This window comes from Lactuca sativa, chromosome 6, assembly GCF_002870075.4.
Source record: "Lactuca sativa cultivar Salinas chromosome 6, Lsat_Salinas_v11, whole genome shotgun sequence".
NCBI classification, from domain to species: Eukaryota; Viridiplantae; Streptophyta; class Magnoliopsida; order Asterales; family Asteraceae; genus Lactuca; species Lactuca sativa.
The window spans coordinates 15,739,332-15,811,420 of NC_056628.2; the positions used below are offsets into that span (position 1 = coordinate 15,739,332).

Genomic DNA, 72,089 nt, shown 5'->3' on the forward strand with positions numbered 1-72,089 from the left:
CCTGTGGGTGGATTCTATTTCAAGTATTCATAATCTGAAAAATCAACCCTCAAATTTTTTAATGAAAAAAATGCAGTTGGTGTACGGATCAATATTTCAAAGGCGATCAAAAACCTTAGCAAATTTGATATTGATGCAAACAATCTCGTTTTGCCTCATTCCTAACTCCAATTGCAATATCTTATTTTGGAAGGATATTTGGTGTGGGAACACTACATTGTAATCTCGCGTCCCTTTATTATACAAGCTTTAAAAAGTCAAAAGATGTATGATCTCAAAAAGAATTTGTAGCTCGGGCCTCTTATGGAACTGGAAGCATAATCCTACGGACGAGTTTTGTGCTCTTGAGCTACATAACTTTTACACTCTCTTTTTTTCATTACCAAATTCAAAAGAAAGATTTACATAGACGTTGCAGGTAAACGAGCAACAAGTTGTGCCACAACCTCTTTTGGATGACAAAACTAATTCTTTTAAAAACAACATCTATAGATCTTGGAGTCATAACATTACTATGCATAACCCGTTGGACTCTATTGAGTAGCTCCACAGCTTCTGGCGCAAGGAAACCAAAAGTATCAAATACAAAGGGTATAAACGTGTGTTGATTTTCCATGCACGCTTTCTCATGTTTTGCCACTTTTCTTGATGCAGCTTTTAAAGCAGCTTGCCCCACAGTGAAAACTCCACTCCCCAAGCCCACAAGAGGGGAAACCCCTGTTAGATCCACGCATGCATGTTTTCCTCCAGCCCATCCAAATACTAAAACATCAACTGGTCTAAGTGTTGATCTTCCTTCCAATAGGTCGGTCAAAAAGTTCACAGAAGCCTCATTCTTGGAAAAAATCCCAGTGCGCCTAAATATGTCAAAAAGAACATCCCCAACCAGATCGTGTCGGTACTTGAAACCCGGGAGCTTTTTACAATGAACTACATGCTCCCCAAAGGAGTCCAAGCATGCCTTGCGACAAACAGGGAAAGTCTCATCAACTGGAAATAAAGGGATCATAAGGCGATACTTAAGGATGTCACGATACTTCACTGGCGACATATGATGGCCAAGACCGTCACTAGGAATACCATAAGAAAATCTTGAGCATGTGGGGCCCTTAGACACTCAAAAATTGCTTTCTACCTAATCGTCATGTCGAAGTGAACTTCCATGTCTTGGACAATTTTACTAAAAAGGGCACTCTCTTTGGAGATATAGAAATTCATCCTTTTTCAAAAATTGGATTCTGGTATAATCTTGATGCAAACGGTGTATACTCATGGAGCTCGATGATGAGACTGATTGATTTCTAACCAATGCAACCCCATGGACAGCTGATATGTTGGTCAAGTCTCATCCCACTCAAGGTCAAATCCTTTATTTGGAGAGTTGCAATGGGTAAAATCCCAGTTGCAGAAGCATTAAGTCATAGGGGTATTTCTATCCAATCCTTACGCCTTGTTCCCGAGTTCTACTTAAGGAGGGAAATGGGAGGATAAGGAGTGAAAGTGAGGGGTGTCGACGGAAAATCGTGTTCCCGAGTCTCATTAATGGAAGGAAAGTGAAGGGAGGGGAAGGATTTTGGAGTCATATTTTCCATCCAAATTTTCCTCCCAGATTGGGCGGATTTGGGAAGAAAGTGAGGGGAAGGAAAATTTCAAGTTTTATTTTCTTTTTCCCCCTAACTCGGGAACACAAAAACTTAAAATTTTCCTCTCATTTCTTTTCATTTTCTTTGAACTCGAGAACACGGTATAATGAATATTTTCCTTCTCCTCCCTTTCATTCGGTAAAATTTTCCTTCCCTTTCCTTTAATGAATTTACAAAAAAACTAGGGAAAAAGGCGTTAATGTAGCACCTGGTTCCTGGTATGTTATTTAAACTAACTATTTTTGCATTTTTAGCTGGAACTCGGTGAGTTGTAGGCCCGACTCGCCGAGTAGGGTCGGGATTTCGAGCACATTTAAGTTGGCGACTCGACGAGTCCATATCCTGGACTCGGCGAGTCCGCCAGTCTGGAAGAAACCCTAATTTCAAAGGGTTGCACCCTATTTAAACATCGTTTGTGCCTCATAAAGGCCCCCATTGCGTCCAGAACACTCCCTCTCGAAGCCCTAACCCCTCTTTTGGTAATTTGAGTGCTTTTGGTGCAATTCCTTGAAGTTTTGGAGAGAAGAACAAGGTAGATCAAGAGGAGAGGAAGAAGATCCAAAATCTTTGTGCCATTTCAGAGCTTCTAGAGGTATTAGACTCGAAACCCTCTCAGTTCCTTCATTATTATCTCATTAAGAGCTTATGATAGTCATTATAAAGCCTCTTCTAGTCTTGATCTTTGAGTAATGAGCTTATAGTGTTAAGGGACTTCAGATCTAGGCATGATTGGGCTCTAGGAGCTCGAATCTACTGACTTTATGGAGCCATATTGCATGGAAGCCCTAGATCTACTCTTTTAGTGCATTTTGAGCCCTAAAACCTTCATTGGTGTTTATTTATATGTAGAGTTGGAAACTTTACGTTATAATCAAGCCCTAAGAACCCAGATCTATGAATGGAATGCACTGGATTCAAGCATAATCGAGTATATAGTAATTTCATGCATGCGACTCTGCGAGTCGTTCTTCGGACTCGGCGAGTCGAGTCGCGAGTCCCCGATTTTTCCCCTTTTGAGTTATGCCGATTGGGATCAGTGAGCTATAAGTGGGCTTAGTGAATCGGAAGCCAGACTCACTAATGGAGGGACTCGGCGAGTCAATGCCCTGACTCGGCGAGTCCAAGGCAACCTTCTTGCCTCAAGAACAAACTCGACGAGTTGTTCATACAACTCTGCGAGTCACCGACAAGAGTGTTCATCGGATGAAGATGGGCTCGACGAGTTGTTCATACAACTCGGCGAGTCGAATGAAGGACTATTGGATATCTGTATGTAAGGAGAACTCGTCGAGTCATGCCTAACTCGACGAGTAGGGTCGGGAGTGAGGACAATCGACTGGATAGGGGCTCGACGAGTTAGCGAGCCAACTCGGCGAGTCGGGTCAGCTGGAAGTTGACTTTGACTTTGACTTTTGACTTGGTTAAGGGTGAAATGGTCATTTTACCCTAAGGGTGGTTAGCAGTGTTTGATTGAGTGTTTCGTGGGAATTGCAGCCGGAGGATTTTCGAAGCAGCAGCAGCAGACAGACAATTCCCATGCAGATCAGCAGCTACTTCGAGGTGAGTTACCTTCCAGTAGCGGTGGGTCTACGGCCATAATGTCGGCCCACCAGTAGGGTTCATATGTTAGGTGATTGAATTTGTGATATCATCTGGGTTTGCTACTACCTGATATGTTATATGCTAGCATGATATGTTGTATGTGTAGAGTTCGGTTGTTAGGACCGAAGGGTAGTCAGACACCCCAAATACGTCTGACAGTATGTGATGATATGTTTATATGCTGGCTTGTATGTTATATGCGATAGAGGTAGTAGGAGGGGACCAGTCCCCGAGGTTCGGTTGATTAGGACCGATGGGTAGTCAGCACCCCAGAATGGCTCGACACGGGTAGGTCAGCGCCCCAGAATGGCTCAACACGGGTAGGTCGGCACCCCAGAATGGCCGTACGGGTAGGTCGGCACCCCAGAATGGCCTGGCAGTATGTATGTGATATGATTGTATGGTATGTGGTACGATGGGGGAACTCACTAAGCTTCGTGCTTACAATTTTCAGTTTTGTTTCAGGTACCTCTTCAGCGAAGGGGAAGGAGCCGGCGCGGTACCGACACATCATACACACACACTTTGGTTTTCCGCATTATGATATATTCTGGGATTGTACTCTAACACTATTACTATTTTCATGTGTTGGGTATTTAGACACGAGATTCGTTTATTGAAATGATATGATTGTATGACGTTTTGCTACAAATGTTTTACAAACTACTTAATTTAAATGAAATTTTTGGGCATGAAATTTTGGTCGTTACAAGTTGGTATCAGAGCCCTGGTTTGAGGGATTCGGACACACCCTCGGGGGTGTCTGAACTCAAATCGAGGGACTAAAAGATTTTAAAAAGGGAAAATGTTTTCTACAAGTTAAGTTAAGAGTTTTAAAGAAGAACGAAGTGTGTGATGTGCGCGACCGGCCGAGCTCAAGTAAGTATTCCCCAAAGTACCCATACAATGTTATATTATGTTTATCAGATTCAGTAGCACATCATGCTAGAATAGGACTAAGGATCTTGGAGTGATGCCTTATGTGCCTGCTTTATATGCTTCAGCTTATGAGAGTTGCATGCTAGATTTGAGTAGACAGCAGTAGGATAGCCTATTTAGGTTATGCCTAATAGTATGAGCTTAGTATTGTATGCTAGTGCAGTTCCTGTTATGAGAATAGAGTTACTTGAGATTGTTTCCTTTTGTCTGAATGTTGTGTTCTTTGTGCTTTGTGGGCCTTGAGTGATAGGAGTTAGCTGTTAGGTAAATACGTTAAAGTCACATGTGATCAGGATTGAATAATCTCATAGTGTTGGATTTGACCCTATGGCGTAGCTCTTGTTTGAGTCCTAACCATTGTAGAGATGAGTTCCTTACTCGAAGGATTATCCAAGCCTCGTTGCATGTGATTGTATTCAGGTAATGGCTAATTGGCATTACAAAGAGACCTTCAGCAGCTGAGGACCGGTTTGGGTGGAGTCAAATGTTTCCTAGGGTAAGCCTAGGATAAGAGTAGCAGAGATCAGCAGTGGTAAAAGGGATCCGGTGGTGTCAAGGAAGTCCTTAAGGAAGGTACGGATATATGTGGAAGGTAGTATGGGCCCGTATTACTGGAAGCAGAGGATCCGTACCCGACTTAGGGAAGGCTAAGATAAGACCGGGGAACTTGTAATAGATGTGATCCCTTTAAAGATATCAGTATCACTAATAGTTTCCTGTATGTATTCCAGAATGGTGGTACTACGTCAGAGGCCAGCAGTTGGCAGTTCTGGAGAGGGATCGGGTTCGGGATCAGGTTCCGAGCCAGTAGATGAGAGGCTACGCGAGTTCATCGCGTCAGAGATCACCAGAGGCATCCTTGAGTCGACCCCCATCATTTTTGGGTCAATCAAGGAAGGGATAGTTGAGCTGATGGAGGATCGCCTTAGAGCATTCAGGAGTGACATGGCATCTGGCCAGTCAGGATCTCGCACACTGTCCTTTAAGGACTTCAGGGGCAGTGGTGCGCCGGATTTCCATGGGGCGAAGGACCCCATAGCTGCCAGGCGGTGGATTGCAGACATCGAGTCTGCACAGTTAACTAGCTTCTGCCCTGAGGGGTCGAAGGTGAGATATGCAGCAGGATGTTTACGAGACCGAGCTAGAGATTGGTGGGAGTCCGTCGGTGACTCATTGGGAGCCTCGGCTGTTGAGGCTATGACCTGGTCGGACTTTGTGACCAGGTTCAGGGCAGAGTTTGCACCGGCTGTCGAGCTTCAGCAGCTGGCCAGGGAGTTTTTGGATATGAGGCAGACGACGGAGACTGTGGCAGAGATCACCGCCAAGTTCCGGGAGAGGGAATTGTTGGTGTCCCAGTACGCGGGTGATGAGGATATGAGGAGGACCTGCTATCATGACATGCTACGAGCTGATATTCGGGAGCATGTCAGTTTTTCAACTTGCCCTACCCTAGACTCTATGATTGCTAGGGCAAGGGAGAAGGAGATAGATCTGAAGCACATCCGGAAGAGGAAGGCAGAGGAGGGGCAGGTTATGGGAGGGGCTTCGGGGAAGAAGCCCAAGGGATCAGATGGTAGGCCGAAAGGCCAGTCGGGACCGGGCCGCTGCAGGAAATGCGGCAGGCCACATGAGGGGGCATGCAGATTGGGATCTTCGGGCTGCTATAAGTGCGGCAAGGCGGGGCATTTTAGCAGGGATTGTACTGCCCCTGCCTCGGTTATTCAGACGTCTGAGTTGCTAAGTTTCCACTGCAACCAGAGGGGCCACAAGAAGGCCAACTGCCTCCAGTTGACAGCAGCAGCAGCGCCAGTGAAGGCGCCAGCTCCAGCGACCTTGCGGATCACTGATGGCCGACAGGGAAAGGCAGAGGCTCCAGTGGTGAGGAGCTAGGCATTTCAGCTGACTACTAAGGAGGCACGCGTCGCACCCGATGTGGTGACGGGTATGATTCTTTCCCTCTATTTTATTTTTATGATGTTATGATATTGATATGTGCTCTGTGTATATGCGTTAGGATCATTCCATGTGAACGGTATCCCAGTTTAGGTGTTGTTTGACTTAGGTGCCACCCGATCGTTTGTTTCCCTTGCGCTTAGCAAGAGGTTTACTGAGTCTTTGGGCATGTTGGATTGCCCTTTAGAGGTAGAGACTGCCGACGATCGATCGTTGCGAGCATCAACAGTGTTCTGAGATTGTGTCCGAAGGTTGTTTGAGGAGCGCTACTTGGTGGATTTGGTTCCCATTTCGTTGCGTGGGAACAAGGTGCTTATAGGCATGGATTGGTTGAGCCCTAATGGGGCGGTGATAGATTGCGCACAGTAGCTGGTGCGGATCAGGACCTCGAGTGGGGGAGAATTGGTGATTCACGGCAAGAGGCCACAGCGTGGACCCACAGTATGTTCAGCAGCGAGAGCTAGGCGCTACGTTTAGCAGGGTTGCGCGGGATATGCCGCGTATGTTATGGATACCCGGGAGTCGGGTAAGGCGACGGTGAGCAAGGTTCCGGAGGTACAAGACTACGCTGATGTGTTCCTAGAGGATCTTCCTGGAATACCTCCGGAGTGACAGGTAGAGTTCAGAATCGACCTAATCCCTGGTGCGGCTCCGATAGCCAAGGCACCATATCGATTGGCTCCTCCCGAGATGCAGGAGTTGTCTATATAGCTGCAGGAGTTGTTAGACAAGGGATTCATTAGACCGAGCAGTTCACCCTGGGGGGCCCCGATTCTGTTTGTGAAGAAGAAGGACGGGTCGCATCGGATGTGCATGGATTATCAGGAGCTGAACAAGGTAACGGTGAAGAACCGTTACCCACTCCCGATGATTGATGATCTCTTTGACCAGTTACAGGGAGCATCTTGGTTCTCCAAGATCGATTTGCGTTCGGGTTATTATCAGATGAGGGTCAGAGAGGAGGATATGTAGAAGACCGCGTTTCAGACGTGTTATGGCCATTATGAGTTCGTGGTGATGCCGTTTGGGCTCACCAATGCCCCTGCTGCGTTCATGGACCTCATAAACCGCGTGTGCAGACCGATGTTGGATCGGTCTGTGATAGTTTTCATTGACGACATCTTGGTTTATTCCAAGACGCAGGAGGAGCACGAGGGGCATCTGTGAGAGGTGGTGGAGACCCTGGGGAGGGAGAGCTTATACGCTGAGTTCTCCAAGTGCGAGTTCTAGTTGCGCAAGGTGCAGTTTCTCGGACACGTTGTCAACCAGGACGGGATTTCGGTGGATCCGGCCAAGGTGGAGGCCGTGATGTGGTGGGAGGTTCCGAAGTCTCCATCCGAGATTCAGAGTTTCCTGGTATTAGCGGGCTATTATCGAAGATTCATTCAGGACTTCTCCAAGATAGCCGTACCCCTGACACGGTTGACCAAGAAAGTCGTGGTCTTTCGTTGGGGGCCTGAGCAGCAGGCAGCGTTTGAGGTTCTGAGGCAGAGATTGTGCGAGGCGCCAATATTAGCCCTGCCAAAGGGTGTAGAGGATTTTGTGGTATACTGTGACGTGTCTAATTCAGGTTTGGTCGCGGTATTGATGCAGAGAGGGCATGTCATTGCTTATGCCTCGAGGCAGATGAAGCCTCACGAGGCGAATTACCCGACGCACAATTTAGAGTTGGGGGCGGTGGTCTTCGCCCTCAAGATTTGGTTGCATTACCTCTATGGGGTTCGGTGTACCATTTACACGGACCACAAGAGCCTGAGGTATCTCATGGACCAGCCGAATCTGAACATGAGGCAGCATCGGTGGCTTGACGTGGTAAAGGATTATGATTGTGAGATCCTTTACCACCCGGGGAAGGCCAATGTGGTGGCCGATGCGCTTAGCCGCAAGGCGGCGCTGATCAGGGATATTTGCGTGCGGATGACAGTGGTGACTCTACTATTGGAGCGGATTCGGAAGCCCAGCAGAAGGCCATGAAGGAGGAACACCGGAAGAGTGAGCGCATAGTGGGTCAGGTTTTGTCCTTCGATTATGACAGCCAAGGATTATTGACACTACACCATAGGGTATGGGTTCCGTATCATGGAGGCTTGCGCCAGGTCTTGATGGAGGAGGCGCACAAATCTCGATTCTCCATTCATCCCAGGGCAACGAAGATGTATAGGGATCTTCGTTTAGACTATTGGTGGCCCTGCATGAAGCGGGAAATGGCTTGGTATGTGGTGCGGTGTTTGACCTACAGGAAGGTCAAGGCCGAGCATCAGAGACCGCACGGCAAGATGCAGCCGTTGGATATCCCGTTGTGGAAATGGGAAGATATTACGATGGATTTTATCACGAAGCTTCCCAGGACCGCGCGAGGAGTGGATTCGATATGGGTCATCGTGGATCGATTGACCAAGAGCGCCGATTTTATTCCGATTCAGGAGAGCATATCGGCCGAAAAGTTGACCGACATCTATATCAGGGAGATAGTGGTGCGGCACGGGGTGCCGGTATCAGTGATTTCAGATAGGGATGTGCATTTCACTCCCAGGTTTTGGAAGAAGTTTCATGACGAGTTGGGCACTCGTCTGCATTTAGCACCGCCTTTCACCCGCAGACAAATGGTCAGAGTGAGCGGACCATCCAGACTCTTGAGGATATGTTGTGGGCATGCGTGCTAGACTTCGGTGGTAGTTGGGATACCTATCTTCATCTAGCTGAGTTCTCATACAACAACAGCTATCACGCAAGTATTGACCGTCCTCCCTTCGAGATGTTGTACGGGAGAAGGTGCAGGACCCCTATATGTTGGGGCGAAGTTGGCCGGAGGGTCATGGGAAGCATCGAAGTGGTGCTCAAGACGACTGAGAGGATTCAGCAAGTGCGGAGTAGGCTTCAGACCGCTTAGAGTCGGCAGAAAAGTTACGCCGATAAGCATCGACCAGACCTAGAATTCTAGGTCGGGGATATGGTTCTCCTGAAGGTGTCGCCATGGAAAGGAGTCATCCGATTTAGGAAACGGGGCAAGTTGGGCCCAATGTATATCAGATCGTTCAGGGTTCTAGAGGTATTAGACTCGAAACCCTCTCCGTTCCTTCATTAATATCTCATTAAGAGCTTATGATAGTCATTTTAAGGCCTCTTCTAGTCTTGATCTTTGAGTAATGAGCTTATAGTGTTAAGGGACTTCAGATCTAGGCATGATTGGGCTCTAGGAGCTCGGATCTACTGACTTTATGGAGCCATATTGCATGGAAGCCCTAGATCTACTCTTTTAGTGCATTTTGAGCCCTAAAACCTTCATTGGTGTTTATTTATACGTAAAGTTGGAAACTTTACGTTATAATCAATCCCTAAGAACCCAGATCCATGAATGGAATGCACTGGATTCAAGCAGAATCGAGTATATAGTAATTGCATGCATGCGACTCGGCGAGTCGAGTCGCCAGTCCCCGATTTTTCCCCTTTTGAGTTATGCCGAGTGGGATCAGTGAGCTATAAGTGGGCTCAGTGAATCGGAAGCCAGACTCAGTAATGGAGGGACTCGGCGAGTCAATGCCCTGACTCGGCGAGTCCAAGGCAACCTTCTTGCCTCAAGAACAGACTCGACGAGTTGTTCATACAACTCAGCGAGTCACCGACAAGAGTGTTCATCGGATGAAGATGGGCTCGACGAGTTGTTCATACAACTCGACGAGTCGAATGAAGGACTATTGGATATCTGTATGTAAGGAGAACTCGTCGAGTCATGCCTAACTCGACGAGTAGGGTCGGGAGTGAGGACAATCGACTGGATAGGGACTCGACGAGTTAGCGAGCCAACTCGGCGAGTCGGGTCAGCTGGAAGTTGACTTTGACTTTGACTTTTGACTTGGTTAAGGGTGAAATGGTCATTTTACCCTAAGGGCGGTTAGCAGTGTTTGATTGAGTGTTTCGTGGGAATTGCAGCCGGAGGATTTTCGGAGCAGCAGCAGCAGATAGACAATTCCCACGCAGATCAGCAGCTACTTCGAGGTGAGTTACCTTCCAGTAGCGATGGGTCTAAAGCCACAATGCCGACCCACCAGTAGGGTTCATATGTTAGGTGATTGACTTTGTGATATCATCTGGGTTTGCTACTACCTGATATGTTATATGCTAGCATGATATGTTGTATATGTAGAGTTCGGTTGTTAGGAACGAAGGGTAGTCAGACACCCCAGATACGTCTGACAGTATGTGATGATATGTTTGTATGTTGGCTTGTATGTTATATGCGATAGAGGTAGTAGGAGGGGACCAGTCCCCGAGGTTCGCTTGATTAGTACCGATGGGTAGTCAGCACCCCAGAATGGCTCGACACGGGTAGGTCAGCGCCCTAGAATGGCCGTACGGGTAGGTCGACACCCCAGAATGGTCGTACCGTGTAGGTCGGGCACCCCAGAAATGCCTGGCAGTATGTATGTGATATGATTGTATGGTATGTGGTATGATGGGGGAAGTCACTAAGCTTCGTGCTTATAGTTTTCAGTTTTGTTTCAGGTACCTCTTCAGCGAAGGGGAAGGAGTCGGCGCGGTAGCGGCACGTCATACACACACACTTTGGTTTTCTGCATTATGATATATTCTGGGATTGTACTCTGACACTATTACTATTTTCATGTGTTGGGTATTTAGACACGAGATATGTTTATTGAAATGATATGATCGTATGGCGTTTTACTACAAATGTTTTACAAACTACTTAATTTAAATGAAATTTTTGGGCGTGAAATTTGGGTCGTTACAGTTAAGGTGTCAGCTATGTGGGTCTCAAGTTGAATCAGTTAAACATGTACTTACTAATTATGACTTCTCCAAATTTGTATATTATTGGATTTTCAAAAGGTGTGGGATATAATATACCTAATTCAGATCAGTTCATGAGTTGATGGAATACGTAGCCTCATAGGGTAATTTCCCTAAGAAAGGACAGATTTGTAACGCCCTGATTCTCAGGTATAAATATTATGGCTTTAATTTTCAAGTTTCAAGGTCTACTCGACGAGTTGGGTGCCATCACTCGTCGAGTAGCAGCGGGTTTGGGGCCACGTGTTTAAGTGACCAACTCGCCGAGTCAAAAGAGTGACTCGACGAGTTGGAGCTGGAGGGTGAAACCCTAATTTCCAGGGTTTTGCACCCTATTTAAGAAATCATTTGCCTCCCCTAGTCCCTTACATCCTCTAGTGAGTCCAACAAACCCTATTTCGTGTAAGAGCTTCATTTGAGTGTGTTTGTTTTGAGCTTTGGAAGGTGGAACTTGTGAAGGGAGCTTGAAGGTCAAGTAGCTAGCAGCAAGGGAATCGTGTGGATCTACAAATCTATCTCAATCAGCTTCATTTGAGGTATCACTTCATGAACTTGGACTCATTTCTTGATAGATCTCTTTGGATGAAGTTTAGGGCTTTTTGGCTTGGTTATGAAGCTATTGTTGGGTATGAGTTGGATCTGAAGTTGCAGCTTCAGATCTGAACCCTCCTTGGGATCTAGGTTCATAAAGTTCCTAGCCTTGCCATGTATGAAGCCTTCAATTTGAGTTAAACCCCATTTCAAGTTTGGATTTCGCTTTTTGAGTCATTAGAACCTTACATACACGTAAAGTTTGCAACTTTACGTGATAAGATGCTTGGGGAAGTTGGATCTGCAGTTTGGAGCCTTAGCATGGCTTAAAAAACAGCTGTATGGATGAATGACCGAGGGGACTCGGCGAGTGGCATGGTCGACTCGACGAGTCTGATGAAGATTGTCGTGGACTCGGCGAGTCAGTAGAATGACTTGGCGAGTCCGATGAAGATTACCTTGGGCTCGGCGTGTCAGTCGAGTGACTCGACAAGTTGGCAAGATATGCAAGGAACTCAGCTAGTAGCTGAGGGTACTCGACGAGTTGAGGTCAACATGGACTGTTGACCTTGGCATTTGACTTTGATTTGACTTTGACCAAGGGTTGACTGTTGGACTTCTGGGGTATTAGGAAATTATGAGCATGGTGGGGACATTGAGTCAAGAAGGTCATGATGGGTACTAATTTATTATTTCTGGTCTGATAGTGTGGAATTCATGGGGAGACAGCAATCAAAGATTTGCAGTACTCTAGCACTACTCGCAAGGTGAGTTATCCTCACTATATCAACCGGGTCTAAGGCACCAAGGCCAACCCTTTATGGATTGTATTGGGTTATGGCATGATATGTTTATCGGTTTGCATCCTGGTAGTTAGGATGGTGATGTGCTTATGCTTAGTGACCTGGTTAGGTCAGTGTCCTGGTTATAGGATGATGCTATGCTTAGTGACCTGGTCAAGTCTGTATCCTGGTTATTGGGATGTTGTTATGATTAGCGATCTGTTAGATCGGTTTGACTGTTAGATGATATGAGCTAGCGTATGATATTTATGTGTACATGTTTGTTTTATTGGGGGTTGGGTTGAGGCGGTCCTGGTTTGTGTTGAAGGCCAACATACCCGGTGAGCGGTTCAGATAGGTTGTAGGCCCTGCGAGGCGGTCCAGTCATGTTGAAGGCTCGGGAGCAGTCCAGATAGGCTGTAGGCCCTGCGAGACGGTCTAGTCAGGTTGAAGGCTCATTATGCATGATGATTTGTATTTATGGATGTGATATGATTATGGTTATATGAGATTGGTATTTTGGGGGAACTCACTAAGCTTTCGGGCTTACAGTTTCAGTTTATTGTTTCAGGTACATCAGGGGATCGCGGCAAGGCGAATGCATGATCGTACAGCTCCTCGTGATTTGTTTATGTTTCTGGGAAAACTCTGATAATATACATTTTGAAAACAAAGTTGTAATGATTTTAATGGTTTGAAGTGTTTTAAAAAGTTCAAATTTTTCTTGAAATTTTTGGGTGTTACAAGATTATAAATATGATTATTTATGGGACAATGAGGTATATTTAGAGAGTAAGAAATGATAAACTTTTCCAGAAATTAGTGGTCTCTCCAACCAGAATTGTAGATGAAATAATCACACAAACTTCTTAATGGTAAAAACACAGAGGTAGGAGTTGTACAAACGGGGTGGTATGGAGTGCTTGTCCTTTGTCATTTTTCACTTTTCTGTTTCTTTCTTATATTCCTGCAATTCTCTGTTTTTGTACTCTCAAACTTAGCTTCTTGCTTTGTTTGCTTTTTTAATATATTTTGTTGGTTGTTTCCAAAAAAATTTGAATATTTTCATGATGGGCGGGGTCAATAAATTATAAGTATTTTGAATAATACAACCATATATAATGATGTTTTGTATGGCTACATGAATCTCACCTCATGAATGATGGGTTAAAGGTTCCGATGACAAAATCCTTTTAAGGGTTTGTAACACCCGTAAATTGAGGTTGGATGTTTTCAAGTAAAAATTTGCTAATTCAAAACATTTTATTTTTATATTAAATAACTAGGAAAAAAATTGATAAAAAATAATAAGTATTAAATATTAAAAAATGATAATTTTAAGGCTCAATAATGAATAAAGTAAATGATTAAAAGTTGTTATATAAAATTCGAAAATTAATAAGGTGAATGAATAAATTAAAAGGCATTAAAATGTTAATTAAAATAAATAGAAATCAACAATGAATCATTTAGATGTTTAAGGGTCTAAATTATGAATTCCAGAGGTACAAAGTATATCAAGGAAGTCGGGTTTGGGGTTAATTTTGTCACATGATGAAAGCAAGGGACCAAAATTGAAATATCAGGTTATAAGCTAATTTCCTATGGTGAAACCCTAAGCAATCGCACTTGGACCATCACAAGGTGCAATGATATATCAGAATGGGTATGGGTCACTATGTGAATATGTATGGTATTGTTAATATGATGTTCAAAAGTGTTATTATGATATATACTTATGATGGTAAGGGTTAGGTTCTGATCACATCTTGGATCATCAACGAAATAGCTACCTACAAGTGACTCCGAGGAGTAATGGTTTTAATGAGGTAAGTTGCTCTTGGACCACCATGAGGTGCAATATGGAATCGGTTTGCTCGTCCTCTGTCTACTATTAAGAGAGTTATGTAGTTAATTATTCATCTTATGTGGTGCATAGATACAAGTGACTCCCCCATACTGTTACAATTTTAAGAGTATGCCTTTTGAAAGAGGACTTAGGTGGGTGTAACAGTCATGTAATTTCCTTATATTACTACTTGTTTCAATTAAGGTAATGATGTTTAAAAAGTATAAAATTTTATGATTATGTTAAAATTAATGTATATCTATTAATGAGATTGATATTCATTTATTACTACATTTATTGTAATCCTTATATTAAAGTATTATGTGGAATTTATTAAAAAAGAAAAATCTATAAAATGACATGTGGAAAAAATTAATTCAAAATAGCCACAAAATGACATTTGGTAAATTGAATGAGAGTGTGACATGTGACAAAAAAAAAACTTTCATTTATTAGAGTAGATATACTGTAATCATTATATTAAAGTATTATGTGAAATTTATTAAAAAAGAAAAATCCATAAAATGACATGTGGAAAAAAAAGTTAATTCAAAATAACAACAAAATGATATTTGGCAAATTGAATGAGAGTGTGACATGTGGCAAAAAAAAACCTTCATTTATTAGAGTAGACTAATTTACAATCCTTGGAAACCACGGGTAAAAATGCTAATGAAAAATCAAGGATTTATAAAATTTTATTAAATAAATAAGATATAAGTTTTTTTTAGACTTTTATATTGGTTATTTAAAATTAATATATATATATATATATATATATATATATATATATATATATATATATATATATATATATATATATATATATATATATATATATATATATATATATATATAGTGAGCCGAATAATGTATGGAGCAATTCCTTTAAATGCATGAAATAACAATACATCTTCATTGTGTTCTTTGTTATGGAATAATACTTTCTATTCATACTATTATAACATTGTACTTTGATAAATATACCCTTAAAAATCTATTTTCAATGTTGAGTACTCTACAGCAAAACCTATTGTAGCTAGATAAAAGTTTTAACATTTAATTAAAACAATAAATATTGATTGGAAATATGTTTATGATACTTTTAAGATTCATATTCACGTGACTTTTGTCACTCTATTCTCCAAAAAAGTAATAGAAAAAGCTTGCAAACTGGCTATTTTTAGATATCATATCATTTGAATTTTTTTTTTTTTTAAAAAAAAAAAAATCTTTTTTGCATGATCAATACCTTTAGAGAAATGGGTGACAAGAATTGAGTCAATAACGATATATTTTTTTTAAATCATCATGGACCTGAATGATGATAATACATAATGGAATTTTAAAACCCACGTTGAAGAAACAAAATAAAAAATCAAGATTTTTTTTATTATAATTAAAAATTGAAGTTTAAACTCAACTATTACAGGTATAGGTATAGATAACATGAGATTTATTAGGGGTGTGTATGGGGTGGTTTGGTTCGGTTATTGGTCAAAACCGAACCATAACCATTATGATTGGTTAATGCATTTTGATAGCCATTAGGTATGATTAATATTAGTTATGGTTAATTGTTTTTGTCGGTTAACAGTTTTGGTTAATGGTTAATATTGGTTAACCATAATGTTCAAAATAATATAAATGGCGAAAGTATAGTGGCATAAAAAATGAAAAAAGAATACAAAAAGTTATCGGCACCAATGTTTGTAACCTAGCTTATAGTAGTAGAATAAAATGTGTACCGTTGATACTCAGAGTGAGATAACACATAGTCACATTCAAAATAAAAAACATTCAATAAAAAGTATAAAAAATTAAAAAAAAAAAAAAATTGACATTAATAACTTCATATATTAATAATTGATATTAACATTAAAATAAAGCCAAACATTCATACATGTTCAATACGATTAAATCAAAAACTATAAAATAAAATAGCTAAAACTCTAATTTTGAATAGAACTAAAAACTACATTCTTAATATACCATAAAGTGAAGAACTAAAAACTTAACTTACCTAGAAGTTTTGATTATAAATTAAAAAAATCCTTCGAATAGAACTATAAAGTTAAAACAATATTTGATTGGGATTAATGGTATGAGAAGCCTCCGATTAAGATTATGAGTGTGAAGATTAAACTAATTGTGAATAATGTTTACAAAGTATAAAATTAGCAGATTAACAATTACATCATTAATCAATAATCTAACTCAATGCATGATTGGAAAATTATGTGTGTCTGCATGATCTACGTGACCATCCTTTGATGGTTTGCTTGCACGTTCGTCTCCTGATAAGTGAAGATTAATGAATTATATTTTGGAAATTTAATGGGTCTTAAATAAGTTTGACGATATTATTTTATATATAATCCATAATTTGTATGCATTAAAATATAAAGTTAGCGGTTCGGTTAATAATTGTTCGGTTAACCTATAAAACCATAACCGAACCGTTTGTTATCGGTTAACAAAAATTAGAAACCAAACCAACGGTTTTTAAAACGGTTCGGTTATTATGGTTCGGTTATATCGGTTAATTTGGTTATGGTTCGGTTTTTCGGTTGTTATGCTCACCCGTAAGATTTATCATCTCCTTTATTGTACAATCAGTAGTGCTTTTGTGGTTTGACCATTATTTAAGAAATATGGAATTCTGCAAAATTTCAATAAATAAAACTTAGATATATTAGCATCAAATCTATTTTTAAGAAAGAAATAAAAGGTTAATCATGAAGACGACAAACCCAAAAAATAGAATATTTAATGATACTCAGAGTGAGATAACATATAGTCACATTCAAAATAAAAAACATTTAATAAAAAGTATAAAAAATTAAAAAAAAAATTGACATTAATAACTTCATATATTAATAATTGATATTAACATTAAAATAAAGCCAAACATTCATACATGTTCAATACGATTAAATCAAAAACTATAAAATAAAATAGCTAAAACTCTAATTTTGAATAGAACTAAAAACTACATTCTTAATATATCATAAAGTGAAGAACTAAAAACTTAACTTACCTAGAAGTTTTGATTATAAATTAAAAAATTCCTTCGAATAGAACTATAAAGTTAAAACAATATTTGATTAGGATTAACGGTATGAGAAGCCTCCGATTAAGATTATGAGTGTGAAGATTAAACTAATTGTGAATAATGTTTACAAAGCATAAAATTACTATTACTATCGGTAATTTTAGCTATCAACAATACAATTATGATTTGGGGTTTTACGATTACTGTGGATAAAGAACATAAATGTGATTTTGGAGTCGACTTTGCTTAAAAATACCTTCCGACACTTCAAGGTTTTTGCTTTGTTAATTCCTGCTTCTGCATAAACATCCAAAATTAATAAAAGCAAATCTTAAAAGAAAGGTGTGAAGGGAGTGATGAACAACCGAGATTCACAAAATCCACAAAAAAATGCAAAAATTAAAGAGTTGTATAACCGATGTTAGAGCAGGTGAAGATGGAAGTACAAAAATTAAAGTCGTTGTTATCAGATCAACATGACGACCATAAAAGTGAAAATAAATGCCTTAAGAATTGAGAATTTGAATCATATAAATTTGGGATGGAATCCATATTTTAAATTAGAATGGTATAGAATCCGTATTTTAAATTCAAATCCCACAATCTACCACAATCAATAAGCCAGATTTAATGCAATGAAAGTTTAAAGGAAAAGAAGGGTAAAATGGGTAATTTTATAGTGGGGAATGAGAAGGAGACGCCACGTGGCAATAGAAAATCTCTTTTAGGAAGATTGGAATAGGGACCAAATTTTTTAACAATTAATTAACTTAACAAAAATAAAAACCTCAAAATTACAACTTGATTTTTTTCAAGTCCAGGAAAATAGCAAAACCACGGACAAAAATATAATTTACTCTAAAATCAAATGTACACTTCCTGTAGAATCTTATTATTTTAAAGGTTCTTTGTTTTAATTTCCTAAAACTTAAGTCAACTAATCTTTTAAATTAGTTTAATTATAACCATCGTGAGAGCTTAGCATGTTTCTTTCTTTCTTAAAACTTTAATCAATCACCAAAATCATGCCACCAGAAACGATTCTCATCATTTGGTCGCAATTATTTTTTTATGATTAATAGATACCAAGGAATTCAACTGTTTTGGTTTATTAATTTTCATAAAGAGATAACTTCAAATTAATCTTCAATCTAAACATTGGTTTCAGATCTTTAGGGGACCAAAACTTTCCATTTGAGGTTTAATTACTTTTTCATATATATGTTCATTTTCCTTAAGACTAATGCAAGTTGATCAGTAAATTATGGGTTATTTTCTTCAAAAACACGAAAAGCAAAAGCATTATCGTTTTTCATAAACTCCAGGGTCTCATTTAGTTCTTGTATATATTAGCAATATAGGTTACACATCGGTTACTAAACTGGAATCAGTAGTTAGTTGATTCTAAGACGTAGAAATTCATAAGCGTCAATGGCTCATTAAAGTATTTTCTTAAATAATACATTTGTATTTATTGTACAAGGAAAATTCTGTATCTATTTTTTTACTAAGAAAATGTTTCCAGCGAATTTCTGACCAAGTCTTTGGTTGACATATGAAAGTAAACGTTGATTGTTAAATCATACGCATATTTTAAATCAAAAATTCCAGCTAACACGTTGATGATATCACCCATGTATATATACATACACCTACAGTCGCAAGTTTCTTCATCCACATTATACAATCTTTAGTTTGGTACAGAAGTCATTAATGGAGAGCAAAGCTGTTGGGTTCTGTGCTGTTGTAGCAGTGCTCGGAATAATAGCAGCAGCTGCTGGTTTTGCGGGGGAGATCACTAGGGTTAAGGTAACAATTAATAAAACTCAACCAACTTTAAACTATCTAGCATTCTATATACTATATGTTTTGTTTTTCTAATGAATATACGTGTTTGGGCATGCATGCATGCAGGCTTCTGAGGTTTATATTTTAGGTAATGCGTGTGTATATCCAAGTAGTCCAGCTCTTGCTCTTGGAATCGTAGCAGCCGTGTTCACAATCATTGCACGAGTTTACATAAGCGTTACATTTGGTGGATGTAGTTGTTTTCGAAATGACCCTAATTCCACCCCAATTTCAAAACTCCTTGGTGTATTATCATGGTACAAATTAAACATCAATCTTTCTGCTTAATGATCATCATGGTTACCTTTACGCTAATTAAATTACTGTTGAATTAATATACAGGGTAGCTTCGGTTATAGCTGTGATTCTATTGCTCGCAGCTGCAGGACTAAATAATAGAGAAGGTGGACAGGTTGATTCATATGGTTATTTTACATGTTATGTTGTAAAGCCTGGAATCTTTGCAGCTGGAGCTATTCTCTCTCTTCTAAGTGCAGCTTTCGGGATTGCTGCTTATGTTACTTTAGTTCCTGCAGCTACACAGACGACCGTAAATCCTGCGGTTGCGTTCCCAGTGGGTCCTAATGTTGATCCAGAGAAAGGTGGAGTGCCTTTCCCTCCTCAACAATACCCTCCACAACAATACCCTCAACAACAATATTGAAAAAAAGAGAAAGTTTGAACAAAGGATGTTGCTTTGACGCTATATATATGTTTTATGGATTTGTTTTCGATTTCCAGTTTTTACATATCTTAATTAATATATTTGGGTTTCTTAGGGTTTCAAGTGTAAGTTATTGTTTTTTTTTTGTTTTGTTTAATGTCATTGGTTGTTCAAAATTTGTTTATAAGAGAAAAGGCAATAAGCAATTTATAAAAATATATTGTATTTCAGAAATTGAGAATCCCAGTCCAATTTTATTAATTGGTTGGGCAGTGATCATATTCCTCTTTTGCCGATGGACTTATCTAATTCGCGTCCTACTTTTTTTACTAAAAATAAAATTAACATTGAACGCTTAGGGATGAAAAAGAGTAAAAGACTAACGAAGACTAACGATCCAGGAAACTCTCAAATTTCAGATATTTCTTTATCCGAATGCAATATAATCAGCAAAAACCGGAAAGATAGAAAGGCAATTAATAATATGGTGTATGATATCAACAAAATTGTTGAGCGTGTTGAAGAAGAGAGAAAGCTTGTGAAAAAGGTTTTTGTGACTTTCTGTCAGGGGCGGATGGGTGTGGTGCCTGGGCTCCCGGGCCACTGCTCCGCTTCGGTCCGTAAGGGTAAAAAAAAATTCTATTAGGTGCATCGGTTTCAAATTCGTTCGGGTGACACTATACTTTCGAGAATTCAAGGCCCAAAAAAGATAAAGTGTAAAAAATGATCGTCCAATAACATAAAGAAAATAGCCCAATAGCTCAAATGCATTGTGAGTTTGTGACCCAAGTTGTTTATTAAGTTTTTAACCCAATTGACCCATGTATATAACTATATACCCATTACCCAATATCCATCTGCAGTCAAAGAAAAGAAGCAGGAAATCGATCTACTACTGAAAAGAAAAAAAAATCGGCACTTCAGCATCTTCTGTGAAAGCTGCGAACAAGAAAAAAAAATGGCCTCCGCCTTCCTGCCTCCCTTCAATCGATTACAACAAATAGCCATAGTTTTGAGGTATGTCGACAATCGTGGAGTGGTGAAGGAAAGATTCATTGGAGTGGTGCACGTGAAGGATACATCCTCTTTGACTCTTAAAGTTGTCATAAATGACGTTTTTACCTGTAACAATTTGAGTATGTCCCAGGTAAATATAACATTTTTTTTCTTCCTTATTATGAATTTTAATTGAGTATTATTCGCTTTAATGTTTAATATCTTTTTTATCAGGTAAGAGGACAAGGTTATGATGGGGCAAACAATATATGAGGTGCATTTAATGGTCTAAAAGCTTTGATTTTACACATTATGTGTATTGTTTTGCACACCAACTTCAGTTACTTATTGTGGGTGTAGCAAAGAAGCATGATGGTGTGGATGATTTCTTTGAGCAACTTTCTTTGGTGGTTAATGTGGTAGGTGGTTCATGTAAAAGACAAGACATGCTATGGGAAAGTCAAAGAGAAAAGGTGTAAATGTCAACTGGAAATGGTGAACTTGAAACTGGAAGATGGTTAAATCAAGAGAGTTCGCTTATTCGAGTGGGAGATACAAGATGGGGTTCACATTTCAAAACCATCACAAGTTTGATGAACTTATTTCCGGAGGTTCGTCATGCTCTTGCTTATGTCGAAGAGGAAGGACCCATTTTAAGTAACCGAAATCAAGCATTTGGTATCTTAAAATATTTCAAGACATTCGATTTCGTGTTTTACTTACATTAGGGATGTTAAAAAGTCTCGTGGGACCCCGTTCCTGTGGGGGCCCAATCCCATTTGGGGGAAATTTTTAAAAAAATTAGGGGCGGAGACAGGGGCGGGGGCAAGGTTACCCCCGTTTTAATTTTGAGGGCAGGGTGGGGGTAGGCAATCTCATCCCGAAACCCCCATAGAGACCCCGTTAATAAATTACACTAATATTTACATATATTAATTATATAAATATAATAAACTATAACATGATTTTGAGTTTCCAAAATTTATCAAAAAACATGTTTTTAAATTGTTAGTATAATGTTTTTAAGATGCCACAATTTTTTTATTTTTAACATGTAAAATTCTACTATAAATAATTATTTGTTACCTAAAATATAGTTTCTTTTAGTGTAAATAACAACTTCTTTTAGCCAAAAAAAGGCAGCCCAAAATCAATCAGGGGCGGGGGCAGGGGTAATAAAAGGGATTCGGGGATGGGGGCGGGTTGAAGGCTGAACATTTTGGGGGCAGGGGCGGGAACGAGGGAACAAGGAAATTTTGGGGGCAAGGGAGGGGGATGCACTCTCCGTCCCGTTTTCCCACGTTGACATCCCTAACTTACATTTGATGAAACGACCCAAAAATACGACCCAAAAATTTCATTTTTCAATATAACCAAAAACCATAATCTGAGTGTCATATCATAAAACCATACGTGATGTATCTCAAACATAATAAAAACACTGTGAGGAAAACTGTATCATATCTATATCATATCAAAATCCAAAACTGAATCAACTCCCAGGATGAAAACTGAAGCTGTGGTGTGTGCGATGCCATCATCTCGAGCTTTTCCCTTTGCTTGCGGAAGTACCTGAAACCAAAACTGAAACTGTAAGCACGAAGCTTAGTGAGCTCCCCCAAACTACCGCATACCATACAAGAACATATAAAGCACATACTGGGGCCTTGCCCCCTCCATCGGACCGAAGTCCGAAGCTGACTGACTGGGACCTTGTCCCCTCCATCGGACCGATGTCCGAAGCTGACTGACTGGGACCTTGTCCCCTCCATCGGACCGAAGTCCGAAGCTGACTGACTGGGACCTTGTCCCCTCCATCGGACCGAAGTCCGAAGCTGACTGACTGGGACCTTGTCCCCTCCATCGGACTGAAGTCCGAAGCTAACTGACTAAACATAGCATAACATGTCAACGAGCATAAACACATATATCCTGTTTGAGCCACGAAGGCGTCAAACATACTAACTACTGCATTGGACCGAAGTCCTGAAACTACTACTAACTGAACGGGCCGGCATTGTGGCCTTAGACCCTGATCCTACTGGAAGGAAACTCACCTCGTGAACTGGCTACTGTGTGAACGGCTCTGAAAGCTAATTGCTGCTGCTCCGGTATCTCCCCGACTACAAGTCCATAAACACACTCAAACAAATACTAAACACTGCACTGGGGTAAAATGACTCTTTTACCCTTGGTCAAAGTCAACTCTCGGTCAAAGTCAACCCACAGTTGACCTGACTCGCCGAGTTGGACCGCCAACTCGCCGAGTCTCTAGTCTCACTTCTCAACCCTACTCGTGGCTACTTGTCGAGTATGACATCGACTCGACGAGTACCCTCTCGATCCAAGAACTCAGACAATCTTCATCCGACTCGCCGAGTCATATGAACAACTCGACGAGTTGTTCTTGAGCTTAAGAAGATTGTCTTGGACTCGCCGAGTTCTTCATACAACTCGCCGAGTCCCTCCATTACTGAGTCTGACCTCGAAATCGCTGAGTCCACTCCACTACTCACTGGTCCCACTCGGCATCGCTCAAAAAGGAAGAAATCGGGGACTCGCGACTCGACTCGCCGAGTCGTTCTTCTGACTCGCCGAGTCACAACCATGAAACTATTCTAAACTCGATTCTGCTTGAACCCATTACATACAAATGATAGATCTGAGTCCAATAAGCCGATTTACCACGTAAAGTTTCCAACTTTACGTGTACAAACACATGAAAAAGGGGATAAAGGCTAAAAAGGCACTTAAAAGGGTAGATCTAGGGTTATTATGCAAAATAGCTCCATAAAGGCAATAGATCTGGGCTCTACAAATCCTAAATGAACAGATCTAAGGATATCTCGACATAATAGGGCTTCCATATCATCATAAGGCTTGAGAAAAGCATCAACTAGATCTAGAAGAGTTCTAATGGGGTTTTAAAGCATAAAAGGGAAGGAAATCCGAAGAATACCTCAAAGAACTCTGGTTTGCCCTTGAATCTTTGCTCTACAACTCTTCTCCTTGTTCCTTTCTTCTTTTCCTTCTTCAAGCCTTCAAAAATTTAACACAAGAGCACTTAGATCACTCAAGAATGGATTAGGGTTTTCTCACAGCTCTCTGAGGGTGAAGGAGGCGAGAATGGAGGCTATAAGGTGGCTTAAATAGTGAGCAACCCGGGGATTTAGGGTTTCTTCCAGACAGGCAGACTCGCCGAGTCCCGAATATGGACTCGCTGAGTCGCCGGCTAACACGTGCTCGAAATCCCGTCCCTACTCGGCGAGTCAGGCTATGAACTCGCCGAGTCCCTCTTGCAACTTCAAAATAAAAACCATGGAATTATCATACCGGAGACGGGTCGTTACATTTGATGTATGGAATTTTACACATCACGAACATATTGTCAAAGCGTCTTCAAAAAAAGGATCAAGATATTTTAGAAGCGGCTTCTTTGGTTAGAGGGACAATGGACGCATTGAAGTCTTTGAGAGACATGGGGTTTGCTAAACTTTTATCGAAGGTATTCTCTTTTTGTCAAAAACATGATATTAATATTGTGGAGATGACGGAAAATTATGTCACATCAAGAGGCCGTAAGACTAAAGTTACTAATCAATTTCATATTGAATTTGAAATTTTCAACACCGTCATGGATATGCAAATTATAGAATTTGGGGACCGATTTAGTGAAATTAACACCCAAATACTAGAATACATAGGGGCTTTGAGTCCTTGTGATTCATTTGCTAAATTTGACAAAACAAAGTTGTAAAGTTGAGTGAGTTATACAAAAAAGATTTTCATGATGCGGAGAGGATGCAATTACTTGGTGGTGAACTTGAAATATATTATCACGTTTTACATAAAGATGACTGGTTCACTAGTTTGCAAGGAATTTCCGACCTTTCTCGTTTGATGGTCGAAATGGGAAACATTGGTTTTATCCTATGGTTTATAGGTTGTTGAAGTTGGTTTTCGTTTTACCCGTTGCAACCGCAGCAGTCAAAAGATGTTTTTCAGCGATGAAGTTGTTGAAGACGGATTTGCGTAACAAAATAGGTGATGATTTTTTAAAGGATGTCATGATTTCTTATGTTGAAAAAGAAGCACTTATGAAAGTGAAGATCGAAGATGTAATGGATCGGTTTCAAAAAATGTGTACTCATAAATGTCAAATTTAAATATTAAGATGTAATGGATCGGTTTGATGTATTAATACTTTTTTTATGTTGTTATATTTGGATGAAAAAATTATGTCACTGCTATGACAACTTTCTGCGTCCGCCACTGCGAACTGCCCACTTTAACAGTAAAGTTTACCCCTAACAAGTCTTCTATCGAGTCACTCAAAGCAGGAAAATCATTCCACCAAGTTAGCATGTTCCCTCTAATCTCCAAAGTCGTGGAGCATTTCTTGAATATATGGACCTCATTTTCTTCGAAAGCACTGCATAAAGGGTAGAAGGTGTTTTCTTTCTGAACAGCAAGAAAGTTATTGAAAACAAGCTAGCCAATAGCTAGAATTACATCACTTTGAGACATTTCTGTGAAGGGCTATTACACCGATTATACCACTTAAGTAAAAAAAAAACGTTATATGTTCATTTTTCATGCAAACAAACGCCAACATCTTCACCTCACTAGCCAACATGTGACAATTTTAAATCTTGTATTTGAAACATTATCACATTGGTATCTCCAGATAGTCAAGCCGAAAGCGGCAAGCACAACAAAGACATCCTCAATATTACACGTGAGGATTTTGTAGTTAGAAGCAAACCTAAACAGATCAAAAAGAAGGTGTTAGAAATGATTAGACCCCTTCGAACAAGATTGATTATGATGGGAAATCTATCAAGCCTCACCCTCCTAGATATCTAGTGTGTATGAGGGAGAGATAGAGAGAGAGGTTTATTTTGTACCGACTCAATGACCTCGATCAATAGCATACACGCAATGAATGTATGAAGCTACATTTTTTTGGAAAAAATAAACAACTAATTGTAACAAAGTTGATAAATCAAACACATCCAAGATCCACAAAATAGAGTTGAAGACAATCCATAACATATGTTCTAATGGTGACGTAACTATGAAGGTTTATTTTTTTCAAGGCTATAAGCATGCAGATTGAAAAAGTTTTATTTGTGATCACGATAGGAGAAACTCATTATGAGACAATTCTAAAAATCCATTACGAATTATTGGTTGTAAGAGAAAGATAAAAAGATAGAAAACACATTATATGCGGTGGAAACAATTATGCAATATTTTTCCGAAATTTATAATGAATGTCCGAAAAACTAAAAATCATTCTAAAATGTAAGTCTAACATTTACAATATTGACTAAAATAGTCCTGAATTGACTCTCAATATTTCGGATAGGGAGTTGATATCGCCCTTGAAATTTTTTTGATGTTTCCACTGAAAATAATATAAATTGTCAATTTTAGGAGTGAGAAATTCCAATCTTTACATAAGAGAGAGAAATCTTTGCCTAACAGTTTCCACATAAATACAATTTGGGTGATGGATTATGTACAGATTTTCTATCTTCAAGAGATACAGAAATTCCATTAGTTTTGTACCATTGTATCGTGCTTTTAAAAAAAATTATCCTTTAATTACTATTTCAACTCTAACACCCCCATCCCAATCATCGCTTCCGATCATGAATTTTTTCTAGCCACCAGTATTCTTTTCTCATCTACGAAACCCAAATGGTTGACCTTGTTAGTAGAAAACAAATTCCTGTTGATTCCCATTATCAATACCCTTTCTATCCACATGATACACTCCGGCGAAATGGTTGTAAGTTTCTTCGGTTTGTTTGAAATCCAAATCTTTTTTTAAACAACTTGCGGTTCTATACGGAACCGAGCTTGTTTTCTTAATCTCTCTAGGCTTTTAGTCGTTGCAAGAGAGATAACGTTCCCACCGTGGTGGTCATCATTTCTTTCGAAAAAAGACAAGGAGGATCGAGCTTGTCCTTGGTGTCTATCAACTCAAAGAGGAAGAGATAAAGATAAACATGGACGAGAATTGTGATGGAGTTTATTTGTTCTGGTCATGGTCTCTAGCAAGGCTACTAGTGATAAATAGGGTCAATTGCTTTTTTTTTCGGCAGCGAGAGAGACAACTATGATAAAGGAGGTGGTCTCATGTTCAGTAAGGAGGGTATCACTATATTTCTAATAACGGTTGGCCAAAGATTGAATTATTGTTTTCTCTATTCTATGAACAAGCTCGAGCATTTAGGAAATTTAGTAGCTCAGAAAAGAATAATGACGATCAGAAAAAAAATGATTACCGAAAAAAAAAATTATGTTGCTCGGAAACCGTGCGTACTGGTAGGGAACTTAGAATGACAGAGTTGAAACAGTAATTAAAAGATTTACATTAAATAATAAAACCATCAAAATTATTGTTTGTTATAAGTTGTATCCCTAATAAATCAAAATCTTTTTGACATATTTTCTGTTCTCCATTTGGATATATGACATATTTCTAGAATTTTTGAATTTTTTATTTTTCAGCTGTCATTTTATTGTATTTTTTATTTATTAAATTAAAATTCCACATTTAATATGTAATGTAATAGATATGTAATGTCTTTATTAGAAAATATTTATATATGTAATGTATTTAATATATTAAAGCCTTATTAATTTTAATAATTTAAAATTATTTTTATTTTTCTTATAAATTCAAACTTCTCTAATTATTAAAAATTAATATATCTTTTTAAAATAAACTCATGTAATAGATACGTCTCACACCTAGTTAGAGTATATCTATGATAATTCACATTTTATTTCAATGGAAGTGTTAAAAGTTACAACGGTAGTATCATCTTCCTTTGGAATAAACTTTCAAAGTGACTCAACTGTAACAAAATTCATAACATACATAAGTGCTTTTGGAATGTGTTGTACATGAAATATGGTTGATGGTTATTTTTTTCAATAAGTCATCTATATTAGTTAACTAGTTTATAACCTGTTGGAACCATGATTATAAAATTAATTAAATTTTTGTAGTAAAACTAAAAACTCAAAATTATTAATCAGTTATTTTAAATAAATTATTAATTAAGAGATTTTTTTAATTATATAAAATTATAATTATTGATTTAAATAATTATGTAAAATTATATCATTTTATAATTTTTATTTTAATTTTATTAATTTAATGTAATTAGAGTGAAAAATTTAAAATTTAAAATGAAAAATCAATAGGCTGACAAATGATATGCGGGAGACATAATAATACTGCGATACATGACAAAACGATAATAATATATGCACTAATTAGGAGGACTTAACAGGATGATATATGTTAAAAAAAGAATAAAACTATTCTTTTATAGTTTTATTAAAATATGTAGAGCTGGATTTCTTTTTTATCAAAAAAATTTTAAGGTTTTCTAACCATGAAAATATGATGGTATGGGTGATATCATGTCCATGGACGATTCATGATGCATCTAGAAGACATCATAGTAATAATAATTAATAATTCCACATTTGATTTCAACGAAAATCGTGGATTTTGGAAAAGGGAAATATGGGATTCTTAAGAACAGTTGCAGCATCGTCAACAGCGACGGCCGTCACAGCAGCAGCAACAGCTCTCGCTCTCAATTCCCTCTCCCCATCTTCATCCTCCTCTTACACTTACAATTTCACCAAACCCTTTTTGAATTCGTTCCCTTCAACCCCAAATCGATTCGACCTCAACAAGACTCACACCAAACCTCCTTCAGCTCTTCACATGGACGCTAAACCCGCCCTAATGGTTAGAACTGTTTATCTCAATCTATACGGCTACTCGATTTTGATCTTTTGGGATTGCAATTTATCGTTATCATCTTGATTTCAATTGTTTAATATCGAGTATTGTTTCTTTATTTGCAGTACGATGCGGAATTACCGGAAGTTATGGTACGCACTTAATCATCGTTTTCTTCTGATTAATTGATCAATTGTTGAAGCTAGTAGCAATTCATCTTGCCAGTTCAAATAGATTAATTTGATTCGTTGAAATTTCAGAAAAATCGATCAGAACATTTTTGAGAAAGTTCATGTATTTGAGACGAATGTCATCTTTCATGTATTTGAGACGAATGTCATCTTTGTTTAGGGATTCTCTGTTATTGAGCTATTGCTGGATTCATTACTGGGCTCTTCATTTCTTATGCAATATTATGATATTCAGATCAGATGTCAAATTCATTTTCAAATTGTTGATCAGATATCGAGCTCTAATGGAAACCCTAACATTTAACATTTCCTAATTAAATTCCATATTCTGAGATTTTTTATTCATGTGATTACAGACAGAGTTCATGGTGGATATGAGTTGCGAAGGTTGTGTTAAAGTGGTGAAGAACAAGTTACAAACAGTCAATGGTAAGTGTTATGTTATAAGTAGGAAGACATTATATTATACGTCTTGATTTCATGTTGTTTTATGTTAATTTTTGTACTCTTTGTTGATTTAGGAGTTAAGAGCATCGATGTGGATTTGAGCAATCAAGTAGTCAGAATTTTTGGGTCTTCACCGGTCAAGACCATGGCTGAAGCCTTGGAGCAAACAGGTCGAAAAGCTCGACTAATTGGTCAAGGCTCTCCAGGAGGTTTGTTTGGCAAACCAAAAAGTAGCTAGCTTTTTAAAAAGTTATTCGGTCTAACATTTTAATGAACTTTCTCCAAATATACCCTTTATTAGTTATTTTTTTAAAAAATCCAATATTCTTAGATGTCTTTTTATATTGTTTTACATATCTCATCTAGCTATCAACTAGTTTTACCAAACGTCATTTTTGTTGGTTAGCAGCTAGTTTACTGGTGACTTTTCATCTATCAGTTAACTTTTGATGGTTTGTGTTCAGATGTGTTGATTTCGGCTGCCGTGGCCGAATTCAAAGGCCCGAAAATTTTCGGAGTAGTTCGTCTGGCTCAAATCAGTATGGAGTTGGCAAGAATCGAAGCCAACTTCAGCGGTTTATCACCCGGGAAAAAACACGCTTGGTCTATCAACGAATACGGTGATCTAACAAAAGGTGTTGCAAGCACCGGGAAAACATTCAATAAGGTAAGCCCCTTCCCCTTCCCCTTCCCTTTTCATGATTTTCCAAATATGGTTTTTGTGTTTATGAATGGTATGTGAATGTTTCAGGCTGTTGGTGACCTGGGAACACTGGAGGTTGATGAGAGAGGTGAAGCTTTTTTCTCGGGTGTCAAAAAGGACCTTACAGTTGCTGACCTCATCGGTAGAGCAATAGCAGTGTATGAAAGTGAAGATAGATCGGATAATGGAATTGCAGCTGCTGTTATTGCAAGAAGTGCGGGTGTTGGTGAGAATTATAAGAAGCTTTGTACGTGTGATGGGACTACAATCTGGGAAGCAACAAATGCTGATTATGTTTCAAGTAAAGTTTAACATCATCAATATTCAATACAATACAAAACTTGCAAGGTCTGGGATTTTGAGTATTGATGTATCTTGATGTTAGAAATTCAAGTCTTGTTGTCTTTATATAATAAAAGGCGTACAATTGGCCTAGTTTGCTTTGTGGTTTGTAGATTAAGGTTGCATCAATCACATAGTGGAGCCATCATTTAGGCATTAAGGGGTTGTCTGATAGTTGTCATATCTGATTCAAGATCCAACTATAAAAGTCATATTAGAGGCCTAGATGATCGAATTAGAAGCTCAACTATATTGGAATTAGAAGTTTTTAATTGTGGTATCAAAAAGTCTGAATTTGACCAAATTAGACCCAATAAAAAGCATATAAAACAGACATATTGTAAATCATATGTCAACCACAACTACACATTTTTTTTGTGGCTATATTACAGCCTCAATTGGCCTTGAATAAACTTGTATCTCTTGAGGTTACATTCATGATACAGTTAAATATTTTTTTTACAAAGAAGCAAAGAAGATAAGTTGCTCAAGAGAGAATTGGTCTTTTGCGATTGAAGATTTTATTACTCAAATGTTGTTTTGATGTGGATGTTAGTTTAAGGAAAGACTATTGCAAATCATTCTCTGTGAGGCAGCAGACCTTCTCTTTTAGCCATTTCATATATTGCAATGGACATTAATACTTTAGCATCAGGTGTCATACGCCAAAGTGTGTCATAAGGGACAATATGGACTTTGATCATCTCACCATGTTCTCTAAGCCCTGTTTCTTTCCCTTGAAGTTCTTTAATAACATCTCGACTCACGCTTCCTCTGTATAGAAACAAGCTAAGTTCTTCATCACATCCACCCTGTCACCACAAAAAGAAAATGCTAAATTAATAAAATTTTATTTAAATGATTTAATGTGAGTCTCACACATACCGGTGAAGGGATAACTTTGCATCCGGTGGAAGGGTCTAAAAAAGATGTGAGGTCAATCATGTCATTTAAGTTTATTTGAATCCCGGTTTCTTCTTCTACCTGTCTTATTCACATCATTAACAAACAAACAAATTAAGATAGTGTTGCATTTCAAACCACATGAAATATGTTTATATGCAATTCACAAAGGAATATATCTTTCTTTCTAACTAAAAAATAATAATTATAATAACAAAAATGAAAAGACTTTGCTGACCTCACGTATTGCTGTGCCAGCAATATCGCCCACATTATCATCCAACATCCCAGCTGGCAGCTCCAAAATAGACCTCCCAACAGGCACTCTAACCTTAAAATATTTACATAGGTTAAAATGTGTTATTTTTTCCTCTTTATGTTTTTGTACTTTTTATACGGTGTTTACTTTCAGCTTTATTGCTAGTATCTGCTTCTAACCTGCTCTGTAAGCACAGTGTAAGTTTTCCCCTGGGAGTCCAGTAGGATTAGGACAGATACAGCTGGTCCTCGTGCAAAAACAATACCTGGAACCTATAAAAGTTTATGAAATTTAACACATAAATAAAATCCATTAAAAAATCTAGTTCCTTTTTATAGTTGTTCAAAGTTTTTATGTCATGCATCAATACCTTTTGTCCTGTTTCCTTGTCAATGACATCTGCTTTAAACTTGAGAAAGCCAAGACGATTGCCAAACATGTCAACCCCCTACATCAACAATTTTACTATAAATTAACTGATAGAGTACTTAAGAAGGTGTGTTGCTTTTGCTTGAAGATAGTGATACCTGAATGAGGACTTGTTTTAGAGACAAAGATCCATCCACAAGGAGTCCTTTTTCACTTTGAATGTTCTTTAGCCACTGCTTAAATAAGGATGAACCGATAGCTAACCTGCAACAAAAAGGTGAAGCATATAAGAAGCTGAACATGAAACTCGAAACAATTGAAGAGGAAAACATGGATTAAAGTTGGCTAAGATATAGGAAATGTACATAATTTGCTGTATTACAGTAGCATTGAGAGATTGATGAGAATGGTAATTATTATAACAACAGGGCTGATGAAATCGGCATATACTGATTATACTCGATTCACAATATCAAAAGGTGGCCACTAGGGTCCGCTCCACTACTTGTTAAAATCAAATGGATTATCGTTTAAGCGTCAAAATCAGAAGAAAAAGCTGGAATAATAATCTCGATTAATGTAGTAGGTAATTGATTATGTCGAATAATTTACTTAGAGCATCTTACCATAATCCCTTACTTTACCTAATTAGGCAGTAATCTCGTTATGAATTTGACTACAAAATCAAACTAATTGTTGTAATTAAAGCGAAGAGATCGCGTAAAGGAAGAAGAAGGTGGAGAGACTCACCTGAATTCGGAATCGGAGACACCAGGAGCGGCAACAACAGTCACGGGATCGCTAGGTTGACTCGGTAACTTTAAAGTATGAGTGATTTGGATGGATGATGAGCCTGTTGGCATTTTCGCAGAGATTCTTCTGCTAATTACACTGCGACATTGAAGAGGGAAAGAAGCGGCTACTTTGCTGAAGCTGGTGAAGGAGAGCCTAGATATGGAGGCGGAACACCAAACTGTCATCGTTTTTGGGTTGTTGAAGAAATTTCAAGAAATAAAACAGAATTTTTTTTATAATAATAACAAAAAAATTAATATAATAAAATAAAATCAAAAATCAAAAATTTAAAAACTAATCATATTTTTCTTAGGTGGCTTTGAGTGCGAAAATATATTTTTTTTATTTGCGAATTATGATATGACATATTTGAAAGATGATATATTATATGTAAAAATATTTCGTCTATTGTCTTCTTATTTTTGTTTTTGTTAATATAAAATGAGCTCAAATGATTCATATGAATAGTATATTATTGTTTGTGTTGATGGTTTTTGGCAAACAGAAAATAAATGAATTAATATACGTTTAGACCATTTGTTAGAAATTTTGGTGTTGAAATTTCATCAAAATAAATTTCTCAAATTTATACAATTTGGTCAAAAAGATGGCATGTTTAGATGGCAAACCTAATATCGTTGTGTTTCCAACACCTTACATTAAAGTATGTTATCTAGATAGCTAACGAAGATGATGTAAAGCGTTTAAAGAAAATTATTCAGACGGTTACAACTCATGTACATCTGTAAGTGTAGATATGATCTATTGGAAGAAACACATAATATTGATGTTCAATAAAATCTTGCAAATCGATATGATGTTGGTGAGAATTGATCTAACGAAGAAAGAGGGTCCGGTAGTAGAAGAGGAAAAAACTTTGTTGAAAATATATCCAAGCGGAAGAAGTAGCAACAATAAACTAGGTTGCATATCTCTCCAAAATGATCCTCACAATTTTGGTGGTTATATTGCATATGCGACATCCGTATAACAATAAATCAATCCACAAGTTGCTTAAGCAAAACAGTATATATGAATCAAAACATTCAATATGTTTTTTCCCATATATTATTTGACATATCAAGCACATGTGGCACCATATCAAACACTGGTACCAACATATCAATGTCGGTACCACCATTTTGGACGTCAGGTGTACAACATCAAATATTTTATGTATAACATCAAACACCAGTTGTGCCACAACAAATGGCAGTTGTATCACAAACGCCGATTGTACAACGTTAGAACTACATAATAAATTTTATCATGTCGAACCATTAGATTATCATAACGTTAGTGATGGTGAAAATGATGCATGCAACAATGAATAATTTACATCCATACAAGATATTTGTCAACACGTTTAATGTGAAAACAAATTTAAACAAGTTCTAAAATCAATTTTAGAATTACCATGTCTACCCTAATAAATGAAAATGTTATTGCTATTTGTCATTCTCTCATTTATTTGGTCAAAATATATTTATTTTCCACTTGTCAATTACTTCATTATTCATTACTATATCATTAATTTAGTTTCTATAAATTAAACCTACTATAATAACTATTAATTTCAAATTTCAAATTTCAATTTCAATTTCAAATAAATTTACACTTTAAACATTTGTATTTACATTTTATTATAATAAATCGTTTAGTACACATGTCTAACAATTAAACATATAATTTTAATTAATTTATTTTTTGCATGTTTTTTTTTCATAATTTTCACTTATTTCATATTTTTAAATTCAAATAAACTCTTCATTTAATCGCTCATGTTTAACATTATGTTTTAATTAACCCGTATAATATACGGGTTTCACAACTAGTTTTCCAAATAAACAGATTTAACATAGTTTTTATATTATAATTTGTTTCTTAAACCAAATATTAAAATCATACATCACACAAAATTAATAATAATATAACATAAAATGTGTTGCCTAAGTCCTAGTCCTATAAATTATTCCATGAACAATAACGAAACAATTTTTGGTCAAAATCTAACGGACAAACAATTTCGAACATTACGGAAAATTGAAGAAAATAATCAAGCAGAGAATTGTTGGAATTTTTTTTTTCCAGTCACTGCCACCACAAGGCTAAAGGAGCACCAATGGAGATGCAGTGTTTCCTCAGCTTGGCCTTGGCCTGGTGGGCCAAGTGTGCTGATGGGCCGTTAGTACCGTTGGGCTTCTATCCTAGTGGTTGCACCATTTTTGGCTGATGACAGCCTTGGGTCAAGGGAAGCCAGCCATGTCAGCCCAAGTGTTGTGAGATCCATCATCCATTGCTATGGTTTTTGTTTTCGTAATCTTTTTTGTCGTGTTTTATAGTTTTTAAAATTTAAAATACAAGAAAATAAAATCCTAATTATTATATACATTAACACACAAAATCGGCCAACCAACATACATCACAACTAAATAAAATATATAAGAACATTCAAATGTTAATCACAATCCATATATATTAATCTGAATTAACGACTTTTTATGGAATGTGACAAGGACTCCATCTCAATCACTCGCCTTGCAAAAGAAGTTAATACTCTTGTCATTTTTATCATAAAAAGTAACACATCATCTCATCTAATCTAATCTAGTGCACTCACAGTGGTCCGGTTAATTAACTGATGAAAAATATTGAAAACCATGTCAAAAAATATCATAATAATTGTGACCAATAATTGAATATGGAACACATGTCAATTAAAAAACTCACGTATGAACCGTGACATCTCTGGAACATCAATAAAGAGGGGGTCAAATTAAGAGAGACACTGTTGCAACACTGCACCACCCCCTCACGGGGAGTGACAGCCTCAGCTAAGCTAAATTATATCGTTTACCACCGGCAACCACCAGTCGGCAGCCGCCTTATGAAATGTGCCAATTATTTTGTCTTAGCCCCATACTATTAAGATGGTGGTGGCGTGGACACCCTACAACCAACCACCACCCTAATACCGCCGCTTTTACATCCTTCCCAAACTATAGTCTGATTTTTTCAGTTTTTTGTTTTCTCTACCCCACCATTTAATATTCCAACGACAAATAATATACTATTTTACATAGTAATAATATTATTACTCTCTCTCTCTCTCTATATATATATATATATATATCTTCTCTCAGATGCTCCAATATGAATGAGGGTAGTTGAGGGTTGAGTAATGAATGGTGTAGAAGGGTCGTCGTCTTCAGCAGCAGACTCATCATCTTTTCTTGAACAAAATGCCAACTATATGAGTGTTCTTGGTATGAATGGGGGCACAGGGTTCACCTTTATGCAGATGGAGGAGCTCAAATTACAAGCTCTAATCTACAAATACATGGAAGCTGGATTACCTGTTCCTTCTAATCTCCTCCTCCCTATTTGGAACTCTGTGCTTGCTTCTTTCACAGGTAATTAAACTATTCAGCTTCATAGAAATCTTCCCATATAAACTCAACTTGTAAATCACAGGGTCAGGATGCGATCGTAGTTTGTATGACAACTATAAAAACAGCATGGAAGCTGAACCTGGAAGATGTAAGAGAACAGATGGAAAGAAATGGAGGTGTAGCAAAGAAGTTGTCATCGGTTACAAGTACTGTGAAAAGCATTTGCACCGTGGTCGGAGTCGTTCAAGAAAGGATGTGGAAGCTGACTCCATGGTCGCGGCCACCGATGGACGCCATAAAAATCTATGAAAGAAACAGTTTCAGTTACTCTATGTTCCACAAGTAGGCTTCAGTTTCTGCAAGTTTTGACAGTTGCATGATTAAATTATATTTTGAAGCATTTAATTTTCCTTATGTTGAAGGTTATCCGACTAAGTTCTTTATGAAACCAGTCCATGATAAGATTATTTTCATAAATGAGGTCGACTTGTCTCGTTTTGAGGGGAAAGTGGACCACTAAGGACCATGGGGCTCGATCCTTGATCAGTAATATATATATGGTCCTGAATGAGGCTCTGCTTTTTGGTTCTATCTGTTTTAGGTACAATTGTTGCAGTAAACATTGTTGCATGAATGCTCGTACGTAGGACACTAAATAAGCAATGCAGATTATATGTACTGGAGTATTTCCTGATAATAACCTACATATGGCCTGAAATCACTACCTGTTGTTCAACATATTGACAAGGTGACCTTTTTAAATGGATTCAATAATTTAAAACATGGTGTATCATCGTTAGATGGCTTTTTTAGATATCATTACAAAAAAGAAATAAAAGAATCGTCACATTAAGCAAAATTACTCTTACATTTATTTTAGAATATGCAGATGCATACCCGAGTTTGGATCAGGGTTCTAGCGACACATACGGCACATGTTCCAGAATTACAATAAGAATAATATTTTACGTATCCTTATAAAAGTCTTTTCAAAAAAAAAAAAAAAAAAAAAAAAAAAAAAACTTGATAGGCATCCGTGATCCGACAAAAGAATAAATGAGAACGCTCTCTTACCAAACATTGGTATTGTTTAATATACTGAATAATGTGTATTTTCTTTAATTTACGATGTATATATAGTACAATAGACTGTTATATGTATTATTGTAATAATTGTACATATAGCCCAACTATCTTTCGTATATTGGTTTAAATGGTTTCTCGTGACTATTTTTTGCTTTTAAAGTGCTTATACTTGTCATTTTATGGTTTAAAAGGCCACATTTCTAGATTTGAAGGGTGCAACCGGTCACACCCATCTAATTAGGACGTTTTCTTATTCCACCTCAATGCCAACTAGATTAAATATAACAGGTCATTGCAATACCACGTGTTATGCACTAAATGAAACTTATATCCGTTAAAACCCTCTCAACTGTCCCTTTCATTTATTCTGCTACCATTTGCATTCGTATACTTTTTTCAAACCGTGATTGACACGAATCCGTTTCTTAAACTCTTCCTCCCTGAAATCGGCCAACATAATCAATCCTATGGCTGTCTACATGAAGATAGATCTCCATTTTGCCGAAATTTTTTCGAGGTACCCCGCTATTTGTTACTCAGATGGTGCAGAACAAATGTTCGATGATGTCGATTTTGCTGGAATGGACAAGAACGAGTTTGTGGGGTTCATTCAAAGATTCGCTAATGAGGTATGCATCAATGTTTACTTTTGTTGGATTAGATGTCTAAGTCCATAACTATAATTGGTATGTACTTGAATTGATAGCAGCACAGTCCTTTTGGGTTGCCCTCAAACCTAGCAACCGGACAAGGAAATTATGAAATGAGAGATATTAATTTATTATAAGATTAATAAATTAATATAAATGAATTTATTAATATGTTAAAAGATTGATATATTAATAAGAAATCATTTTGTTTAATTAACTGTTAGCCAGAAATTAATTAGAATTAATTTCGGGGTTAAAAGAATTAATTATAAGGTGTAGGGACTAGTTTGCAATTATCTAATAGTTGAGTGGAAGGCTCTAGAACCCCCTTGGATAAGGGTGGACGAAATATTTAGGGGAAACCCTAATAATTTCGTCCGTAGGGGCTTGGATAAGGCCCTTGGGTTTGCTTAGGCCCTAAGCAAAGGATAACTAGGGTTTCCCCTAAACCCTAGATCCCTCAGCTATATAAGGAGCCTCCTGGTTCATGTTTTGGTCACTCTTTTCTTTTGAAGAAACCCTAAGGGCCGAAATTTTGCATACCCCCTCTTCCCTCTCTCCTCTACTTTCCTTCTTGCTAGTTTGGGTGTGATTCCATTAGAGGCATTACACTTGTGGTGCTAAGCTTCCAAGAAGATCAAGATCAAGATCAAGGGAATTAACAATTGTTTACTATAACAATTGAAAGGTATGTAATTACTAAACCCTAGTTTGTAAATTTTGATTACAGCCTCTCTCCTCTAGGGTTCTTGTTTTGCAATTCAAAGTTGTATGTTCAATAGATAAAACATAGATCCAAAGTAGGTTGCATGTGAACTTAGGAATTGTTTTCTAGTTTATTTGTTTTAACTAAATCCCATCAGTGGTATCAGAGCCTTTGTTTGTTTTAAATTGAATTGTTATAATTGTTGAATTGCAAATTAGGGTTTATAGCTATTAAACCCTAAAGGCCATTTTTTCGATTTTTAGGGTTGTGGATCAAAGGGTTTTTGAAAACCCTAGCCTCCAAAGAACCCTAATCGAAATTAGGGTTAGGGTTTTGAAAACCCTAGCCTCCTCCCTTGAAAATTTCGAAATATGCTATAAAGATTTGGGTTTCTTTGTTTTGGATAATAGTTGCCTTATTGGATAATTGAGAAAAATAAGGAAATTATCCTATCCTCATATTTTCGAAATCTAGAAGGGATATGGATTAGGATTAAATTAATTGTTTAATTTAATTAGATAATCCTTACAAGATTTAATAAATTAATTAAAAGTTAATTAATAGATAAATATTAAATCTAATTAATTGGTTTATTTAAATTTAAAATTTAATAGTTTAAATTTCGAAAAAAAAAATTATATAAACCCTTGGAGTTTTAAAATGTTTTAAAACACACCTTATATATATTATAATTAAAAGTTAAATATTATATATGTATAAGAATATGGTCAGTCAAATCGCTAGTATGCCTCATTCATGAAGCTAGTCTATAAGGGGGTATAAGGAAACTGCTTATAAAATGGTAGTTGAATGGGTGTCTACTCTCACCCACCGCTTCCTTGATTAGTGGATGGTCGTTAGCAGAACGGATTTGATAGGACAACTACTTCCCATTAAAAGTATAATGTTATTAAAGAAAGTACTAGAACACTATTTTTCAAAATCCCAACTCTAGTTACTTTAGGAAAAATGTGAAAAGTATGCTAATCCATGACATTGCACATTATGCTTTATTGGTCGTTAGTGGAGCGTGTGTGGTTAACCGGCACACTAAAAGGCACTAATAAAGAGTAGTAATGGGTATCTTATAATTATCATTTTGATGGAGCGTGTGTGGTTTACCGGCACATCAATAGTTAATGATAAAGACAATAAGGTTACCAAGCACATTTGCATGGTTATTCACATCTAGTTTGTGATCCTCGGTATCCCAGTCACAAATAGTAGAGCATAATCCGAGATTAATACATGCCATTAAATAGTTTTAATGTATCTCAAAAGAATTAGGAATTTCACTTCGTTTATTTTGTCCAATTGGTGGAATTGGTGAATCGTCATTCACCTACCTTTATGAGATTTGAACTTGGATCTCGGCATCCCATTTCTAAGTTGTGAATCGTCATAGTTGGGTCCTAACCTTGATATGATATCTTTGGGTTATTATATTGAGGTGTCTTGGAATCTAACTAAAACTATCTTTCTTTTCAGATGTCTACTCCTGGAAACACTTCTGCTTCATCATCCTCCAGCCACAACTTCTCTCTACTAAACATCTGCTCCAAAGTCGTTATGGATGGCTCCAACTATAACGATTGGATGCGTAACATCAAGATAACGCTTAGATTCAAGGACAAAGAGTATGTCCTTGAAAAGGAGCTCAAAGAACTTGATGAGTCAAAAGCCACTCCCGAAGAGTATGCTGCCTACAAGAAACACTATGATGATGCTACCAAAGTGGCATGCATCATGGTTGCAACCATGTCCCCAGAATTGAAGAGGTACTATGAGGACTACTGGCCTTTTGAGATGAACAAGGACCTTATGGAAAAGTACCATAAGCGAGCTCGTCAAGAAAAGTTTGAGGTAGTCAAGTCACTCATGGCTTGCAAGATGAAAGAGGGGGAATCGGTTGTATCTCATGTGCAAAGAATGCAACGCTACATAGAGCATTTGGTCAAGCTCAACATTCACTTCGATGAGGAATTGGCCATTGACATGGTCTTGAACTCGTTGCTTGATTGTTATGGTCAGTTTATCTTAACTTACCATTTGAACAACACTAAGCAGACTTTGGCCCAATTGCACAACTTGTTGCAGACAGCTGAGGCAGGGATGAAGGGTAAAAGTATACCCTCCACACCTGCAAGTGCCCCTGTCTTGGCCATTGGACAGGGAAAGGGGAAGAAGAGGAAAGGTCCTCCCAAGCAAAACTGGAAGAGCAAGGCTCAAGCTGTGTCATCTAGCAATGGCCCGAAGGCTAAGCCCAATGGTTCCACTCCCCATGTTTCTGATCCAAAAGAGGCCATTTGCTTTTACTACAATCAAAAGGGGCATTGGAAGAGATCTTGCCCACAATATCTGCAAGATATCAAGGATGGCAAAGTGAAGCCATCCTCGACAGGTATTTACACTATTTCTGCTAATAACTCATTATCTTCTCGTTCATGGGTCCTTGATACAGGATGTGGTTTTCATATCTGTTCTGATTTGCAGGGGCTAAAGGAAAGTGAGGAGATAGAGCATGGGAGGATAAACTTGATCATGGGGAACAGAAAGTCTTCACCAGTGACCAAGATCGGAGTTTATCAACTATTGCTTAGTAATGATGTTAGATTAGACGTAATAAATTGTTGCTATTCGTCTGAGATGACGAGAAACATTATTTCATTTCATGCATTGTTCAGACAAGGTTTTAAATATTCTTTTAATGATTTGAATGGTTCAATTTCTGTTTATAAGAATGGTGTTTTTGTGTTTGAAGCTTTACCTTGTGATGGTGTGTATGAAACAGTGACTTGTGTTGATAGCTTAGGAAATAGTGTACTTAATATTGACTTGTCTAATAGTGTAGACAAGGCATGCTTGTGGCATTGTCGTCTTGGACACATTAACAAGAAATGCATAGCCCAACTCCAAAAGGATGGAGTGTTGGAATCATTTGACCTAAAATCAGTTGATATGTGTGAATCTTGTCTTTTAGGAAAGATGACAAAATCACCATTCACAGGGTCTTGTGAAAGAGGTGAAGGTCTGTTGGATCTCATACACACAGATGTGTGTGGGCCCTTCAGATCAACCACAAGGGATGCTAATCGATTCTAAGTGACTTTCACTGACGATTATAGCAGATATGGTTACATCTACTTGATCAAACATAAGTCAGAAACCTTTGAAAAGTTCAAAGAGTTTAAGCATGAAGTTGAAAATCAATTGGGCAGAAAGATCAAGATACTTAGATCCGATAGAGGCGGGGAGTATCTTAGTACCGAGTTCAACGACTATCTAAAGGAATGTGGGATAGTCTCACAATTGACTCCTCCTAGGACACCACAGTTAAATGGTGTAGCTGAGAGGCATAATCGAACCTTGTTAGACATGGTTCGTTCTATGATGAGTCGTGCCTCGCTTCCTATTCACTTCTGGGGGTATGCCTTAGAGACAGCCGCCCACATCCTCAATCTTGTCCCTACAAAGAAGGTTGCCAAAACACCTCACGAAATGTGGACAGGGAAAGTTCCCTCGTTAGCACATATTAAAGTCTGGGGTTGTGAAGCTTTCGTAAGACGAGAGACTCACGACAAGCTAGCAGCTAGAAGTGAGAAATGTGTTTTCATTGGTTACCCAAAGCAGTCTTTTGGATATTTGTTCTACAGACCTAGTGAAAACGTGGTGTTTGTAGCTCGAAGAGGAGTCTTTCTGGAAAGAGAGCTCATATTCAAAGAGGACAGTGGCAGTACCATTGACCTTGAAGAGATTCAAGAGTCAACCAATGAAGGAACCTTAGATGACACTAGCACTCAACCAGAGGAAACAGTTACTGTTGAACCGGTTGATAAATTGTTACCGCTTCGAAGATCCACTAGGGTGAGTGTGCCACCTGAGTTGTATGGTTTTCATATTACTTCAGATGGTGACACATTCATAAGTGACAGAACACTGGTAAACTTAGATGAACCAGTCACTTATAAGGAAGCAATGGCAGGCCCAAAGGCGTCCAAGTGGAAAGAAGCAATGGACAGCGAGATTAAGTCCATGTATGACAACCAAGTTTGGAATTTGGTTGATAGTGCACCAGGTCGGAAGACAGTTGGGTGCAAATGGATCTTCAAGAAGAGGACAGACATGGATGGGAATGTGCATACGTTCAAGGCTCGACTGGTTGCAAAAGGTTTCACTCAAACCCCAGGGGTTGACTATGATGAGACTTTTTCACCGGTGGCTAAGATTAAATCTATTAGGATATTGCTCGCCATAGCTGCCTTTCATGACTATGAAATCTGGCAGATGGATGTCAAGATTGTCTTCCTTAACGGGAAGTTGGCTGAGGATGTTTACATGAGTCAGCCAGAGGGTTTTGTTGATGCAAAGTTTCCCAATAGGGTATGCAAGCTTGAAAAATCCATTTATGGATTAAAACAAGCATCTCGCAGCTGGAATCTTTGCTTCCATGAGAAAGTCAAAGAGTTTGGTTTCTCTAGAAGTGAAGATGAGTTTTGTGTGTATATCAAGGCTAGTGGGGGTATAGTAACTTTTCTGGTGTTATATGTCGATGACATATTACTCATTGGTAACGACGTTCCAACCTTGAATGAAGTTAAGTCTTGGCTTGGAAAGTGTTTTGCCATGAAAGACCTAGGAGAAGCTGCCTATATTCTTGGGATTAGAATATTGAGAGATAGAAAGAAGAGACTAATTGGACTTAGTCAGAGCACATACTTGGATAAGGTACTAAAGAGGTTTAGTATGGAAAATTCCAAGAAGGGAGAGCTACCTATCCAGAGCAATACCAAATTGAGTAAGACTCAATGCCCGAGTACAGATGAGGAAATAGATGACATGAGTCGTGTACCTTATGCTTCCGCTGTCGGATCGATCATGTACGCTATGAAATGTACTCGCCCTGATGTGGCATTTGCTTTGAGCATGGTTAGTCGCTATCAGGGAAACCCAGGTAGAGCTCATTGGATAGTCGTGAAGAATATACTCAAGTATTTGCGAAGAACGAAGGACTGGGTCCTTGTACTTGGTGGCAATGATACTTTGAGAGTAGATGGTTACAGTGATGCCAGCTTTCAGACAGATAGAGATAACTTCCGTTCTCAATCAGGCTGGGTATTCTTATTAAATGGAGGAGCAGTTACTTGGAAGAGTTCCAAGCAAGATACGGTGGCTGATTCTACTTGTGAATCAGAGTACATAGCAGCAAGTGAAGCGTCGAAAGAAGCAGCTTGGTTGAGGAACTTCATCGGGGATCTTGGAGTTGTTCCAACCATCCAGGAGCCTATGGAACTGTTCTGCGATAATGAAGGAGCGGTTGCCTTGACAAAGGAACCGAGAGATCATGGTAAAACCAGACATATCGACAGAAAGTACCATTTCATCAGACATAGAGTAGAAGAAGGCCATCTTATAGTGAAGAGGGTGTCATCTGAAGATAACCCAGCAGATCCCCTCACAAAGGGTCTGAGTAGGGCTAAACATATTCAGCATGCTCGGAGCATAGGACTGAAAGATGATATTAGTTTTAGTAGTTAGATTAGTTTTGTTCTGAAACTTGTAACAAAGTAAATGTAATTGACTTTTGGTGATTAAATAATAAAGTATTATTTATAAGTTTGGGTTCTACCTTTTGTCAATTATTGTGTTTCATTTTTTGCATGTTTTACTTCCCGAATAATAAGATTATTCAAACTCCACAGTCGCTCGTACTTTTGGAAGTAAGTAGTGAATCAAGACTGTCATGAACTGGATTGTAGATTGTCTAAGGATAGACATGGCAATAGATTTTGCTGCAACGTTCATGAGTACTCAGAAATTAAGATTTGAGTATTGGATAAACCCCCGCTCAGAGTATTACTTCATGGAATCCATCACGAGTAATACTGAGACAATAATATCTTATAATCTTGAAACAGAGATATATGAGTTGTAATTTGCAAGTCGGCTATGCATTGGTAATACGAAAACGCATCAGTAACTTGGTGTTATAAAACGTATTATCATGTATGGTTTGATGAGTAAAAGATACAAGCATATGAGTCAATGTTTATTCGTTCCTTGTTCCTTAATGGGAAAAAGCGATATATGTGGGCCCCTCGATGATTTGGTGTTGACTTATGTGCTGGGCCCAGCCAGGACTAAATTGATGTGTTCAATTAGAAGTCCTACATCATCACTAATCAGGAATCGGGAAACATAGATTCTGGACAAAGAGGTTGATTGCATTCCATGTATTTTGTCTAGGGATATCTAGCAGAGCGAAGGATTATATGATCACTTATCTTAGGACACGTAACTGACTGGGTCAGAGTTCGGCAGCAGCTTTTTGGAAGCTACAATTTGCTGGTCAAATTTAGAAGGCATACTAGCAATTATAGTTACAGACTTATCCAAGTGGGAGACTGTTGGATTAGATGTCTAAGCCCATAACTATAATTGATATGTACTTGAATTGATAGCAGCACAGTCCTTTTGGGTTGCCCTCAAACCTAGCAACCGGACAAGGAAATTATGAAATGAGAGATATTAATTTATTATAAGATTAATAAATTAATATAAATGAATTTATTAATATGTTAAAAGATTGATATATTAATAAGAAATCATTTTGTTTAATTAATTGTTAGCCAGAAATTAATTAGAATTAATTTCGGGGTTAAAAGAATTAATTATAAGGTGTAGGGACTAGTTTGCAATTATCTAATAGTTGAGTGGAAGGCTCTAGAACCCCCTTGGATAAGGGTGGACGAAATCTTTAGGGGAAACCCTAATAATTTCGTCCGTAGGGGCTTGGATAAGGCCCTTGGGTTTGCTTAGGCCCTAAGCAAAGGATAACTAGGGTTTCCCCTAAACCCTAGATCCCTCAGCTATATAAGGAGCCTCCTGGTTCATGTTTTGGTCACTCTTTTCTTTTGAAGAAACCCTAAGGGCCAAAATTTTGCATACTCCCTCTTCCCTCTCTCCTCTACTTTCCTTCTTGCTAGTTTGGGTGTGATTCCATTAGAGGCATTACACTTGTGGTGCTAAGCTTCCAAGAAGATCAAGATCAAGATCAAGGGAATTAACGATTGTTTACTATAATAATTGAAAGGTATGTAATTACTAAACCCTAGTTTGTAAATTTTGATTATAGCCTCTCTCCTCTAGGGTTCTTGTTTTGCAATTCAAAGTTGTATGTTCAATAGATAAAACATAGATCCAAAGTAGGTTGCATGTGAACTTAGGAATTGTTTTCTAGTTTATTTGTTTTACCTAAATCCCATCAACTTTTGCATGCCCGATGTGGTGTTCCCTGATGGATTGAGGTTAATAGCTACTGATATGGATTATATGGACTTCATCGAAGTAGGATATGCTTCTGGTAGTGTTATTAATGTATACATGGACCATCTTGGTGTTAATGTACATCAATGGATCCTTGAGGAGGAAGGCGAAATATGCAGTTCATTAGATGAATTGTCTGATAGAATTGAAGTTGGTGAAGAAGTGCAAGGTGGTAAAGATATGGATGATGGAATTGAAATTGAGGATCTATTGGGTCATAGGCAAGGTGTTACGGAGGATTTGCAAGGCACTAGGGAAGAGTTGCAAGATGGGGAAGGTGATGACATTAACATTGAAGTTGAGAATGATCAAGGTGATATGAAGGATCTGCAAGGTAGTACGGAGGACTGGCAAGGTAAGGAAGATAATGGCATTGACTTGGAAGTTGACAATGAACCTGATGAATGTATTCCTATGAATAGGACAAAAGATGATGAGTTTTTGAGCAAACTGTGCCCAAATGACCAAGTTACCCCTAACAGTCCTCCTCATGAAGAGCTATATGAGCATGTAGTCGATGATGAAGTAATATCTAATGAGCAAGCTATTTATAATGACAATGTTCATTGGAAAAAACAGAAGCCTGTATTAGGTATGAGATTTGTGAATCCTAAACAACTGAAACACATGTTATGTAACTATGTTGTTGCAAATGGTTATCAGTTATGCTACAAGAAAAATGATAGCAGGAGACTTTTAGTGAAATGTTGTTCCGGTGCTTGCAAGTTTAGACTGTGGGCATCTTGGATGAGTGAGGAAAAATCTTTCCAAATTAAGAGTCTTATAAATGAGCATAACTGTGCAAGAAACTTCAAATTAGGTTCAATTGTCAACTATGCTTGGATAGGTACCCATTACACCACCCAATTCTTACAGAAACAAAAAGTTAGTGTTAGGCTCCTTAGGGATGAGGTTAAAGAGAAATTTGGGATAGATGTAAGTATGGGACAGTGTAGAAGAGCTAAGAAGTATGCAATTGAGTTGATTGAGGGAACATTAGTGGATCACTATGCAAAGCTATGGTCATATGGTGAGGAGATAAGAAGATCAAATCCTGGATCAACAGTCAAAATAGAAGTCAATGCTATGCCAGATGGTAAGACTTATTTTAGCAAGTTTTACATTTGTTTTGATACCCTCAAGCAAGGGTGGAGAGGGAGCTGCAGAAGAATTATAAATTTGGATGGGTGTTTCTTAAAGGGTTTATGTTCAGGAGAGCTAATTGTTGCTGTAGGAAGGGATGCTAATAATCACATATTCCCAATTGCATGGGCAGTTGTATGTGTAGAAAACAAAGAAAATTGGAAATGGTTCTTGGAAAATCTAAAAGATGACCTTCATCTAGAGGATGGTTTTGGTTTATCATTGATGTCAGATCAACACAAGGTATGTCATATACTTACAACTTTTATATATTTCACAATTAAGTTACATGATGTTTAAAATATGACTATTATTATGTAGGGGTTGTTAGACGCTGTTAAGCAAGTGCTTCCTATTGCTGAACATAGGCAATGTGCAAGGCATATTGTAGCCAACTTTAGGAAAAGATTTAGTGGTGTACATTATGAGAACATGTTTTGGAAGGCAAGCAAAGCATCCACTGAGCCTTTATTCAATGCTGCCATGAAGGAAATTCAAGTACTTAATTCTGCAGCCTATGATTACCTTATGGAAACAAACCCAAAATCTTGGAGTAGAGCATTCTTTCAAGAAGGAAAGATGTGTGATGCAGTGGAAAATGGATTGTCTGAGAGCTTTAATAGTGTCATCAGGGATGCAAGGAAAAAAGCCAATCATCACCATGTTAGAGGAGATCAGACTATATGTTATGGAGAGGTTGTACAATTTGAAGATGAAAGGTTGTTCATGGCCTGATTACAAACCCTGCCCATCAATAACACTCCTACTAAATAAATTGAAAAGAGCTCAAAGGTACTTTCTAGTCTTTACACTTTTAATATAAGTGACATACTAACTAATAAGGTGGGTTTAATAGGTATTGGCAGGTTTTACCAAGTGGTCTTAACCAATTTGAAACCAGAAACCTGGCAGAATCATATGATGTTGACCTTGACAAGAAGACTTGTACTTGTAGAGTATGGCAAATTAATGGGTATGGTTGTGTACACTCAGTAGCTACTATATCATATTTGAATAGAGATGTAGCCACATATGTTGATCCAATGTTGTATGCTGCCTTCTACAAGAACACTTACAAATACCATATACATGGGATGAATGGCAGCAACATGTGGTCAGTTACTAATTTCATACCACCCTTACCACCATTGAAAAGAAGAATGCCAGGTAGACCAAAGGTTAATAGAAGAAGAGATACATCAGAAAAGCTTCCAAGGCACACTGTGTCTAAGGCAGGTAAAATAATCTTGTGTAGTGTGTGTAGACAATCAGGGCATAACAAGGTTACTTGTCCCAAAGTTGAAAGGCCACATGTAGAAAGGTCAAGGGTGCTAAGGAGCATGAAACTAAAGGTCAAGAAAAGGAAAACAGTTGACAAGGGTAAAGATGGTGAAGGAAGTAGTGGACCAACTAGAGATGGTGAAGGAAGGAGTGGACCAACTACAGGTTATGAAGGAAGGAGTGGACCAAAAATTGGTGGTAAAAGGAAAAAATCTAAGAGGATCATAAAAAAGAAACTTGCAAAGAAGGTTAAGACCAAGGATGGGAAAGGTGAAACTAGTGCAAACCTGGTAGACCTTAATGAGTAGGTATAATTTGATGGTTTCCTATGGGTATGTTTGGCAATGGTTTTATGTTGTACTTGTTTGTTTGGTTTGACATTTACTTGTTTGTGTGAAGTTAGTATGTTTACATTGACAATGGTTTGTAATATTATCATGCTTTTCTTCTTTAAGACTTTCGGATTCCTATTACTTTTCACCTAGCATGCAGTCAATTCCCATTATTTTCATGTGCTATTTGTGTGCTTAATGGACAAAAATGTGGTCCTTGTAAGTAAGGGTATTTTCATTAAGCAACCCAAGAACATTAACAATTGCTTTTATTTGACTAGATTAAGGGTAATGACACAACAACACATCAATGAACCATCACATAACTACATAGTCTTCTTAATTCACCAATCCAAGTACATAACATATAAATGATTAAAGTACATTTGATTACAACTTATAAATGATTAAACCCAAAAAAAACACCCAACTACAAAGTAAAAGCAGCTTCAGCTTCAACACCTCTGCTTGCAGGTTTTTCTTCGACCCCAGGAGTACACTTAACATTATGTCTTCATTGTTGCATTTTATTTCATCCACCCAAGAAATGAAACCTGATCGTGGTCCCTAAAACAGAAATTAAGGTAACATTAAAAAACCGATCATCAAACTAGGGTTCTAAACATATGAATACGATTACCTGGTTTGGACATGCATAAAATGGTCTTCCAGGGTTATTGATAGTCTTTGATGTGCGAATTATTGCTGAACTTCCACACCCACACACAATCTTCATGTGCGAATTTTTGAATCTCACTCCATAGTTCCTTTGAAAAAGAGAAAACAAAATGAAGGATCACAGTTTCTTTGAAAAAGAGAAAACAAAATGGTCTTCCAGGGTTATTTACAGCCGTTAGAAGCATCAACTGACAAAAATACCCTCACCGTGCAACGCACGTGGGGTACAACAGCCCAACATATGTTATCATTCTTGTTCTTGCATGATCTTACAACCAAACTAAAAATGGTCAAATGTACTATGATACAAAACGCCTAAGAGCTACTCAGGTCCTTTTCCATTAAAAAACTTAACATACGCACAAAATGTCTGTCATTAACACAGGTCTTTTAACATGATCGTTATATATGAAACCCAAAAGAAGAAAAAAAACTAAGAATAGAAAATCCATAACTATTCTAGCTTCATATTGTACCCAAAGCATCTTATCCAAGCTTCATAAGGACTTTGACCCCAACCATCATCATCCCAAGCATTGCCACCATCACGCCGCCCATCACCAGAGCAATCACTTTTAACTTCCTCTCATGATCTTCCAACTTGTGATGCAGACTGATGTGATCAACACGGCACACAATGAAATCTTTACCCACTTGATCTTTGAGCGTCTGCATCTCGATCTGGTTGGCAACAATCTTGTCTCCACAGTCGCAAAAAATCGAATGCAGGTCGCTGAGGTTAACAAACTCTCCATAATTTAGCGAGTCAGGTGAGGGAGGTGGTGGAGTCGACATTGATAGATTTTAGGGTGTTGGTCGGAATCGTGTTTGGCTTATTAGAGTAAAAAGGTTTCGATTTCTGCTACTTGAAGCACCAAAGATTTGTGAAGCAGTCTTTATGCCCCCACCACCGACTCTTCTTTGTCCTCTACGGGTTCTTGGATGGTTGGTGGACATAATGGCTAATTAATGAAGGTTAGTTGGACGCTTGGGTGGAGGATGAGTACACGACTCCAGTTCAATGCTGAGTAAGCTGCTTAGTTGGCAAGTCAAAATGTTCTTTTACCTTCGATTGTGGGTTAAAGTCCCATATTAACCGGTCATTTACAAGTATAAGCCCTTTAAAAGCAAAAAATAGTCACGAGAGACCATTTAAACCAATATACGAAAGATAGTTAGGCCAGAGTGACAATAACCCTATACTATATTAATTATATTACACTATCAACTTTATTTTTTTTTGGAACCGCCAAATATATTAAATAAAAAAAGAGGGACAACCTAGCAAGGGGCTAGGCAGCAACCCACCAGAAAGAGTACAAGAAAAGAAACAAAATAGTCCTTTCAAATGCAAGAGAAAGAGTACAAGAAAAGAAACAAAATAGCCCTTTCAAATGCAAGAGAAAGGGCACACAGGCCAATCAATCCAATTACACACTCCATTTTTTCTCCTATGTTTAAACCATAAATACACTATGGATTTAATTATATCCACCACTCTTTCAGGAAACGTTTTTATGTTGTTGAACACCCTGTCATTACGAGCTCTCCATATACACCAAAACATGTCATAGCAAATGCTGATTAACATCCTCCTTCCCTTCGGACAAGTTCCCCAACCGGAGGGAAAATCCAGAATCTCAGAAACACACGAGAAACTAGAATGTTGGATTCCACACCATCTGAACACCTGATCCAATATGGAACACGCAACAGGACATCTACATAATAAATGATCGATAGTCTTGTCCATTACACCACAGTAGCTGCAATTCTTATCCACACTGCTAATTCCCCGTCTATGAAGATTAACTGTTGTAGTGATCCGATCTTACAACAACAACACTATCAACCTTACTAAAAGGCAATAGTGGCGTCCATGATCTTGATACTTTGTGTGAAAATGAAAATTATACATAATTTTTTTTTAAATATTATTAAATAAATTTGCTATCATTAAACTCAAAACCCAAAGTTTCTAACAAACATCTCATAAATTCATTGTAACAACATCATGTCTTGATGTCTTCATTTATGAGACGTTCCAATTTCTAGGATAATGTTCACTCAGATATTTTATTTACCATCACCATTATCATTCACAGTGGTTATGTCATCATCTACACATGGCAATCTTCTGGCACTTGCACTTCAATTTCTTCTTCTTTAGGGTCTTCCAAAACATCATAAACTTCTTTCTTATATTCTTCCACAACTTCATGAATTTCATCAATATTAAGTTTTTGGCACATGTAATTCTGCTTCTTCTTCTCTATGTTCTGCCACAACCGATTCTTCATTATAATGATTTTCGATATTTATTTAGCGATAAATGGACTGATACATCCTCTTTCACTATCAATAAATTGTTCTTCTTTTTGTTTTCTTTTACGTTTAGAAGAACCTGATTGAAATTTTCTAGTTGGAAACATCTTTTTCTTAACTAAAAAAAATCAATGGTAATAACTTAACTATATATATATATATATATATATATATATATATATATATATATATATATATATATATATATTAATAAGAAGATAATGTCTAAAATAGTTAGGCCATCAAATTAAATTCTTGTTTTCTAATATTTATAAGTATTATAATATATTATAGTAATATTACAAGCCAAAACAATGGGAAGTCCATTGTCCCTAGCACCACCCTAAAATATGTGAACATACTAAACATTAAAAATTAATAAAGCATAATGATTGTAACACCTATTTCGTGTAGGTCAGCTAAGAACTTCAACGAATCAGGACAAAGTTTTTGAGGAAAACTTTGTGCTATGACATGGCGGATGGACTGCCATGATGCGGCTTGGAATACATTGGGTGCGCGTTTTGGATGGTCGCTACAACGTGGCAATAAGAATGACACGACGTGACAGCTAGTGCAGCCCAAGCCCACAAAGTTTTAGGGTCTCTGCCATATTTAAGCCCTTAAACTTTAGGTTTAGGGCATTATCTTTAGCCTCCAACCCTTCCATACGAAACCCTAGCCTCCATGCATGTTTGAGAGTCCATTTCCCTGATTTTGAGCTTTGTTCTTGGATCTTTGGTGAAGCTTGAAAATAGGGAAGTTTAAAAGGAAGCAAGAAGCAAGTTTGGATCCAACATTCTCTTCAGTTTTCTGAGTTGTTGAAGGTATAAAGTTATTTCCTTGACATCTTTTATTCTAGATTCAAGTTCTATGTCATATTTGGGTAGTTTTGGTCCCTTCCTTGGATGTTCTTGGAGTTGAAGAACTCCAAAGCTTGTGGATGGCGTCTTATGGTCAACTATGGTCTAATAAGTGAGAAAAAGGACCATGATTGGTGTATTTTGTGTTCATGTTCAAGTTATAGCTTCATTAAGGACTTAATAAACTTAGGATTGTAGATCTAGCCTTGGAATGGAGTCGTAGTGGATAAAGTTGGAAACTTTATCCATTAAGTCATTCGAAAGAAGAAGATATGAGATTTTGGGTTCAGATCTGTAAGTGTTAAGCACTTAATGAAGTTTTTGGCCTTTTGATGGTCCCCACGATGTAGTAAAAGGATTTCCATGACGTGGCATTTGTCTGAGTTACGACTATGTTGTTTTGATGTGTCCACGACATGGTCAGGAGGTAGCCATGGTGCAGCAAGGGTCTGTCAGTCAACTGTTTTATCCCAAGAAGGCCATGACGTGGCAGAAGGAGCTCCACATTGTGGTAAGTATGTTTGTTGACCGTTGACTATTGGCATTTGACCAGTTTAACTTTTGGTCAAACTTGGAGGAATTAAACTGTTGACTGAGGTTTGTCTTTGAATGGTGTTAGTTGGTTTGCGATTCGGATAATCAAGAGGAGTTGAAGTGTTACTGTGTCATTGAGGGTCTCTAATTCAGGTGAGTTTCCTCACTATACTCGTGGGTGAAAGGCACCAATATCGGCGACCTAGATTGTATTGTGTACCCTTGCACGTTACAGTATATATACTTATGTGTTAGGATCTAGGAGTACTGGTATGTTGGTTAGAGTATCAGTAGGTTGGTAATCATCTAATGGAGTGCCTTAGGAGTTGTATGTAGTCACGTACGATAGCTAGAGAACTCTTGATCTAGGCTTTCTTGCCATATCCTTGTTTGGTTGTGGCTCTCGAGTAGGATCATCTGTTTGGATATCTATATCACCTTTAGTTACGTATAGTTATACATTCCTTGGAGATTCGTCGGTAGTAGTATAATGTATTAGAAGAGGCCTTGTATGTGGTAGTGAACTATTAGACAGATTTGTGTAGATAGTTGCACGTGCTTATATGTTTACTTGGTTGCATGTTTGATTATATATATATATATATATATATATATATATATATATATATAGACATATTGTTGTGGGTCAGGTTGAGGCATTCCTGCTTTGTGTTGTATGCCAGGTTACTAGGTCTGGGCCAGCTGTAAGTTGTAGGCATGAACGGGGCAATCTAGTCAGGAGACAGTGGGCCAGGGGAAATCTAGTCGAAAGAATGTGGGCCTGTGTGCATGCATTATATGTATATTGTTGTGAGTGGTATTTTATGGGAACCCACTAAGGTTCATGATTACCTAGTTGTTTATAAATGTTTTTCAGGTACCATTGGTGATTGTGGGAAGGAGAAGGCATGAGTGGATACACTCATCTATAGCATTAGGAGTTTCGTGTTATCATATTACTCTGGTTTTTAAACAATTGTATTTTGGAACAAATGGTTTCTTAACTTAGATTTATAAACGTGAAGTTTTACCTTAATAAAAAATGAAATTTTGCTTGTGAAAATGGGATGTTATAGTGATAGACTGATAAACATAATTCAGAAAACACTATACTCTACAAAAAAAACCAAGAACATTGTTTTTTTTACTTTGTCTACTTCATTATTCATTAACTTTATTATGATTTCACAAATAAATCATACAAATAAGAATAAGCATTTAGTATGGGAGAGAAAGCAAACAAGCAGAGTTGGGAGTTGAGAAATTTAAAGAGATAAAAGATACCAACCTATAGTCAAGGAATCATATAGATGACTTAGGGGCTGTTTGGCAAGATCTGAATTTTTAAGAGGTCTGAATTTCTAAGAGGATCTGAATTTTTAACATGCTGTTTGGTTGGAACCTCTTAATTGTTGTGCTGAATTAACAGAATGACCATTTTACCCTTTTGTATTATTTTTTCTGAGTAATTATAAAAAAACATAAATTCCATACAAAATCCAAAATTCACACAAATCAAAATTTCTTTTCAATAATTTATAATGATCTTTTTGAGATATATTTACAAAAATAACATCATGCTTTTATATCCCAAGGATTTCAAAGTTAAAAACAACATATTTGACATCGATTTGTACTCCTTCTCCATCACCTCAAAGTTTTCTTTCAAACATTTCAACCTACAAATCAAAATTCAACAAGAAAACAAATCAGCTCAATGGAAAGTTATATAATCATTACTGTAAATTGAATGAATGTTCTTTACATAACTAGGCTTGGGTTGAAACCCAAGCTTTTCTAAAAAACACTTTAAACATATATGTAATCATTACTGTATGTGTTCTATTTCAGATTCATCAACCAATTGTTTTTTTTTCTTTTTGCCAAAATCTACAATATTAACCAACCAATTTATCATCTTCTATCTTAAGATTTCAAACAATATTCATATTTTCTGGAAACATGATGCTACTAATAATAGGATTTTTCAGAAAATATACAAATTCATCGTCAATCTGTCTTTGCATATGAATTAACCCTCAAATTTGGACTACTCGAAATTAATTGAGGTTTGAGGTCAAGAACTTCTTTCGATAGTTTTGAGGGCAAGAAAATGAAAAAAAAACTACTATGATTTCAAGCATTGATTTCTTGTAACAAAAATATATGATGAAATTAACAAGAAGTTAGGGTAAATCATTTGATTTACAGTGACAATACTCAACTTCCAAGCAAAAAGAAAAGAAAGAAAAATGTACCATAGTCGATGACTTTGAGGGAGCCATAGGGCTTCGCTGTCGGCGGAGACTGCGTCTTTTGCATAGGTGGTGGCTGGACGGGATGGAGGATGGTTGCAATCGGAGTTTCGGTAGGAGGGAGCAGATAGACATGCGAAGAAGAGAGAGTAGAAGGAAGGCGGTAGGTCTCGCAGAAAAGGTTTCACCGAGGAATAGAATGGAGGCATATTAGGGGGAAAGGGGCAAGAAGATGTTGGCGTTTTGTTGTAGAAGGGTCAGAGGGAAGAGCAACCTGTGAGAATGAGAAATAAACAGAGAAGAAGGAGTGGCGATGGGTAAAAGAGGAATATGCATCTCTTATTTTTTTTCGGACACGACTCCACATCTGAAATATTAAGAGGGTTTTAAAAAATTAAGAGATAAAAAAGTAAGAGGCTACCAAACAAGCTGAATCTGAATTTTTAAGAGGTTACCTCTTAATTTTTCAAATTAAGAGGTAAACAAACAAGGCCTTAGAGGAGGACAAAGCAATGACTAGCGACTCAGCTAGATATCACAATTCATGACAACAAAGAGACGACCAACACCGACAATCTACTGGCACTACTATTAGGTTTGTTAGGGGTTGATCTTGGTGAGTTTTGTAAAAAGCTATAACGTTTTCTAGAACTTATATTAGAAATATATATAATTTTTAATATAAATATTTTCCTTACATTATTGATAAATTATAGAATTTATGATAAGATTTTGACTTTTGATTTCGTTGAGTTTTTTCACAATTAAAATTACTTTAAGATTGCAACCAATGTTACATTGTGTATATAGCTAGCCGACATTGCTAATTTTCTTAAATAAACACAGAAAAAATCATTTTATGAAAATACAAACATAATGACTATACACTTGTCCCTAAATTTGGAGGTCTCTTAAAATTAGAGGCCCCATGCGACCACTGTAACATCCCGTACTTTCAGGTATTTTCAAATCCTTCCATTGGTTTTAAATATGTCATTTTGGGTCCTCGGAGTATAAAGATGTAACCCTAAGACGCCCTAGTGGCAAAATGGAAATTTTGGGAGCAGGAGTAGAATGTTAGGCGTACATCTGAGTACGCTAAGCATATTAGGGTACGCCCTAGTACGTTGGGCGTACACATATGTACGCTAGGCGTACTAACGTCCGGGTGAAACCCTAATTTTTAGGGTTTGAAGAGTATTTAAGCACCTTTATGGATCATTTAGCCTCACTCTTTCAGCCTCCAAGTCCTTGAGTCATTCTTAGCAAACCCTAACCCCATAAGAGAGTGCTTTAAGCTTAAAGTGTGTTATTTGTGTGCTTAAAGGAGAATGAAGTGCATCAAGTGTCTAGGAAGGAAAGCAAGCTTGTAGATCTTGGATCATCATCTTCTTGGGAAGCTCCAAAAAGTAAAATTTTGCTACCTTTATGCTTGGTTTGCTTTGATCTCATCTTGGTAGCTTTATGATGCTCTTTTGTCCCTAAAAGTCCCATTGTTGTGCATGTTTGGTTTTTGACATTTTGAGTTGTCCTTCTAGACCCTAGGAAGGGTCCTTAGTAATAAAAATGAGATCCCAATGGCTAGAAGTGTCTCATGCATTTGGAAAAAGGGTCTTAATGGATTAAGACCTTGTATTAAGAACTTATGGACGTGTAAAGTCATAAAGTTGGAGACCTTACGACTCTAGGGTGCATTTGGACCATGGATCTGTAATATGGGCTTAAGTGCTTAAGTCATTAAGTACTTAACGAAATTTTAGGATCTATGAGGCTACGCCCCGCGTAGGGAGGAGTATGCCCCACATACTCAGTCCACCACCCCGATGGTGGTCAATACGAGGCTCGCATACGCCTCGTGTACCTCCGGAGTACGCCCTGCATACGCCGTCTATTGGATTTTTGAGTTTGGGCTTCGAGTTTTGGGCCACCATTTGGGCTTGAATTCTTGGGCCCTCATTATACTATCTAAGTATGAGTGTTTTGGGCTATCTGCAAAGTTGGTCCTTAGGATAAGGCCCAATAAGGAGTTTGGGCCCAATTTGGAAAATTGGGCCAATTATGGGTCTTGAAGTAATTTGGGCCTTTTGGATCAAAAAATGGACTTGGGTCTTGGCCCAATTAGGGAAATGGTAAAGTGGAAATTTACCCTAAGTATGGATCCTTAGTCAAGGATGGTAATCCAATTGTTAATTAGATGTTTGTTTTGTTGTGATAACTCGGGATTTTTCGTGAGCCAGCAGCTGGAGGTTTTCAGTATGGTTTGACATTGTGAAGTGAGTTTTCCTCACTGTACTTGTGGGTCAAAGGCACCAATGCCAACCCATTTGGATTTATATCCTGTTATGCATGATGTTACATTGTAGTGATCTGTTAGATCGAAATCCTGGTATATAGGATGATGCTATGCTTAGTGATCTGTAAGATTTGTCTGTTTGTTTGCTGGTTGGTTAATAGTATGTTTATCTGTATTATGTGCACATGATTGGTTAGTGGTTGAGGCTTCATTGCTTTGTGCATAAGCCAACGGGAAAGGGCATTCTAACTTGATGGTTGAGGATGATTGTACCCATAGTATATTGGCATTCCAACCGATGGTTGAGGGTCATGGGCTATTCCAACCCAATGGTTAATTGGACCCATAGTATGTTGGCATTCCACCCCGATGTTTGAGGGGTCGGGGGTATTCCAACCTGATGGTTGCTTGGGCCCATCGTATGTAGTTTTCTTTTTGTGCTATTTGTTATGTATTTATATTTTGGGGAAACTCACTAAGCTTTAGGCTTACAGTTTTGGATAATGTTTCATGTACCTCAGAGGACCGTGGAAGGGGAAGGTGTGATCATGCACCTCCTCATTTTTTTTTATGATTATGGGATTTCTCTGCTATTGAACTCATTTTGAAAACATTATGTAAACAATGATGGTTTTGGGTTGTTTAAAAGTTCAAAATTTTCATGAATTTTATGGATGTTACAACCATACCAACGTGCAACAACTTTCCATTCTCTGATAGAGGCTTGTTTCGTTAATTCAAGTTCCACTTTCTATTTTTCATTTTGATAGGATTTGGTGCTAGCTACTCACACACCCCAAGGACGTCACTGAGTAGTGGTGTCCTTTGGCGGCAACCCTAAGTCGGACACGCTTGATGTCGCCATTAAAGGTGATGTCGTTATCGCCCAAAAATACAATTCATGTGCTTCATCAAGAATCAATCATAGCCATCCATGGAATAGATTGATCCAACGGCCAAGACTTGTTCTCAACAAAACTAATAGGGGCCACATCAATAGCGAGAATGACTTATCGTAGCTAATGCTCACCAAAAAAGACCCTAGAAAGTGTTACCCTAATTTATTCAATATTGCTTCAAAAAGGTGTCACACAAATGAATGTTGCAACTAAAGTTATTAAACCTTTTGCCACTAAATGTTAATTATGATCCCATGGTGTCATCGCGCCGAAGCTAAACCCAATAAACCCTATTTCCTTTTCTCCTTTTTGATTAGATGAACACAAACAACACCCATTTATTTTACAGTTGGTGATGACTATACCCTAAACTGCGGATGACCTTCTTTGTTGTTGACGAGGACCAAGCATTCACCACTACCAATGGAACCCTTCCTTTATGTGTTTCTCTTGTTTTCTATCGGGAAAAACCACTGCCACTTCTTTCTTTCTTTCTTCTTCTTCTTTTCCACTCCATCAGGTACTCTATTTACCATTCTACTTCTTATCCAATAAATTTTGGCAGTTTATTTTGCAATTATACACTATTAGAAACTGAGGTATCAACGACAAAGTTGTCGGTCAAAAAAACCCTTGTTGCTAATTGTCAGTGAAAGATTCTACGAGGGATTCAACGATGGATTAACAATCCTACAAGTTACTCAGGGAACCTCTAGATTCTGACATTACTCCTTCGGTGATGTTCATCACTAATCCATCGCTAATATAGTAATGAACAATTTTTTTCGTTTTAATAATGGTCTAGTAGGTGAGTTATCTTAGTTATTTCTTGTTTTCTGTCTCAAATTATTCGCATTTTTCCTTGAGCTGCTCCTTGATCTCATCACAATTTTGATAAAAAAAATAACCTACAAAGCAATTAACAATACCAAATTTACACCTAATTAAACATCAAACTGATTGATAGTATAATTTTCCATTTATTACCTTATCCACAACATTGTGAATAAGTTGTTTTATGGCTCCAATGCAGGTTTAATGGTGTAAAGTATACTCCATCTTAGCAATGTAACCCATATATGAAACAAGTGTTACTATATATAAATATATAGCACATATTAATTAATAAGTTAATAGGAAAATATGCATACATAGCTATGTAGTGTATCCATGGAAATATAAATGTTAGAGAGCCAATAGATCCTTTATTAATTAACTACCACAATAGTTTCTTCACTAAACTCAATTGAATGAATAAACCAAAAAATGTGTAACTGTATGAAAAATGGACGACACGAATCAGATATATAAATTAACACATGATAACAAAACTAATTTTAGGATGGACCTTTAGTGAATCTACCAAGGCATGTCAAAGCATATGAAAATGTGCAATATAAATACATAGCCATGTATCTCAAGTCACACATTTAGTAAAAAGTACAACTTGTTTTGCATCATCCTCAGAAAGAGTATACATATCAAATGATTTCCTCTTTGTTAGCATTTATTACGGACCGTCGACTAAGCCTTCCTATAAGAAATAAAATAAATTATGTCATGTAGGATAATTTTCCATATTTCAATTAAAACGATCCATGAAAAGAAGAAAGTAAAAATGAATTGAAAATGCATACAAGGGTATAGTCCTTCATCTTTCTTCGTGTGTACCTCGAAGCAGTCCTAAGCATCATATCCCTTTCCATATTACTTTAACCAACATCACTCCATATTTATGCATTAATATAAAAAAATTATTCAAAATTCTCTTTCAAGCACATAAAAAAGTTAAGATTCCTAAGAATAAAGTTAGTGGCTTCATTTTAATGAGATAGTGTAAAAACTATATACCTTATTATGAAGACATGTTCTTAGTTCATCACAACATTTCTCGACAAACATTAACCAACAACAAATGAAAAAACACCATCCTTGTTTTATTTTATTTTTAATCTCTATAGCGAAGATATTCATATCTTAACTTGTGGAATTGGACCTCTATTGGTGTAAAAAAAACATCACATTTGCTATGTTTATGTGTTTGTTCGTAGCTTTTTATTAATTTTCATAGGTTCTATTTCTTCACAGAAAATACAACCTTTAGTTATCATCATAAGTAATCAACAGTTAAATATTATTTTACTAGTAGGGCATGAGAATAAGGTTGTATCATTTAAATAGGCAAAACACTAACACCCTACACCGTACACCCCATATATGATACTCTACATACAGAAAAAATTGAAATAATGAAGAAAAATTGTACTTCATTTGAACCGGAACATGAAGAGAAGATTTTAACCATCAGATAGCTAAAACACCCCAAAAAATAATCTAAATGTTATCCTACTAAAGAATGAAAACCTAAAATGGTGTGAGTAAAAGAGATTACCTTTTTATGGTGGTTGATAAAAAAAAAGTCAAAACAGGAGCGGAAGGCGTGATGATATGAGATTAAGATGAATGAAGATGGTATGCGCTCTAATTTTGAACCCCTAGACGAGAGTTAGGGGTGTGGCCATGAAATTACGAAGAGTTGGGAGGTGGAAAATTTTCATGAATGAGAGGGAAATGAAACCTAGGAAATATTTCGGTAGGTGTTTATTTTCGAGAAGACATTGGTAAGGGAACTGAAAAGGTAAGCAGAAAATTATAATAGCGACCGATCTAGGGTTTATTTTCAAGAAGACATTAGTGAGGGATTATTTCCGTCACCAATCCCTAGCTAATCCTTGCTAAATCATTAGTAATCCCTCCCCAAAAGTTGCATTTCATTATTTATCACTTAATATACTTTCCTTCGTTGATCCATCGGAAATTCGTTGCTGATTTGGCAAGGGATTTAGTTTGTCGTTGATTGCGTCACTGAAAATCCAGATTCTAGTAGCGATAAAACCCTAATTTTGTTGCTTGTGTGTGTTGCTAATTTTGTGTTTATACCACATATATGATGTGTCTAGGTATTATAATGAGTTAATTATTAAGAATGTGTCTATGCCACTTATTCCATGTGTATGTCGCTGCAATGATGGAGTTAGGACCTCTCTCCATTTTTTTCTCATCATTGTTGCTATTCGATCAGACTTCTCAGGGACTCTTACTCTCTCAGACCGCCTTTGTAAAAGAGTAACTATTTCATACTGACATGTTTACCTACAATCCTTGTAACACACCTATAGAAACCAAGCCTAAGCTTTCGCTTATGGTAATCATGTGACTCAACCGACCTTTTTCATAGTATTTGTTGTATATTGAAACGTCTAGCAAATGAGGTTAATTTTTATCAGGTATTCTTGTTTAAATGTTTTAACTATTATTTGTAATTTTATTTTCTTAGTGGCCGTTTTTATAAAAACACTCATTTTTTTTCATTTTTGATATAATCTCTAGATCTAGACATAATTCAAAAATGAAATAATATAGAGAGATATTTATTCCTTATAGAGAGACAAAAGTGGGTGCTCTTCATGTTCATATCAAATTTCAACGTAATCTCACTAGAAAAAACCCACTTATTGAATAAAAAAACATGTACAAATCTTGTTTATCTGTTTAAGATAGATTCATTTATTGCTCATAATTATGTATTTTCCATTTATTGTTGAATTTGGGGATCTAAAAATTTATATCAAAGCTTGTTCTTGAAGATGTATAGGCCCCTTCAAGTTTTAAAGATTAGAAATGGCAAAATTTGTATTTGAAGCTATTTCAACAATTTATTATACATTTTTTGTTTATTCATCTTGAAAATTGCAAGATTCTACTCGAGATCTTGAAGAAGAAACCCTAAAGCTGAAAAACATGCCCCATATCTAAAGAACAAAACCCTACAATCTAAAGTTTTTTTATGGGTTTTCATACATAAAAATAGTGAGCTTTTCATAAAAACTGGGAAACAAAAGCTATAAAATTTGCTATAAATTTTCGAGTATATTTTCAAAACAAAACCACCACGGATCCTTTTAAAGAGATTAAAATGATATTAAAACAACCATAGGACGTTTTAGAATGAAAACCTTTGGAACCTTTGGTCTCTCTTGGATTTGGGATGTTGATGAAGATAGAAAGAATTAAGAGCTTGAACTTCTCTACAAGTATTCACCACCAAGATTAAGGTACCAAGAATTGCTATATTCCTTCTTGTATGCTTTGTTCTTTAAGCCTTCTAAGGGATGCAACCTATGGCCTTTTGAGTGAGATAAAGAGTAAAAGAACTAGCCAAATTTTCATGTAAAGTATCTATTATATATCCCATGCAAGGTAAAGTCAGTACCTATATTATAATGTAATGTAATAAACTAGATTAGAAGCATGGAAGATAAGAGGTGGAGGTTGACAAGCAACCTCCATACCTCTTAAAAAGTTTCAGCCATAAGGCCACAAGATAAAAAAATGCTTCCTAGTTTTTTTATACAACAAACCAAATTAACTAGTTAAGTCATGGTTAACCGAAGTGTCCAAAAACTTTGTACATGGCTTATTTATCATACTTTATGAAATAATAACTAGTTTGTTGTTTCCTTTCATTATTATTTTCATAAAATAATAATTTCTCTCTAATTAAATACAAGAGTTGAATTTATTTATTAATAATCAAATAATTAATAAATATTTAATAAGTACTAACTTGATTAAGGTGTGACCTTATAGATCCAGCAATCTTGCACTTGCACAAGATTCATTACAGACTGACATAGAAAGTAGTTGGTGTCTAGCAATAAGTTACTGCCCCTAACAACATACAAAGGGGTGCCAACAATCAACATCCAATTCTAGGAGCTCAAAAGCTACAATTGAAATATAAGGTAAGTGTACCAATATTCTATTTGTTACATACATCATGTTGGATATGAAACATGGAACGTAATCTTTCTCATTTGACATCCAACTTTAAGTAAGGTGCCTTAGATGTCTAACTCTCAACACATAAGAGGAATGTTGTTACAGCAAATCCAGGCGCATGCTTAGCTCTATCACCTAAAGTTCTTAGTCTAATAAGCGTCTAGGAATCCGCTATGGATAAGATAAACAAGTTCTAGGTCAGACAGTCATACCGAGGGTTGGACACCCCCCCATCATAGCTCTCTGATGCCTAAGTTAGATTGAAATCCTCAGTGTTGCCTTAATGATATATATGTTTTTTTACCTTACCTTGTTGTCTCATGATATCGTGTTTTTGGGGTATTTATAGGCCGATCGTTGTTAGAAAGGTTTATTGTCCTACTCTGTCCCTCATCTATTATCCGGTCTATGGGTAGGCACATCTCTTGTCCTTTCCTTGTTATTTTATTTTTTTGTACCATCTCTTTTGCATGTGTTCCTGGGATATGGTTCTGATACGTGTGTATGATGTATTCAAATTTAGATTCGTTCGTGACAAGCTGTGGTGTTTGTATCACGGATCTGAAGGGTAAAAGAATATTGCCATAATATTTTTGTAGTTCAAACTTGTAGATCTGCCTTGGGTATTGGAACGTCGGTCGTGTGGTTCGCATTAAATGCTTGCACCCTCACAATTCATTTCTCTTGCTTTGATTAGATTGCCTTTAATGTAACTGGTCCCACTGATTATTAAGCGGATAAGCCTATTTTGTTTAGAAACTTCTTTATTTTATGTCCTTCTTTTGACCTTCACATCACAACCGGTACGGGTGATGATATGTCAACAGTTGCGTCCGAAGTGGAATAGTGTATGCTTGAGAAATACACGCACGAATATAACATGTCTCCATTACTTGGTTTCTAAGTTCCATCTTCGTCGTCATATGTTCTTGATGTTCTGCCTGGTAAGATTGGGTTCTATCTTATGCATCTTGTTTGTTGGTTAAGGTTACCCCTATCTCGCTTCTTTTTGGAAGTTCTATGTTTTTATAAGGTTCATCTTCTACAACTGTGTCCTAACGTAGTGTCGAAGGTGATTACGTTCGAATTTTTTTTGTTGCTCATGAAATACCACTTTTATCGTCTGAAGAAATATGGTGATTGGTATTCTTTTAGTTGCGTCATTTTCCTCTCTCTCCTAATTTATCTCGCTCCAATGGTAACCGACAAAGTAGGTTTTGTTAGGTAGATGTGCATAGCTTACGTCTTCCTTTCGTTCCTATTATGTCCTGCTTGGTGATGATTTTGTATCCCTGTATGATAACTTGCATTCGTTTGTGCCCTTGTTTTCTCATTTATGTGTGAAAATGGCATTTCTGCCAAAAGTTGTACTTGCTTTGTGTCGTATGAGACCCTTTTGGAAAGCTCGATGTCAACTGCCAGTGTTATATGTATGTTATGCAGGTTTGTCTAACCTTTTTACTAAATTTAGTATAGTTTCTTTTTTTCCATTGTCTTGGGTAATCTCCTGGTATAAATACTACATTCAGGTGTTTTCTATGTACTCATTTATTGTTGTAGACGGAAGTAAATACTACTTTCAGTTGATGTCATATTTGGCATGTGACAATTCTCCCGAGTCCATTATGATGGATAGTGTAGTTCTGGACCAAGATGTGGACCAAGTGATTGTGATTCCTGAATCTCCTGTTAGAATTTTGGGGTTTGGAACGAACGCTTTTTCTATTCATCAACTTCTGGAGACTTCTTATCTTGTGATTGGTTCTTTACACGGTGGTTCCTCCCGCTTAGTAGTGGTTGTGCCCACAGAAATTGTCTCTTCTAATCGAAAGCATAGATAACTCCTTTCATCCAATCAGTTTGAGCAATTTTTACATGAAGTCTCCCAGGTGGGTCCTCGTTGTGCCTCCCCTCTATCTTGGGACATATGTTCCTAAACCGACTAGTATGTAAACACATTGCCCCTCTGTTTTTTTGAACGGGTATTCTGTTGTTATATGCACTTACACCTTTGTTTAAGCCTTTGTTACATGTGTTTGTTATGCTAATGGTATTTTCATGGTTCCTGTAGATGGGTGCCCTTCTTCCATTCTGTTTGAGGAAGAGTTGGATGAGGCCTGATGTTTTATAGCCCATGCTGAAAAATTCATTTCTACCATGCTTGAACAAGATTTCAAGTTTTTTGATGGGTTTCTAACCTTACGGGATCGGTTTTTAGCTACCTTTGCGAATTTATGGATTGCCGAGGGTATGAAGCTTGCAAGTGAAGAGATGTTAATAAAGGTCGGGGAGATGTATGCTGACTTATCGCTTCATCATCGAGACACTATGGCTAAGGTTGCTTTGCTGGAAAATCAGAAGACTCTTGTCTAATCTAACTATGAAACTTGTCTTTTGGAGAATGATGTACTTTATGGCACCCCCGACTGAGGCAGCGGAGCACGATGGGCTATGCGATTAAGTACATATATTATAGGTAAAATGAATATATAGCACAAGTGTAATAATAAACAAAATAACATTTGTATTCCATCTTGATATTTGAATACAAGGTTCTTACAGATAATAATAGTACATGAATTTCCTTAACAGATGGGTAGATAATACAACAACTAGTAACTATGTCACTTGTAATCCAATCCATCTTAAACGTTTGTTTAGTGATTTCCTGAGAAAACATGTAATTTTGAGGGTCAACACAAGGTTAGTGAGAGTTACAGGTTTCTTGCTACAATAGTAATACTTTTAAAAAGTCTAAAAAGTATTTTCTTTGTATGTATAACAATAGTTAAAACTGTGTTTGTAAAGAGTCTTTAAAAGCCAAAATATATATTTATATAAGTAAATCCGTACTTAAAACTGTGTTTGTAAGAATCCTTGAATATACTTGAAAACCAAACTATACTGTTACATAAGTAATTACATACTTCAAATAGTTTTGAAAGCAACCAAGCCCATGGTTTGTAGTGATAGATAGATAGATAGATAGATAGAGCGAGAGATTCCAGTTAATGTTTATAGTGAGTCCTACAACCGAGTTATGTGACTAAATGTACCCCATACAACGCTTCATTGGACGTTGTAGTAACAGTTCTAGACACTCATCACTTGCTTCGATTGATCGGTCGAGGTTGTAGCTAGCAACCATAAGCGGGGATGTCAACCCCATATAGATCTACACATATGTATCTCGCTCTAAAGATTAACGGTTATAGTAGTGTAGGTATACTAAGTGTTTAGACCCAGCTAATAAATATAGTCTCACTAAAAAGCCCTTAACTAAAGTATGTGAATAACTCTCAACCCTAACTTAATTGTGGTTAAGTCGCTAGGCATAATGAATTTCATTGTATAAAGTTTATAAAAGCCGAGTATGCTTGATATGTATGTAAAAATATAATGTACTCGCTTTTATAAAGAGGTATGTTCTAAAGTCATGAACATATGTACATGTATAAATTATATATTTAAACATATACATATGTGTTCCTAGTAAAAGCTTGAACCCTTGAAATAATACAAAGTTTTATGACGTGCTTGTTATGATATGCAATGCCACATAAAAATCATATAATTTTGTATCATGTAGCATTTGTTGTGCGGACTATTTATTTCACAATAAAATAACTATAATATGTATATGAAAAGTTTAAACTAGTTTATTTGTAAGAATATGTTACATTGTCTAATAACATTTTTATAAACCATATTTGTTGTGTTTTCGCATAAAATGTTAATTTGTTTCCATAAACAAAGTATATAGGACATGTAATCCCCCTCCCCCGAAAATAATTAGACGTATTAGAAATGGGTTGTAAGCACTCACCCTTAAAGCATGAGTTCGATTTGTATGGAATCAGTTTATTTTGGGAAACTCGTCATGATGAATCGCAAAGCCATGTTTCTTGAACTTTGAACTACTTTCGAGACCTTTTTGTAACGAATTTACACTATAGGGGTTGATTTCTAACTTCTCTAAACTATAGGGGCAGTTTGTTAATTTAATTAACCAAAGTATAACTAAATTGGTTAAAATAAATCAAGAGAGGGATTGATTTGTCTCATTAATACCAAAGAGGGTTGATTTGGTAATATTGTACAACAATAGGGCTGTTTTGATTAGATACTATGATTTTACCCGTCGCGCATTGCGGCGACAGTAATATATTTGAGAAATAGTAGAAAATAACTTGTTACGTGTCAAATAGAACTTAGTAAGAGTTAAATTCACATACCATAAAATTCAAGGGTCAAAACCATACTAAACAAGTACAATAAAAATTATATTACATGTGACATGTACATAAAAATAAATGAGTAAATTTTTTAAGTTAACGAACAGAAGTTCAAATAATTAAAAACGTATTATATGTGACCCGACTCATACGTAAGAAACATACATAAGAATAAGACGAACTCAAATTTATACCGACATGTACATAAAAAAAAAACAAGTTTTTTTTAAATCAACAAACGAAAGTTTTAAATTTACATTAAAATGTTGACCACCTCCAATTTATACCAACGGATACAAAAGGTTAGAAAGTTGTAGGCATTGTAACTGTAGAAAAATCAAATTGCATGCATTATAGGAGATAAAACAAAACTTTAGAAAATAAAATAGGTGAAATTGATATTTTTCAAAGTTTGAAATGGGGTGAAAATGGCATTTTCAAAAGTAGAGGGATGAAAATGTCATTTTACAAAGTATAAACGTAGACGAAATCAAATTTATACAGACACATACATAAAAAAAAGCACGTAATTTTTTTTAATCAACAAACGAAAGTTCTAAATTTACGTCGAAACGTTGACCACCTCTAATTTATACCAATGTATACGAAAGTTGAATAAGTGGTACCTGTAGGAAAGTAAGATTATTCATATTACGGTGGATATAACAAACACTTAGAAAATGAGAGGGGTGAAATTGATATTTTTAAATGTTCAAATACGGGATAAAAATTATATTTTAAAAAGTAGAGGGTTGTAAAATATCATTTTATAAAGTATAAGAATAATAGCAATAGAAAATTAGTATAGGGGCTTATATTGGCCGAATCTGTAAATTGAAAATGAAGCAAACGGGGAACTCAAAATGGAAATAAGAAAAAGTAGAAGGAGTGAAAAGGCAAAAAAGGCGCCTCCAACATTGGTATTTAGAATAGATATAATTTGCAAATGAGCTGATTTTAAATTAAATCTACAATTGGAGGGGCTATATGTGTTTAATGGTTCAAACTTTGGAAAGTTAGGGCTTTAATGTCCCGTCTTCTATTGTAAGGGATGAAGGAACGATCGTGCGAAGCGGGTGATTGCGGTCGAGAAGGGGCGCACGAAGGCAGCGGTGATTGCAGATTCTTCGCAAGCGGAACGAGTGGCTCCGGGGGTCGACAAGACCGAAGAAGGAGATGGGAAGAGGGAGCGAGGCTGCGCTCCTTCTCGTCCGGCTGCGAGGTGCGAAGGAAGGATAAGGTCCGAAGGGAGTCCGGGAGGGGATAGGTAACAGCAGCCATTTGGGCTGCTGAGAGGAAAAGAAAACACGAGGGAAGAAGAGGGGTTCGGTGGAACAAGGCAAGCAGCAACATCGGTGCAGGTGGTGTGTTTGGCACCGGAGCTCGACGGGAAGAAAGGCGGATGCGAGGGGAGGGGCTGTTTGCCATAGTCGGTAACAGGTGAGTGGATGGAGCTGTTCCGGCAGCTCCCTTTTTGCTTTCAGCTTTCTTTTGTTGACATAAATCAATTTTTTTTTTTTTTTTTTTTTGGGGGGGGGGGGGGGGGGGCTGGGGGTAAAAGGGATGTCTTTTTGGAGTTTGTCAGGTAAAAAAGAAGACAGGTAGAAAAAAAGAAACTGGAGATGTTTGGGTGTTGATTTTTTCATTTTTTTAGTTATCATTATGTATGTTTGAGTGTGGCCTCGGTTGTAGGGGGTGTTGAATGGGTAATTTTTTCGGGTTTCGGGTAATTCGAGTTTTTCATGTTAGAAAAATTACCCGTTACCCTACCCAAACTAAATTCGGGTAATTCGGGTATTACCCGAAATATATGATTTTTTTTTTTGAATTTCACCTAAAAATAAATTTAATTAAATAAATACGTCGTGCTTTATTAGTCTTGTTTATATAAACAAACGAGACATAAACGAAGTTACTCAAGCTTTGAACATTGAGATTTTCTACTCAATAATACATGAGATATCAAGTATTTTTTTAACGACTTAATCTAATCTAATAAGATGTTAAAAAAACAAATACCTAAAGATCTTGATTTAAAAGTTTAAAATGTTTAAGATAAATGTAGTCATAAGTTTTGCCATGTTCTAAAGTTTCGTCAAGATAATGAGTTTGTTAGTTGTAATAAAAACTATAATCTAGAAAACAGTTAAGTTTTAAAGAACGTGATGATATATAAAAATTACTTTTAATATTGTTAGTGTCGTATTGTCATAATAAATATATTTATGTTTTACAATAATGATAGTTAGTTTAAGCGTGATCAAATATCTGCTATATAGTACAAGCTCTATAAAAAAAAGGAATTTTTAAAATAATTTGGGTAATTTGGGTATACCCGAAACCCAAAAAATGTACCCTTTACCCGACCCGAAAAAAATCGGGTAACCCGATTACCCGAAAAAATTTACCCGATACTCGAAAAAATCGGGCGGATAATTCGGGTATCGGATATTTTCGACAGGGCTACTAGGTTGAAGAAAGAGTGAGAATCCATTTTTTTAGTGTAGAATTGATGTACCTTTAGGTGAGATTTAGAAGCAACAATGGAAATAATTTTGATAGGATTTTTAGTGTTAAATTTTATCTACTCGTTTCTTTGAGATTCTATGTATTATTGGTTGTTTTCCACCTGTACACATATATGTATACTTTAAGACTTTTACAAACCACTAGTTGTGAGACCCGTATATTATACGGGTTGATTAAAACAAAATATTAATAAGAACGATTAAATGAGAAGTTTATTTTAAATTGAAAATTGAAATAAATAAAAATTATGAGAAAAAAAACATGCAAAAAATAAATAAATTAAAATTATGTGTTTAGTTATCAGACATGTATACTAAACAGGTTAATTATTACAAAATGTTAAAAACAAAGGTTTAAGCTGTAAATTTATTTGAAATTGAAATTTAAATTTAAAATTTAAAATTTGAAATTAATATCATTATGGTAGGTTTAATTTATAGAAACTAAATTAATAATATATTAGAAATGGAAAATGAAATAAATGAGAGGTGGAAAATAATTATATCTCTAAATTATGACAAAATGACATGTGACAAATTGAATGAGAGAATGACATGTGATAAAATCATTCTTATTTATTAGGGTAGACTAGTTTATAACCTGTGGGAACCACGATTATACAATTAATTAAACTTTTAAAACAAAACTAAAAATTATTAATCAATTATTTTAAATAAATTATTAATTAAGAGATTTTTTTAGTTATATAAATTTTAATCATTGATTTAAATAAATATGTGAAATTATATCACTTTATAATGTGTATTAAGTTTATTTTAATTTTTATTCTAATGTTATTAATTTAATATAATTAGAGTGAGAAATTAAATTTGATATTTGAAATGGAGAATTAATAGGTTTTCAAATGCCATGTATTAATTAGGAGATATAATATGATGACACATGACAAAATGAGAATAAAATATGCATTAATTATGAAGCTTAATAAGATGACACATGTCAAAAGGAGAATAAAACTATTCTTTTATTAGATAGGGAGATTTCTAGATAATTATAATTTATTTTCATTTGTCATGAGTTTATTACATAATTTGTGTAATACACATATATAAATTTAAACTCATACATTAGGAAATATGAAATTGTTAATTTGTTAAACCTCGGTCTTTTAAATTCAAAATTGACACATATAATATAGATTTATGAAAATTTAACCAAATACATGTAATTGATCATCACACATATCTCATACCCATATATACAAACATTGGTCTCTTAAATTCAAAATTGATACATATATCAAGTATATTTATCAAAATTTAACCAAACATACACACACACACACACACACACACACACACATATATATATATATATATATATATATATATAGTTCACAAATTTAGGTGTCTTGGGCTATTTCCATCATTAAAATCCACATAAACCGTTTGGATTCTTATATTTTCCCCAGAATACATTTTACCAATAAGTCGAAATCAATAACTTATGGTTTTGCGATTAATTGATTCAAAACGTTTGATTTTTTTAACTAAATATTTTTACTAAAAATATTTCTAGTATGAAATTAAATATTAGACTATACCCTGAGTCCAAAAATGTAATGCCCGCAGATTAAGGCTAGTCAATTTAGATACGATGAACATTAAAAATGACTTTTTGATAGAAGATTATTTAGCATACATAATCTTAAGTTTCGGAGGTGACACGTGGCACCATCTTAGCCACACCTTCCTCCCCACGGCTTCGCATCCGATTTTGACACGTGGCAATGTACGCCCCGCAGAGCTCTAGGTACGTCCCATGTACTGACTCCACCCAGCGTACAACTCTAGTAAGCCCAGCGTACACGAGTGTTGCCAGCCTATAAATTGTCACACCCCCAAACCAAGGATGGCGGAAACGTCCGGGGGTGGAGGACTTCATGTAGAGTATCACAAAAACGAGTATAATAGTGCTCAAAGTAAATACAACCATCATAAATATAATTGAAAAAGTTACACCAAAGTATATGTTTACATGATTCGAATCAATTACATTATGATACAAAATGAACTGTTTGACGATTTATCGTCCCATCCTCAAAACGTTGTTGATTTCCTGTTTTCACTGAATTCCTGAGAATACAAGTAGTTTTGAAAAGTGTCAACACAAAGGTTGGTGAGTTCATAAGCTTTTGACGGTAAGAATTTGAAAATCGATCTTTGTAAAGAGATGTATGTTACCAAGAAAAATCCAATATTTTCCTTATAAAAGTTATGTGGTCCTAAATGCCAGTTCCGAAAAT

The 72,089-nt window shown here is 36.7% G+C and overlaps 4 protein-coding genes across 4 annotated transcripts; 3 read left to right on the top strand and 1 right to left on the bottom strand.

Annotated features, from left to right (window-relative positions):
- Positions 1-18,841: 18,841 nt before the first annotated feature.
- Positions 18,842-19,798, top strand: LOC111898923 (protein MODIFYING WALL LIGNIN-1). Its single transcript, XM_023894809.3, has 3 exons — positions 18,842-18,972; positions 19,078-19,268; positions 19,354-19,798. The coding sequence occupies exons 1-3, from the start codon at positions 18,877-18,879 to the stop codon at positions 19,673-19,675; spliced, it is 609 nt and encodes a 202-aa protein (XP_023750577.1). The 5' UTR covers positions 18,842-18,876; the 3' UTR covers positions 19,676-19,798.
- An 8,369-nt stretch (positions 19,799-28,167) lies between these two features.
- On the top strand, positions 28,168-30,224 carry LOC111898919 (copper chaperone for superoxide dismutase, chloroplastic/cytosolic). Its single transcript, XM_023894804.3, has 6 exons — positions 28,168-28,454; positions 28,574-28,600; positions 28,996-29,068; positions 29,161-29,295; positions 29,551-29,753; positions 29,838-30,224. Exons 1-6 carry the CDS (start codon positions 28,224-28,226, stop codon positions 30,099-30,101), a joined length of 933 nt encoding a protein of 310 aa, XP_023750572.1. The 5' UTR covers positions 28,168-28,223; the 3' UTR covers positions 30,102-30,224.
- Positions 30,225-30,467: 243 nt separating this feature from the next.
- On the bottom strand, positions 30,468-32,671 carry LOC111898920 (nudix hydrolase 14, chloroplastic). Its single transcript, XM_023894805.3, has 7 exons — positions 32,413-32,671; positions 31,821-31,926; positions 31,664-31,741; positions 31,473-31,565; positions 31,273-31,365; positions 31,017-31,115; positions 30,468-30,943 (listed from the first exon to the last, which is right to left on the bottom strand). The coding sequence occupies exons 1-7, from the start codon at positions 32,640-32,642 to the stop codon at positions 30,710-30,712; spliced, it is 933 nt and encodes a 310-aa protein (XP_023750573.1). The 5' UTR covers positions 32,643-32,671; the 3' UTR covers positions 30,468-30,709.
- Positions 32,672-35,524: 2,853 nt separating this feature from the next.
- Positions 35,525-36,263, top strand: LOC111898918 (growth-regulating factor 12). Its single transcript, XM_023894803.3, has 2 exons — positions 35,525-35,870; positions 35,932-36,263. The coding sequence occupies exons 1-2, from the start codon at positions 35,639-35,641 to the stop codon at positions 36,156-36,158; spliced, it is 459 nt and encodes a 152-aa protein (XP_023750571.1). The 5' UTR covers positions 35,525-35,638; the 3' UTR covers positions 36,159-36,263.
- Positions 36,264-72,089: the final 35,826 nt, after the last annotated feature.

Bases quoted from the DNA above. Each gene is read 5' to 3' on its own strand.
- LOC111898923 (XM_023894809.3), top strand. From the start codon at position 18,877: ATGGAGAGCAAAGCTGTTGGGTTCTGTGCTGTTGTAGCAGTGCTCGGA. The intron at 18,973-19,077 runs GTAACAATTAAT...GCATGCATGCAG, and splicing joins GGGAGATCACTAGGGTTAAG to GCTTCTGAGGTTTATATTTT. The intron at 19,269-19,353 runs GTACAAATTAAA...ATTAATATACAG, and splicing joins CTCCTTGGTGTATTATCATG to GGTAGCTTCGGTTATAGCTG.
- LOC111898919 (XM_023894804.3), top strand. From the start codon at position 28,224: ATGGGATTCTTAAGAACAGTTGCAGCATCGTCAACAGCGACGGCCGTC. The intron at 28,601-28,995 runs GTACGCACTTAA...ATGTGATTACAG, and splicing joins CGGAATTACCGGAAGTTATG to ACAGAGTTCATGGTGGATAT. The intron at 29,296-29,550 runs GTTTGTTTGGCA...GTTTGTGTTCAG, and splicing joins TGGTCAAGGCTCTCCAGGAG to ATGTGTTGATTTCGGCTGCC.
- LOC111898920 (XM_023894805.3), bottom strand. From the start codon at position 32,642: ATGACAGTTTGGTGTTCCGCCTCCATATCTAGGCTCTCCTTCACCAGC. The intron at 31,566-31,663 runs GTATTGATGCAT...AAACTTTTATAG, and splicing joins ACAAGGAAACAGGACAAAAG to GTTCCAGGTATTGTTTTTGC. The intron at 30,944-31,016 runs GTATGTGTGAGA...TTGTGGTGACAG, and splicing joins GCAAAGTTATCCCTTCACCG to GGTGGATGTGATGAAGAACT.
- LOC111898918 (XM_023894803.3), top strand. From the start codon at position 35,639: ATGAATGGTGTAGAAGGGTCGTCGTCTTCAGCAGCAGACTCATCATCT. The intron at 35,871-35,931 runs GTAATTAAACTA...TGTAAATCACAG, and splicing joins TGTGCTTGCTTCTTTCACAG to GGTCAGGATGCGATCGTAGT.